Genomic DNA, 72089 nt, shown 5'->3' with positions numbered 1-72089 from the left:
GTAGCACAAGGTGAATCAATATTTTTGAAAGAAAGTATATCCTTCCTGGGTGTTAAAATGCCAAGATGAGTTGGGTTAATCTTATATTTAGCTTGTCCATATGGAGTCTTGAAAGATCTCCAATTATCATCAAGTGATGTTTTATAAGAAGTTAGAACATATTTAAAAGTAGCTTTCACAAATAAAACAATATACTCCTTCAAGACTTTTGATGTAGATTTTGGTACTTTATATTCTCTATCAAATTAGGGTGTAAAGTCTATTAAACCTCAAATATTAAATAAGAAGGTATCCTTAAGTAATTAAGAACTATCAATACAAAGTCATGTTTCTACTTCAATTGAAGATGAAATTCTAGAATTAAGAGGATATTCAAATACTAGATCTATTTGTAAAGAATAGACATGCTTGTACTAATTTTATTCTATGATGAAGAATAGACATGATTTCTTGCATAGCACAAATCTATTACCTACCCTAAAGAATATTGTATGGAAGAGTATTAGAAATGACATGGATGGGGAAAGATAAAGCCACATGTCACACTTGAATTGGTATTATGATTGTGCCAAATGCTAGTTTACCGAAAATATTAAACATTATTTAGTTTATGATTCCAGGGTATGATCTCATTTACCCACATACCAGACTATCAAACATATATATTCCTTGATTAAAAAACTACATATCTTACTCTAGTGTATTAGATCAATATCTTTCTATTTTCTTTCATAGGTCACTTTTGTAAATTTGTATTTTTCTCAATAAACTATAGAATCAATATCTATATTGAAGATTTAAACGCTTTATATGAATTTAATCTATGATAGTTTATAACAATTGAAAATTTTCACCTATGTTTTTGAACCAGTATATAAAAGAAGGATATTTTGATATATGGTCGAGAATTTACTTGTTACAAAATGAGTGTCTTTATTGTTTTCAAATATATAAGAATATTGTGTCAATAACTTTGACAATATTTAAGAACATGTAATCATGTAGTATACCTTTGAATGATGATGCAATGGCAATATCATTGGATAATTACTTTTTGGAATTCGTAGTGTGTTAGAGTTGTTCACTTAATGTATTTCCTAGCTTTTTCAAATAAATTAGACATAGTCCTTAAATACAACACCCTAACATAAAATCCAAACAATTACTAGATGACACAATAATAATAAACAAAAAAATCATACTTGAGATATAAATATCTATAATAATTTTTAGAAATATAAATATAATATTGATAATAAACTAATACAATTAAATTTTTAATATAAATCTGCATGATAAATACTAATATTATTAAACTAAAATTAAATAAATTTAATACACAAATAATTATATCATAGATAAATAAAAATAAATCAATCTAGAACATAAAAAAATACAACTTATATAATCTTCACGATTACAATATTTACTCTCTAATTATTTCCAATAAAATTAGATATTAGAATTTTGAGTCTATGTCCAATTTACTATCATTCAAAACTTTTTTTGGACAAATCAAAAGATAAGAGTAGAAAATTTTCAATATGACTTATTTAAATAATTATCTTTTTTCATTTGTCAATAGCTAATTTTAAGATAATTTGAACATTAAGTTTAGTCTTTCAAATAGTAGGTTGCTCCATCAAGCATAACTGAAAATGTAGGTGAAATAACTTTAAATATTATCAATTTGACCATTTTCACAATTTTTAAAGATTTAAGGTGTATGATTCTAACTTTTCTATAACTAATTAGTATATTCTAGATAAACTCAAATAATTTAGGGGAGAGGGGCTAGTAGTCATGTGAGCTAACTTCATGAGCATGTGATAGTTGCATGGATTATCGTAGGACCTCTTTTTTGTTTTGAAATTTGGATTGTATTATTATCTATCTATAAGTAAGGTTTATAAGTATGAATCATCGTACAACTAAAACTTAATCATTGTATTCATAGTAGTTGAACATAAAATTCACTTGTTTGTATAATCTCATATTTTTGTTTAAAATGTAACTTATATTCATCTTAAATAGACAAAATATCTATTGGAAAGCATAAATATTTATTATATAAAATTTTATATCAAGCATAAATGATCCAATAGTTGAACATGAGAGACTATTTGTTGTAATAAAAATAGCAGATTGCTATTTTAAAATATAACTTATATCCAACAAAATAGACCAATAATTGAGCACTAAAACCTTTTGAAAATACTTTATATTTCATGAGAAAATAAAAGGTATTTATTGTGCTCATATTTTATGTTTGTGATAGGACAAACTATTAATATGAAATACTACAATGTAGGTAGATTGGTTTCCCGATAGTTGTACACATAAGAATAATATTTTATACTATGACAACAATACTAGTTTGAATGAAAATCTTATTTAATTAAAAGTGCGTCTTATTTTATAAATGACACAATTTTAATAGATAGCTATAATATTTTATTGGAAATTAAAATTAATTTGTTTCACTTATTTTGAATGCGCTTATGCTTTTCTTATATAATATTTGCAAGTTCTCATGTGTTTAAGTATTGATCCATCTTGACCACCATTTAATTATTTTTTATTTACCTATCAATATTTATTTATAATATACTATAAATATATAATAAGACTAAAAATTATAAACAAAAGCCTCCACAAGAACGTGGCTCCAATCCAAAAGTACATATTGGTTCAAGCACTTCAATATGTGGATAAAGATGATTCCTCATGACCCTGTCACTACTTTTTATTTGTCATCACAGAACTCAAAGCATGATAAGATATACTTTTTGCTCTTAGATAACATATTTGAGTAGCCATATGATGGATAGAGACAGGGAAAAAAAGAAACTAAAAATAGAACAAAAAAATAAGGAGACAAAACACACAAATGAACTGAGAATGATTTGATATTTATATATTTTCATGTGTACAAAATAGACACACTTTCTTTGTGCCCAAAAGGTGCAACAAATAGATATCCCCTATTAAAGATTTCATCCACTGTTGCTACAACAACATATCACTTGCCCCTAGTTTTTTCTTATTCATTCTATTTAGAAAACTTCCCTATCTCTTTTTCTATTTGCTTGTTGTTATAATAAGTTTCTAGATACTTATACATGTTTCTAGCACAGAGGGAAAAAAAATATTAAATTTCATTTAGTTTCTAACTTTCTTGTCGACTGTATGTAGATCCAAAATATATTACAATCAATATTTTTTAATTTAAAAATTTTGCCGCTTGGACTAAACAACAATGCACATAAACTACAAGAGAAAATGCACACACATATCAAACTAATGGAGAGGACGATGCACAATAGGAGAGAATGGAAACATATAAGAGGAAATTTAATATGGTAGTTGGGATTAGTTCCCAACAATCCCCCTTAATTACAACCACCATCTATGATTCCTAAGTTGTCTCTTTGATGAAGAAAAATTTCTTTTCCCAATGCCTTAGTGAAGATATTGGCTAATTGATTTTCAGATCTGCAATGTTCCATTGAGATTTCTCCATTTGTGATTATCTCCCTAATAAAATTATCTTATATCAATATTCTTGCTCCTGTTATGAAAAACTAGATTCTTTCACAATGGAATAGCTAAGTTGTTGTCACAATAGATATTTGTTGCCTCTTCTTGTCCATACCTCAATTATTTCAACATTATTCTCATCCATACTTCTTGAAACATTTCCCTTGTAGCTACTACATACTCTTCTTTAGCTAATGAAACAGTAACTATTAGTTGTTTCTTTGAAGCCCATGATACTAGACCTAATCCAAAATGGAAAACATAACCCAAAGTTATCGTCCTATCATCTATACTCCATACACAATTATTGTCAATATATCCTATCAACTTAAAATCATCTAGCTATGTATAGAATATTTCATAGTTCCTTGTTCCACTAAAATATTTCAAAATTATTTTTCCAAATTGCCAATGAGAAACTTTTGGACTCTCCATGAACCTTGAGATGAGACAGATTGCAAACATTATATTCAGCCTTGCAATTGGTAAATACATGAGACTACCAATTAGTTTTTTATACAAAGTTTGATTTACATTTTCTCCTTTATCGTCCTTACTCAACTTCAAACCTGTCACTATAGGTGTTGGGGTTGCTTTGTAATTCATCATATTAAACCTCTTCAAGATATCATTTGCATACTCAGATTATGAGATGAATATATCTTTATTATTGTAACTTACTTGAATACCAAGAAAGTGCCTCATTAAACCCAATTCAATCATCTCAAATTTCTTTCTTCATAGCTGATTTGAACATGTCAATTGACAAATCACTTGTGAATATCATGTCATAAACATATAAATAAACAATTATGATCTCACCTTGCTCATTCATGTTGGTATGCAATTTAGGCTCACTGCTGCACCTATTGAAGCTATTTTATAAAAAATAAGAATCAGTTCTACTATACCATGCTCTTGGAGCTTGTTTGAGTTCATAGAGTTCCTTCTTGAACTTGTAAACCTTGTTTTTGTGACCCAAAATCTCATACCCAGGTGGCTACTCCATATAGACCTCTTCTTTTAAGAAGCCACTTAAGAAATCTAATTTCACATTCATTTGATATAATTCCCATTTGTTTTGATCTTCTATGACTAATATTTTTCTCACAGTCTAAATAGGCCATAGGTGCAAATGTCTCATTGTAGTCTACCCCAAGTTGTTATGAATAACCTTTTGCTACAAACATTGCTTTATGATTTTACACATCACCATTTGCATTCAATTTTATTTTGTAAACCCACTTCACTCCTATCACTTCTTTTCCTTGTGGAAGATTCACTAATTCCCATGCTTCATTATTTTCAATAACATCTATTTCTTCATTCATTGATTCCACCCATTTTTCTTCTTTAATTGCTTCTTCAGAATAATTTGGATCTTCAATATGTTAATACAAAGAAAAAAGAGAAGTCAATTTAAACTTCTGATTTTTTGTCTCCTTAAGGTTGCTAATGTGAGGTTTCACTTGTCAGTTGAACTTTTTGAATGTGGACTTGATGGTTTGGCACCAAGAGTCCCAATTGAAGATGGTTTTTGTTTCAAATTTGATGGAGTATTTTCTTGAGCATGTGGGGTTGTCCTTATGCTTGATGATGGTGTCATTTGACCACTTTGTTGACCTTGAATGCATGTGGAAGAAGTCACATTTAGAGGAGTACTTGCTTGTATTAAATATTCATTTTCTTCTTGCGGTATGTTGGCTGCAATATTAATTATTTTATTCAAACTTCCATCCCATGCTTCATCTTCTACAAACTACACATCTATGCTCATTAAAACCTTTTTTCTTATTGGATTGTCCAACTTAAAAGCCTTGGATTCATCACTATATCCCACAAATATTCTTTTTTTTCCTTTGTTGTCTAATTTTCTCCTCAAATCATCCAAGACATGTGCATATGTCACACATCCAAATACTCTCATATGAGAAAAATTATGTTTTCTTCCACTCCATCCTTCTTTTGAAATCATATTGATGACATTTTTGGTGTGACATATATTCATTACATATGTTGCACATGATTCAATTTCAGCCCAGTACTCATTTGATGTAAATGTTTTTCTTTCAACATGTTTCTTGCCATTTCCATTATTGTCCTACTTTTCCTTTTAGCTAGACCATTTTGTCGTGGGGTATACCTTGTAGTGAATTGTTTATGGATTCCATGGTCTTTGCAAAATATTATCAAATCATTTAAAATGTATTCACCACCTCTATCCATTCTCAATAATTTGATGTGATGCCTACTTTGTTTCTCAATAAGAGCCTTGAATTGATTAAAATAATCAAACACTTCACTCTTGCATTTTAGAAATTAGACCCATATCTTTCTTACAAAATCATCAATGAATGTGAAGAAGCAGTAGCTTCCACCAATTGAGGTTTTTTTCATTGGTCCACACAATTTGAATGAATAATCTCCAATGGTTTGTTTTCCTTTGTTGAATTTCCTGCTATAAATATTCTCTTCAAATGTTGTTTACTAAAGATACAACCTTCACATATTCTATCAAGTTTTTTCTATTAGTGGTAACCCCTTCACCATTGTTTTCTTGTGCAACAAGTTTAAGCTTCCAAAGTTAAGGTGACGAATCTTAGATGCCATAACCAATTTTCATCTTTAATTTTAGCTTGAAAAATTACTTGGGGAGTTGTTGTATATTTCTCTTCGTACTCTTGTGAGTTTGTTGGTGGGTGTGCTTGACCAAATTATACGTTCAAATCTGGTTTTAACCTTACAGGAAAAATTCTATTGCTATTCATTTGGATATTGCCTATAAGGTGATTTCTTGGAATTTTTTTTAAAATTGTGCATTTGTTATTCTTGAAAAATATTTTATACCCCTTTTGAAATGAGCTTCCCTATATTCATTAATTTATGTTTTAATCTAGGGACAAAATACACATTTGAAATAAACTTTTTCTCCCCCTTTTTGTTAGAATATTGACAGTTCATTTACACATTAATTGAAACTTTGTTGTCATTTCCCAATGTTACATTTGATTTCACATTCTCATTCAAAATTGAAAACATTTCTAAATTCTCAGTCATATGATTTCTACAACCTAAGTCTAAAAATTATATATCTTTTTACTTTTGTATGGAACATTGCTAGCTATAAATTTGTTGTCTCAATTTTTGTTTTCTCTAGTAAAGTTTGCATTTTGTTGCTTAGAATCATATTGCTTCTTTTTATATTCATTTATGTAATGCCTAAATTTCTTGCAATAATGACATTGGATTTGAGACTTGTCATTCCTTTGGCTTTGTGGCTGATTTTGGCTTGGATTATGACTTGGGTTTTGGATACTACCTCATCCACTCAATCTTGACGGGCTGCTTCTTCCACCTTTGTTTGAATTTCTTCCTCCACCTCTGAAATTTGTTCTTCCCTTGCATTTACCATGACTGGTTGAAACTTGTGTCTTAAAATTATGCTCCAAACTTGAATTTGTTGACCTATTTAGCCTATGTTAATGAGTAATAAGTGATACATGTAGCTCATCAACTGAAAATTGTGAGAAATTTTTGGTCTTTTCTATGGCCACCATAATTGATTCAAGCCTCATAGGAAAACTTCTCAAAATAATTTCAATGGTTTACCAATCCAGTCATTTGACTAAAGAATTAGTCTATTGTATTTGATTCCTTCATTTATATTGTCTCAAAATGCCTTCTTAGCATTTGCAACTTAGCTATTTTCACCTTTTCTATTCCTTGATAGGCTATTTGAAGAATATCCAATGCTTGTTTTGACTATGTTGTTGCTTGAATCCTTGAAAAAATGTTCTCATGTACTTGTTGAAAGCTGAAAAAGAGATATTTTGATCCCTTCTTCTTGCTATCCTTTAATACTTCTTTATCGACTTAAGACCATGCATTGTATGTTGATACATCTACTGGTTCTAGGTAGCCATTCTCAGGAAGCTCCCATAAATCTTGTTTGAAAAAACAATGCCTTCATTGTAATTGCCCAATAGTCATAATTTTTCTGATTAAACTATGGGATCTATGGATTTGTAAAACTTGTTCTTGGAGCTGCCATGGTTGCCTGCAAATCTCTTTTGTAGGAAACCCTTTTTAACTCCTTGGAAGCCTTTTAAAATCTCCAACACACTAACCTTTAGCTTTGATACCACTGATGGATAAAGACAAATAAAAAAGAAACTAAAACTAGAACATAAAAAATAGAGAGACAAAACATAGAAATGAACTGAGAATGATTTGATGTTTATATATTTTCATGCATACAAAATAGACACACTTTCTTTGTGCTCAAAAGGTGAAACAAATAGATAACCCTTGTTCAAGATTTCATCTATTGTTTCCACAACAACATTTCACTTTCTCATGTTTTTTCTTATTCCTTCTATTCATAAAACTACCTTGCATCTTTTTATATTTGCTTGTGGTTATAATAACTTTATACATACTTCTACATGTTTCCAGCAAAGAAGGAAAAATAAAAAATATTAAATTTCATTTAATTTATAACTTTCTTGTCCACCGTATGTCGATTCAAAATATATAGCAATCAATGTATTTTTAATTGAAAAATTGTCTTGCTTGGAGTAAACAACAATGCATGTGAACTGCATGAGAAAACACACACATATGAAATTGATGTAGAGGCTAGTAGACATCAGGAGAGAATGGACACATATGGGAGGAAATTTCATATGGTAGTTGGGATTAGTTCCCAACACCATATATTCTTCAAACTAATATATTCAATGGAGGGAAATGAGATAGAGAATAACACATTTATCTCTGGTCTGACGCAACTACAAAGTACCATTCCTACTATGTTCTTTGTAGATGACGTTCCAATCAGAGTGTTCAAGAGCAACAATGACTTGGGAGTGAGCTATCCATTCAATCAGCACATAAAGATCTACTCAACTCCATGGAATGTATGTGACTGGGGATTGAGCAAGAAGACTAGAGAAAAGCACCATTTGTTGCAACATACAAAGGATTCCATTTTGATGGGTGTAAGACATCTATATCAAATTCACAATGTGCCCTCACACTAGGCAGGAGATTGTAGGACTAGAAGGAATTTGGTGGTATTATCTGGCCTTTTTTATTGCTATTAAGTTGTTAATGACAATGATTATATATGCATTTTGTATGCTATCATATTCTTTTCTTGAATGCTACAACTATTGCTCTTCAACAAATTTTTGTTTGTTGTAGCTTTGTTCAACATTTTATTGTTGTTGATCCTTGTAATTTGAGCGATTTATTGTGTTTTTTATCTTCTTATTTCAATAAAAAATATTATAAACACAAGCACTATAACAACAATTAAAAGTGTACAATTTGACCCCCCTCCCTTAAGATAATTGGAAAGAAAGAAAATACTATAGAACTTATTTCTTAGGAGCTTGGAAAGTAGACAATATTCGAGATCTTACCCAACATATAAATCTTAATAAGGGAGAGGGACCTATGGTGGTGGGGGCTATATTTGTGCATCCCAAAATGTGTCTTAAATATATATTTTTTTAATTTTGTATAGGTGCTTAATTGTTAAGTCCCTTAATTAAAATAATGGGATTTAAGGCTACATGGTAAAATATGATACCGCATCACAAGTATTTTTTGTCAAGATTCCCAAAATGGTCCCTAAAAGATGTAGGACCCATCGTTGTGCAATAAGTTATATTTTTGGAGATAAATATTGACAATTTTTTTGTGCTCCACTAATAGAAAAATTGTGCTCCATTGGAGGTTTTTCGTTGATGAGTTTTTTCGCTCTACTAGGGTTTGAGGTTGCATGTTTCATCCTGTGTGTTTAAAATTGCATTTAATGTGGGATTATTTGTGTTTATTATGGCTCTAGCCAACTTTAGCTCAGAAGTTTATGCCTGTGCTAGAGTTGGTGCAATGAAACCTGATGGCACCACCGATAAAATGCCCTCGTAAGTTTGTCCCGAAAGTGTTTCACGAGGTATGTCCTCGCTTGATGTTGTACTTCCTGTTAAGGACTTTGACAATGCCTGTGATAGGCTTGAAAAATGTACTTTGATATGATATTATTTTGGTAGGATCCCTCCTGAAAGCATGCTTCGTGACTGGGTTGTCAAAGCTGAGTCTCCTCATGGAGTTAGGCTTGATGGTCTCCAAAGTCTCATGAAAGGTTTTTTTTTGTTTCACTTTTCAATCCCTTCCCATGTCGAGGCTATTCTCTCTCATGGTCCGTGGACTGTTAGGTCATCCCTTTTGGTCTTCCAGCACTAGTCTCATGATTTTTTTGATTCAAATGACAAAAAAATTGTGAGTTACAGTCTGGGTTGAGTTCCCTGGTCTTCCTTTGCCTTGTTGGCCCTTCATGCAAACCATTGCTCAGTCTATTGGAAAAGTTGTTTGCCTGGAGCCAGACCATTTTTTTAATGCTCGCCCTCAAAAGAGGGTATGTTTTGAGGTCGACCTTTCTCATGACCTAGAAGAAACTATTGATATTCAAGTGGGTGCTACCACTTTCACCCAGAAGGTTCTTTATGTGAACCTACCAAACACTTGTTATCAATGCCAATCGATGGATCACAAGATCAGGGATTGTCCCTTGGCAAATCAGAAATTAAAACCCCTTGTTAAGGAATCTCGCTCTCGACCAACAAAGGGAGCTAAGAAGGATGAATGGACCATAGTGGTTCGTAAAGGAAAAACCCCTGCAGTTTCAGCCCAAAAGATTCCCATCGATTCTAGTTCTCAAATGACAACGAATCCTCCTATGCAATCTCCATCTTCCCAAACAGCTAGCAGTCTGGTTTCAAATCCTGCTCAATAGGGGAATGCCTCTTCTGAAGGTTCTGCTTTCCCTCCGTAGGTGCACACTCCTTAGGCTGTGTCTGCGATTTATTCTCCACACTCTCTACACCATTCTCATAGAACTTCAGGGCATGTAGAGACTATAGATGGTGGTTCAGAAAAATGGTGAATCATCTCTAGTGGGGAACATGATTTTTTATGCAATAGCTTCTCCTCTCTTGGGGATAAAAATGATATGCTAGTTTTGTCATGAATTACATCTCATGGAATGTTCAAGGTCTCATAGACCTCACCAGAAAGTATTATGTTTGAGATGTTCATCAATGTATTGTAGGTCTGAATGTTCTTTGCCTCTAAGAAGTTAAAATTGCAGGTTTCATGCTTAATGCTAGATGCCATGATATTTGGCCAGATAGCCTTATTTTTTCATCCCAGCATGAACTTGGTCAAGGGGGAGTTGTCACTCTCTTTTCACCTTAGTGGTGCTCTACAATTATTTCTCATGGGGTTGAGCCCATGCAGCATGTTGTTTGGGTTTTAATTTCTATTGATAATCATTCTGTTGGGATCGTTAATGTTCATGCTCCCAATGATTTGGTTGAAAGATCATAAGATCATACCTCTGGTAATGGATTACGGATAATCTTCCACTTGCCACTTGGGTCATGTGTGGGGACTTAAATATGGTTGAAATGGCTTCTGATAAGGATGTTTTTTTGCCTTTTCGCTGGATAGCTAGAGAGCGGAAAGCTTGGTATTATATGCCCAATTAATTTGGTCTTTTCGACCCCAACACCAACTATCGTCATCCTGGTGGGATCTGACACACTTGGTCTAATTTCAGATCTGGCTCTAACAAAATTCTTAAAAGGCTTTATCGTGCTACGATATCTGCACAAAATTTTTTCTCCTTTTCTGAAGATCTTGATGTGCCTGTCACTCGTCTTGTTGATGTGATGATGTCAGACCACTTCCCCATAAAGTTTAGCATTGAATGGTAGAGAACTAGGTAGCATCCTTCCAAAATACAATTCTACCTCAACATGTCTCTTGTGCACAATCAGTCCATGATGGCCCACATTCAAAGAGTGTGGAACCTTGAGCCAAGGCCTTGTCATCACACTGGTTGGATTCAGTGGTCTCATGATGTCCTTTCTTGCTCTACAAAGTTTTTGCTCATTTATGGTAGGGAACTTGCCATCTACTATAGGCAGTCGTATGATGCAACCACCAAAGCTCTATGTGCTGCAACAAAAGCTTTGTCTTTGAATCCCTTTGATTCCACCCTGCAACTTTGTTTAGCCCAACTCCGACATCAGAAGCAAGTTACTGATAGTCACTCTGCTAGAGGAGCTCTAATCAAAGCCAGATTACACTGGCTTAAGGTGGGCAATAAATCTTCTAAGGAATTCTTCCTGGCTCTACATGCCCATCACACCTCTATTGGGATGAAAAAAATAAAAGAGGGACACGGTCTTCTCATCGAGCCGCCTGATATATTGCAAGTCATTGTCCGTCATTATGAAAAGGTGTTCACAACGCAAGGAGATTCTCTAGCCAGAACCCAAGCCTTACAAGATTGCTTAGCTGTTGTTCGCAAATGGCTCTCCGAGTCACAACAGGCCTTTTGTGATCTCTTACTGACCATTGATGATCTCAAAGAAGCCAATTTTTCTATGGCAGATGACAAAGCCCCATGTTGTGATGGCTTCCCCTGTTAATTCTACAAAGCTCTTTGGCCTTGTGTTGGTCCTGATTGTAATAAGGTCTATCTAGAATTTTTTCATTCCCATTCTTTGGGAAAAATGATTAACTAGGGTAACATCAAATTTATCCCTAAGGCTGGGGAGCCAGAGGACATTTTTAATTGGCGGCCTATCACTTTTCTTAATGTCTCTTATAAGATCATTGCCAAAGCTTTGGCCCTTAAGATTCAACATCTCCTATAGCTTATTGTCTGCCTGGGATAGACTAGATTTATTAAATCCATGTTTATTATGGACAATATTATTATTGTTTGGGAAGGTATGGATTGGGCCAGACACTCTCAACAATGAGTAATATTTCCTAAGATTGACTTTGCTAAAGTGTATGGTCGCATTGAATGGCCTTTTATCTTGGCTATGCTCAAAGCCCTAGGCTATGGTCCCTGGTTCATCCAGTGTATGCAAACGCTATTCGGGGATGCCTCGACTTGCATTACCATTAATGTCTGATAGTTTGAGGCTTTTGGCATTTTTTGATCCATTTGCGATGGGTGCCCTCTAGCTCCTTCTTTATATGATCTTGCAGTAGAAGGGTTTGGTTACTTACTTGGTAATGTTATCACTATTGGGTGTGTGCGTGGTATCTCCCTACATGAGTCACCTTCTTAGCTTGTCAATGGCCACTTTTTCGATGATTCCTTTCTCACTCTCATTGAGGATGAAGATAATGTGCAATTCGCTCTTCAGCGTCTTAACACTTTTTGCTTGGCTTCTAGTTAGGCCATTCAGTGGCACAAGACGCAATATTATAGACAGTCCTTTCTTCCTGCTCCACCTTGGATCCTTCAATATGACTAGAAATGGCTTTAGCATGGCGAAATATTTTTCTTTCTGGTTATTCATTTTTCCTTCGAAGCTTCGCCTTTACATCTCTGGCAAGTGATATTAGATAGAATTGAGAAAATGCTTGCCTACTTGATCGCCAAGCCTCTCTCTTTGACTGGTAAATTCCAAGTTTGTTCCAAAGTATTGGCCGCCACCCATGTTTACTATTCTTCATGTTGGGCTTCTTCAAAGGCCTCTTAAATGAAGTTGGAAAGACTTCTGCGAGCCTTTCTTAGCTAATAATTTTTTTGGGGTTGCTTTGTAATTCATCATATTAAACCTCTTCAAGATATCATTTCCATACTCAGATTATGAGATGAATATATGTTTACTATTTTGACTTCCTTGAATACCAAGAAAGTACCTCATTAAACCCAAATCAATCATCTCAAATTGCTTTTTTCATAGCTGATTTGAACATATCAATTCACAAATCACTTGTGAGTATCATGTCATAAACATATAAATAAACAATTATGATCTCACCTTGCTCATTCATGTTGGTATGCAATTTAGGCTCACTCCTGCACCTATTGAAGCTATTTTGTAAAAGATAAGAATAAATTCTACTATACCAAGTTCTTGGAGTTTGTTTGAGTTCATAGAGTTCCTTATTGAACTTGTAAAACTTATTTTTATGACCCAAAATCTCATACCCAGGTGGCTACTCCATATAGACCTCTTCTTTTAAGAAGCCACTTAAGAAATCTGATTTCACATTCATTTGATATAATTCCCATTTGTTTTGATCTTCTATGACTAATATTTTTCTCACGCTCTAAACAGGCCATAGGTGCAAATGTCTCATTGTAGTCTAACCCCAAGTTGTTATGAATAACCTTTTGCTACAAGCTTTGCTTTATGCTTTTACACATCACCATTTGCATTCAATTTTGTTTTGTAAACCCACTTCACTCCTATCACTTCTTTTCCTTGTGGAAGATTTGCTAATTCCCATGCTTCATTATTTTCAATAACATCTTTTTCTTCATTCATTGCATCCACCCATTTTTATTCTTTAATTGCTTCTTCAAAATAACTTGGATCTTCAATATGTTAATACAAAGAAAAAAGAGAAGTCAATTTAAACTTCTGATTTTTTGTCTCCTTACGCTTGTTCATGTGGGGTTTGACTTGTCAGTTGAACTTTTTGAATGTGGACTTGATGGTCTAGCACCATGGGTCCCAATTGAAGATGGTTTTTGCTGCAAATTTAATGGAGTATTTTCTTGAGCATGTGGGGTTGTCCTTATGCTTGATGATGGTGTCATTTGACCACTTTGTTGACCTAGAATGTGTGTGGAAGAAGTCACATTTGGAGGAGTACTTTCTTGTATAAAATATTCATTTTCTTCTTGTGGTATGTTGGCTGCAATATTAAATATTTTATTCAAACTTCCATCCCATGCTTCATCTTCTACAAACTACGCATTTATGCTGATTATAACTTTTTTGTCTGATTGGATTGTACAACCTGTAAGCCTTGGATTCATCACTATATCCCATAAATATATATTTTTTTTCCTTTGTTGTCTAATTTTCTCCTCAAATCATCCAAGACATGTGCATATGTCACACATCCAAATACTCTCATATTTGAAAAATTATGTTTTCTTCCATTCCATCCTTCTTTTGAAATCATATTGATGACATTTTTGGTGTGACATATATTCATTACATATGTTGCACATGATTCAATTTCAGCCCAATACTCATTTGATTTAAATGTTTTTGTTTCAACATTTTTTTTGTCATTTCCATTATTGTTCTGCGTTTCCTTTTAGCTACACCATTTTTTTGTGGGGTATACCTTGTAGTGAATTGTTTATGGATTCCATAGTCTTTGTAAAATATTATGAAATCATTAAAAATGTATTCACCACCTCTATCCATTCTCAATGATTTGATGTGATTCCTACTTTGTTTCTCAGTAAGAGCCTTGAATTGATTAAAATAATCAAACACTTCACTCTTGTGCTTTAGAAACTAGACCCATATCTTTCTTAGGAAATTATCAATGAATGTCAAGAAGCAGTAGCTTCCACCAATTGAGATTGTTTTCATGGGTCCACACAAATTTGAATGAATAATCTCCAATGGGTTGTTTTCCTTTGTTGAATTTCCTGCTATAATTTATTCTCTTCAAATGTTGTTTACCCAAGATACAACTTTCACATATTCTATCAAGTTTTTTCTATTAGCGGCAATCCCTTCACCATTGGTTTCTTGTGCAACAAGTTTAAGCTTCAAAATTTAAGATGGCAAATCTTCGATTCCATAACCAATTTTCATGTTTAATTTTAGCTTGAAAAATTAATTGGGGAACTATTGTAGATTTCTCTTCATACTCTTGTGAGTTTGTTGGTGGGTGTGCTTGACCAAATTATACATTCAAATATGGTTTTAATCTTATGGGAAACATTCTATTGCTACTCATTTGGACATTGGCTATAAGGCGATTTCTTGGAAATTTATCTAAAATTATGCATTTGTTATTTTTGAAAAATATTTTATATCCCTTTTGAAACGAGCTGCCCTATACTCATTAAGTTATATTTTAATCTAGGGACAAAATACACATTTGAAATAACTTTTTCTCCCCCTTTTTGTTAGAATATTGATAGTTCTTTTACCCATTAATTAAAAGTTTGTTGTCATTTCCCAATGTTACATATGATTTCACATTCTCATTCAAACTTGAAAACATTTCTAAATTCTCAGTCATATGATTGCTACAAACTAAGTCTAAAAGTTATATATCCTTTTACTTTCATATGCAACATTGAAAGCTATAAATTTGTTGTCTCAATTTTTGTTTTCTCTAGTAAAGTTTGCAGTTTGTTGCTTAGAATCATATTGCTTCTTTTTATATTCATTTATGTAATGCCCAAATTTCTTGCAATAATATCATTGGATTTGACACTTGTCATTCCTTTGTCTTTGTGGCTGATTTTGGCTTGGATTATGACTTGGGTTCTGGCTACTACCTCTTCCACTCGATCTTGATGGGCTGCTTCTTCCACCTCTATTTGAATTTCTTCCTCTACCTCTAAAATTTGTTCTTCACTTGCCTCTACGATGGCTAGTTGAAACTCTTGTCTTGAAATCATGCTCCAAACTTGAATTTGTTGAACTATTTACCCTATGTTAATGAGTAATAAGTGATACATGTAGCTCATCAACTGAAATTTATGAGAGATTTTTGTTCTTTTCTATGGCCACCATGATTGATCCAAACCTCATAGGAAAACTTCTGAAAAAAAATTCAATGGTTTACCAATCCAATGATTTGACTAAAGAATGAGTCTATTGTATTTGATTCCTTCATTTATATTGTCTCAAAATGCCTTCTTAGCATTTGCAACTTAACTATTTTCACCTATTATATTCCTTGATAGGCTATTTGAAGAATATCCCATGCTTGTTTTGACTTTGTTGTTTCTTGAATCCTTAAAAAAATGTTATCATGTACTTGTTGAAAGCTGAAAAAGAGATATTTTGATCCCTTCTTCTTGTTATCCTTTAATACATTTTTATCTACTTAAGACAATGCATTGTATGTTGATACATCTACTGGTTCTAGGTAGCCATTCTCAAGAAGCTCCCATAAATCTTGTTCACAAAAACAATGCCTTCATTGTAATTGCCCAATTGTCATAATTTTTCCCTTTAAACTATGGGATCTATGGATTTGTAAAACTTGTTCTTGGAGCTGCCATGGTTGCCTACAAATATCTTTTGTAAGAAACCCTTTTAAACTCCTTGGAAGCCTTTTAAAATCTCCAACACACTGACCTTTATCTTTGATACCACTGATAGATAAAGACAAAGAAAAAAAGAAACTTAAAATAGAACATAAAAATAGAGAGACAAAACACAGAAATAAACTGAGAATGATTTGATATTTATAAATTTTCATGCATACAAAATAGACAAACTTTCTTTGTGCTCAAATGGTGTAACAAATAGATAACCCTTGTTCAAGATTTCATCTATTGTTTCTACAACAACATTTCACTTGCTCATATTTTTTCCTATTCATTCTATTCAGAAAACTACCTTGCATCTTTTTATATTTGCTTGTTGTTATAATAACTTTCTACGTACTTCTACATGTTTCGAGCAAAGAGGGAAAAATAAAAAATATTAAATTTCATTTAATTTATAACTTTCTTCTCCACCATATGTCAATTCAAAATAGATAGAAATCAATGTATTTTTAATTGAAAAACTATCTTGCTTGGAGTAAACAACAATGCATGTGAACTGCATGAGAAAATACACACATATGAAATTGATGTAGAGGCTAGCAGACATCAGAAGAGAATGGAAACATATGGAAGGAAATTTAATATGGTAGTTGGGATTAGTTCCCAACACCATATATTCTTCAAACTAATATATTCAATGGAGGGAAAGGAGATGGAGAATAACACATTTACCTTTGGTTTGATCCCACTACAAAGTACCATTCCTACTATGTTCTTTGTAGATGACGCTCCAACCAAAGTATTGAAGAGAAACCATGACTTGGGAGTGAGCTTCCCATTCAATCACCCCATAAAGATCTAGTCAACCCTGTGGAATGTACGTGACTGGGGCTTGAGCAGGAAGACTAGAGAAAAGCACCATTTGTTGCAACATACAAGGGATTCCATTTTGATGGGTGTAAGACATCTATATCAAATTCACAATATGCTCTCACACTAGGCAGGAGATGGTGGGACCAGGGGGAAATTGGTGGTATTATCTGGCCTTTTTTATTACTATTAAGTTGTTAATGACAATGATTATATATGCACTATCATATTCTTTTCTTGACTACTACAACTATTTCTCTTCAACAAATTTGTGCTTGTTGTAGCTTTGTTCAACATTTTGTTGTTGATGATCCTTGTAATTTTAGTGATTTTTTAAATTTTTTATCTTCTTTATTCAATAAAAAATATTATAAACACTCACACTATAACAACATTGAATAGTGTACAATTTGACCCCCCTCCTTTAAGATAATTGAAAAAACGAAAAAACTATAGAACTTATTTCTTAGGAGTTTGGAAAGTAGACAATATTTGAGATATTTTCGAGCATATAAATCTTAATAGGGGAGAGGGACCTATGGTGGTGGGGGCTATATTTGTGCCTCCCAAAATGTGTCTTAAATATTTTTTGTTTTTTTAAAATTTTGTATAGGTGTTTAACTATTAAGTCCCTTACTTAAAATAATGGGTTTTAAGGCTACATGATAAAATATGATACCGCATCACAAGTATTGTTTGTCAAGATGCCCAAAATGGTCCCAAAAAGATGTAGGACTCATATTTGTGCAGTAAGTTATCTTTTTGGAGATAAATATTGACAACTTTTTTGTGCTCCACTAATAGAAAAATTGTGCTCCACTGGGGTTTTTTGTTGATGAGTTTTTTCACTCGACTAGGGTTTGAGGTTGCGTGTTTCATCCTGTGTGTTTCAAACCACATTTAATGCGGGATTTTTTGTGTTTATTATGCCCAAAAGTTTATGTTGGTACTAGAGTTGCTGCAACGGAACCTCATGGCACCACCTAGAAAATGCCCTCGTAAGTTTGTCCCAAAAGTGTTTCATGAGGTATGTCCTCGCCTGATGTTGTACTTCCTATTCAGGACTTTGACAATGCCTATGACTGGCTTGAAAAATGTACTTTGATACTAGGTCGCCAAAGCTGAGTCTCCTCATGGAGTCAGGCTTGATGGTCACCAAAGTCTCACAATTTTGTTTTTTTTGTTTCACTTTTCAAACCCTTCCCATGTCGAGGCTATTGTCTCTCATGGTCCGTGGACTGTTAGATCATCCCTCCTGGTCTTCTAGCGCTGGTCTCATGATTTTTCTATTTCAGATGACAAAAAATTACAAGTTCCATTCTCGGTTGAGTTCCCTGTTCATCCTTTTCCTTGTTGTCCCATCATGCAAACCATTGCTCAGTTTGTTGGAAAAGTTGTTTGCCTCTAGCCAAACCATTTTTTTATTGCTCGCCCTCAAAAGAGGGTATGTGTTGAGATCTACCTTTCTTGCGACCTGAAAGAAACTATTGATATTCAAGTGGGTGGTACCACTTTCACCCAGAAGATGCTTTATCTGAACCTACCCAACACTTGTTATTGATGCCAATCATTGGATCAGAAGATCAGGGATTGTCCCTTAGTAAATCAGAAATTAAAACCCCTTGTTAAGCAATCTTTCTCTCGATCAGTGGAGGGAGCCAAGAAGGATGAATGGACCACAGTGGTTCATAAAGGAAAAACCCCTGCAGTTTCATTTTGAAGAACTCCCATCGGTTTTAGTTCTCAACTAACAACGGATCCTCCTATACAATCTCCGTCTTCCCAGGTGGCTCCTGCTCCGGTTTCAAACCCTGCTCAATAGGGGAATGCTTCTTCTGAGGGTGTTGCTCACCCTCATTGGGTGCGCACTCCTCAGGCTATGTTTGTGCTTTCTTCTCCACACTCTCTATGCCATTCTCACAGCTCTTCAGGGTGTGCTGAGATTGTACATGGTGGTTCAAAAAAAATGACGAGGCATCTCCAGTGGGGAACATGATTTTTTATGCAATAGCTTCTCCTCTCTTGGGGATGAAAATGATATGCTAGTTTTGTCATGAATTATATCTCATGGAATGTTTGAGGTCTCACAGACCTTTCCAAAAAGTATTATGTTTGAGATGTTCATCAATGTATTGTAGGTCTGGATGTTCTTTGCCTCGAGGAAGTTAAAATTGTTGGTTTCATGCTTAATGTTGCATGCCATTTTATTTTGCCAGATAGCCTTGTTTTTTCATCCCAGCATGAAGCTGGTCGAGGGGGAGTTGTCACTCTCTTTTCACCTTGGTGGTGCTCTGCAATTATTTCTCATGGGGTTGATCTCATGCAGGGTGTCATCTTGGTTTTTCTTTCTATTGATAATCATTACGTTGGGATCGTTAATGTTCATGCTCCTAATGATTCGGTTGAAAGATCATACCTCTAGCAATGGATTGCGGATAATCTTCCACTTGCCACTTGGGTCATGTGTGGGGACTTCAATATGGTTTTAGGTGGGTTCTAATAAGGACGTTTTTTTGCCTTTCCGCTGGACAACTAGAGAGCGGGAAGCCTAGTATTATATGCGCAATTAATTGGGTCTTTTCAACCCCAACACCAACCGCCGCCATTCTAGTGGGGTCTGACACACTTGGTCTAATTTCAGAGCTAGCTCTAACAAAATTATTAAAAGGCTTTATCATGCTATGATATCTGTGCAATCTTTTTTCTCTTTTTCTGAAGATCTTGATGTACCTAGCACTCCTCTTATTGATATGACGATGTTAGACCACTTCCCCATAAAGTTTAGCATTGAATGGTAGACAACTAGACAACGTCCTTCCAAAATGTAATTCAACCTCAACACATCTCTTGTGCACCATCAGTCCATGATGCCCCACATTCAAAGAGTATGGAATCTTGACCATGGCCTCGTCATCACACTGGTTGGATTGAGTGGTGGCATGATGTCATTTCCCTCTCTGTGAGGTTTCTACGCATTTATGGTAGGGAACTTGCCATCTACCATAGGCGGTCGTATGATGTGACCACCAAAGCTCTATGTGCCACCAAAGAAGCTTTGGCTTTGAATCCCTTTGATTGTACCCTGCAACTCTGTTTAGCCCAACTCTGACATCAGAAGCAAGTTGCTGATAGTCACTTTGCCAGAGGAGCTCAAATCAAAGCCAGATTACACTGGCTTAAGGTAGGCAATAAAGCTTCTAAGGAATTCTTCCTGGCTCTACGTGCCCATCATACCTTTGTTGGGATTAAGAAAATAAAAGAGGGACATGCTCTTCTCACCGAGCCACCTAACATATTGCAAGCATTTGCCCATCATTATGAGAAGGTGTTCACAATGCAGGGAGATTCTCCGGCCAGAACCCAATCCTTACAGGATTGCTTAGCTGTTGTTGCCAAATGGCTCTCTGACTTGCAATAGGCCTTTTATGATCTCTTACTGACCATTGATGATCTCAAAGAAGCCATTTTTTCTATGGCAGTTGACAAAGCCTCGAGCTGTGATGGCTTCTCCTATGAATTCTACAAAGCTCTTTGGCCTTGTGTTGGTCCTAACCATCATAAGGTCTATTTGGAAGTTTTTCATTACCATTCCTTGGGAAAGTTGATTAATCAGGGTAACATCAATTTTATCCCTAAGGCTAGGGACCTAGAGGACATTTGGAATTTGCGGCCTATCACCTTGCTTAATGTCTCTTATAAGATCATTGCCAAAGCTTTGGCCCTTAAGATTCAACATCTCCTACAGTTTATTGTCCGCCCAGAACAGACCGGATTTATTAAATCTAGGTTTATTCTGGACAATATAATTGTTGTTTGGGAAGGTATGGATTGGGCTAGACGCTCTCAACAATGGGCAATATTTCTTATGATTGACTTTGCTAAAGTGTATGATTGCATTGAATGGCCTTTTATCTTGGCTATGCGCAAAGCCCTAGGATTTGGTCCCCATTCATCCAGTCTATGGAGATGCTATTTGGGGATGCCTCGGCCTGCATTACCATTAATGGCCGACAATCTAAGGCTTTTGGCCTTTTCAGATCTATTCATGAGGGGTGCCCTCTGGCTCCTGCTTTATATGTTCTTGCTACAGAAGGGTCTGGTTACTTACTTGCTAATGCTATTGCTATTGTGTGTGTCTGTGGTATCTCCCTGCCCGAGTCACCTTCCCATCTTTTCAATGGCCACTTTGTCGATGATTCCTTTCTCACTCTCATTGAGGATGAAGATAATGTGTAGTCCACTCTTCAATGTCTTAACACTTGTTTCTTGGCTTCTGGTTTGGCCATTCAGTGGCACAAGATGCAATGTTCCAAACGGTCCTTTCTTCCTGCTCTGCCTTGGATCCTTCAATATGACTAGAAATGGCTTCAGCATGGCAAAATATTTCTCTTTCTGGGCATTCCTTTTTCCTTCCAAGCTTCGCCTTTAGATCTCTGGTAGGCGATCTTAGACAGAATCAAGAAAAAGATTGCCTACTCGATCACCAAGCCTCTCTCTTTGGTTGGTAAATTTGAAGTTTATTCCAAAGTGTTGGTTGCCACCCATCTTTATTGTTCTTCATGTTGGGCTCCTTCAAAGGCTTCTTACATAAAGTTGGAAAGACTTTTGTGGGCCTTTCTTTTGGACTCTATGTCTAACCATCATTGTTTTCACAGGGTTGCTTGGGAGTACTGCTGTCTCCCCAAGGATTCTGGAGGACTCGGCCTTATTTCCACCTAGAACCAAGGGTTGGCCTTATGTGCCAAATGGGTTATCAGAGCCTTATCTAGAGACGAGGCCTGGAAAATTCTTCTTTGACATTGCATTTCTTCTTGCTTTCCTTCTAAAAGGCTAGCGTGGAAGGGGATAGGCTTGCAAACCTTGCTCACCATGACAGACCCTGTTTAGATACATTGCTCTTTTGTGATCAAAAGTATCTGGCGTGCTTAGGAAGCTATCAAGCCTTGGCTACGGTGGGTTGATGATGGCTTTCGGGATGGCTTATCCATGAATCAGCACAACCTTTGGTTGTCCCCTCTTTTTCGGATGCAAGGGTTACCTTTGGCCATAATTCAAGGTGTCAGTGCTCTGCGCATTCACAAGCACTATATTCGTACCCCTAAGGATCTTTTTTCCAGATCCACTACGAGCCTCCAGTCTTGGGAGGACCACTAGGTCTAGTTTCGCCTATCTTGGCCAAATTGGTAGACTTATGACCTTCTGGTTTCAGCCCTTCCCTCAAATTTTCTACATAAGCTCAGTATTTGGTCTGTTAGACCTTGGTGAAAAGACTGGAAGTGGTATCCTTGGACTCTTTTTAGCAACTACAAATGCAAAATGGGTTATCTCTGGTTAGTTCCTCACTTGCCTATGGCTCATAGTCTCAACCAGTGGTGGCACTTGCAGTCTTCCCAGACTGCCTAGAGATTCAGGTTTTTTGCTATTTGGTCCGCCATCACCAAGCCTAAGATTGCCCACTTTTCTTGGTGTGTTCTCTTTCAAGGTGTGCCTTTGGTTCCAGACTCAAGCATTTGGGAGTGCCTGACCCTTGATGCTCTTTTTATGGTCACCCAGAAACTTTTAAGCACGTCTTTTGGTTTTGTAGAAGAGCTCAGCAGTATTGGAGCTGGATTCATGAATTTTTTCAGCCTTTTTGGCTTGAGCCATTTTCCTGGCACATGGCTCTTCTAGGTGATTCACCTAGAATCCCCTATAAGTTCTCCCATATATGGTATGCTTTTAGATTCGAAATCCTTTTCACTCTTTGCAAGGATAGAAATGTTGTTATTTTTTGTGATAGTTGCTTGGATATTAATGTTTTGCTTTATGTTAAAGCTTGCCTTTGTAACAATGTATTAATGCAGATTCAGGTTCAAGCTGACAAGGTGGCCTTTGAGGTGGCCCACCTTTAGAAGCTTCTTCAAAACTGGGGTAATGCCCTTTGTGTGATTGCCCGAGTACTGCTGGACTTTGTCTCTGTCGACCGTACTTCACCTCGTGGCCACCGGCGTGGTCGCAGCTCCTCTCCCCGCTGCTCTCCGACCCCGTGGTCCTAGCCTTCGTGCCGCCCCTCAGGCGGGAGAGATGTTGCCTTGCACCGCTGCTCGGCTTCTTCACCACGGCATGGCTCTGGCTCAAGGTAGCCCTCTGATGCTCTTGTGGCCTTTTCTCCTCCCGTTGTTGATTGTTGGTGGCCCTCTGCCACCACCTCCAAGTTTCTGCGCCTGGATTTGGCGATCTCGCCTCCTAGGCAGGAGGAAGGAGAAATTCAAAGAGATCCTAAAGATGGGTGGTCTGTGCCGCTAGACCCGACTCCTAACCCCGCTGATGTATGGGGCAAAAAAGATGACCCTGATCCTCCTCCCTTAGCTGCCACTGCTTTGGCTTCTTGAGGAATTTTTTTGATGAATAGCTTGTTGTTTTTTGTTTCCGGCCGCTGGCCGAGTGACTCTGGCGGGGTAATCTTGTATCCCCCGACCTTTTTTTGTGAATATGTAATTTAATATTTCTTATTGATAGAGAAGACATATTAATCAAAAAAAAAATTGTTGTCCACTAATAGATTAGTTGTGTCCAACTTACCAAATATTAGACCCCTCACCATCATAAGACCCTCCCCCTTAATGGACTAATAATAATTACACACCTTAAACACGACACTGTTTTGAATATATAGGATCTTTATTGCGTGGACCCCTCTACCAATACTTTCCATGCTGACCATCGGTTTTTCTAGCATCAAATTTCCATTAAGCAGTCCATGGGTCAGGTATCTTTTATTTATTGACCGGGACCATTGCCGTTTTAGCGTGTTCACATATGGGACAAGATATTTTGAGATATTTATCTCAAAGGATTTCACATGAGCGATGGGATTGTATAAGATGTGCTATGGATGTCTGTGTATGGGGGCAAAGTGATGCGCATCTCCTTATTTCTAATTCATCCCCTCCCAGAAGTTGCCCATTCTAACTATCTCTGATTACAAATTGGCATCAGAGTTTAGAGCAAGAAAATGATGAAGTACAACTATTTTCCTTTTATTCCTCACAGAGGATCAACTTTTCTCCCAATCCTCCACCTTTTGCTGTTTGTAATTAATTTTTCTTCTGTTATATGTGGCTACATATGGCACACCTGCGATAATTCCTTAACACCCTCTGATGGCAGCACCTATTCCACAAACTTGAATTTAGTTACCAACGATCTATTTCGGAATGCATCTCAAAGTTCAGGGTTTAACACTTCTTCCCATGGCCAATCTCCCAATAAGGTCTATGGTCTAATCCAGTGTACGGGAAATATATCGACTGTGAAATGCTCAAACTGTGTGCTGGAAGCGAATAGGAGTATCCAGGAACTTTGCGCCAACAACATAGGTGGGCGAATATGGTTGGGTGACTGCTTCATGCGCTATCACAACTCTAATTTTATTTCAACAATAGATACTACCGGACGTATCTTGGTGAATGTGAATAGTATACCCGAGGACGCTTTCAAGTCCACAATCAGTAGCCTTTTGTCGAATCTGTCGAACAGAGCTTACATCCCTGAAAATAAGGGATTCGCTACTGGATCAGCCAATTATTCTGCCTCAGGAGTGTTATACGGTTTAGTTCAGTGTTGGAGAGATATATCAGTGCAAGATTGCAGAACTTGTTTGTTTCAAGCAAGAACAAGTATAAACAATATTTCAAACCAAGGAGCCCAGGTTCAGTGGGGAAGTTGCAAGGTAATATATGAGACAAGACCCTTTTTTGACTCTGCTCAGTCGCCCTCTCCCTCCCCTGAGGGATCCAATCCAAATTCTCCCACACCTCCAACTGCTTCCACACCTGTCCTGCCTCCTGTAGTAGCCCCCTCACCTGATACGGTTAATGGAACTTCTACAACGATATCAAAAGGTATGTTCAGAATTATATTAGTTCCTTTCCATTTGTATGAAATTGGAAAGTATATTCAGTTCTTTTATCATTTTTGGTTTTCCATTAGATTCGTAATTGAAAGATTTCCTAGATCTCATAGTTATTGAAGAGTCACCAGCTTGATTTAAAGCCATAGCCACACACACACACATGTATTCATACTCTTTTGTTTTTTCGTTTTAATCCGTTGCAGTCATTTCATTGGTACTGCAACTAAGTTTTAAGGAAGATAGCATTCGTTAAATTGCAGTCAAGTTATTCTCTTTCCACTTTTAGTACTTTTATAAAGCATTGTAGGGATACAATTCTAAGAAATAACTATTGAATTGTATTTTACAGAAAAGTCTTCAAAAACATTACCCGTAGCTTCTGGTCTTATCGGAAGCATAATTCTGGCATTAGTTCTTTGTCTGATTGCATTCAGAAAATGGGTTAAATCTTTCATTTTTGGAAGGTGAATAACTATTACTACTGATAATTGTTGAGAAACATGTGTCTCAACCTTGCAGTCTTTTTCTGGAAAATTTCAGAATTTGTTTGAGGTAGTTTTCACATGTTTATGCATTGGAAAATGGTTAGTGAGTTGTTAAAAATGAGTCTTGTCCATAGTAGAATATAGGTGGGTCATTTTTAGAGCCTTAATGACTCATTTTGTGACTTTTAAGAGAGTCTAAGCTAGGGGACAAAATTATGGACGGGATTACTATTTTAACTTGGTTGTTTTTCCATTTTGGAAATGTAAATGTCAAAAATGGGCACCATGTGGCATGGTGGTTAAGCCCATGGTTTTGTAAAACCACAAGTGGTTTCTAGGTTGTAAAATCACTATAAAAGAAGGGCTTGGGGAGGAGTTTGATAATTGAGTTTTTTGCAAGACTGGATGCTAGAAGGAGTCTCTCTGAGTTCGAGCTCCTATAAGAACTTGCATTGCAAGTGTATTGTAATCAGCTTGATTTGATAATACATTGTGCGAGTTTTGGAGGGTGGGGTTTTTCTCCCAGAAGGGTTTCCCCATGGTAATCACTGTGTTATGTGTTCATTGCTATTTTGTTTATGCTTTATTGTGCATTTCTTGATATCTTAGTAATATTTAAGTTGAAAGTTGCATAACTGTCCCCTCAAGATTAGCGTAGGAAGCGTTTCCGCACACCTTTGCTTCCTTACAATAATCAAGGTGGTCCCTTAGGAATCCATTTCTAGTTTTTTTGTTTTCTTCATTGTGGTCTAAGTGTAAAAAAATATCTAAGCTTAATCAATTTGTCTCATTATTTTCTGATACCACAGAGAGGCATGGACTTTCCTCTAAATCTGGCGTACTTGTGCAAGAGCAACAATTTGTGTTCAGCTTAGAATTGTTAGCAGAAGCCACAGAAAATTTTCATGACAAAAATAAACTTGGAAATGAAGGCTACGGTGCGGTCTACAAGGTGGGTCTATAGTTTAATCTGGTCTAAACTAATGTCAATTTATATGGAGAGCTCTAAATCTGTTTTCAATGTTTTAGCGGATAACTAGAGACGGAAAAGAGATAGCTGTGAAAAAACTTTCTGCCAAATCTACACAAGGAAACAAAGAATTTATGAATGAAGTGAAACTAGTGGCTAATGTTCAACACCGAAACCTTGCCAAGCTGCTAGGATGTTGTGCCGAGGGAAATGAAAGACTGCTTGTTTATGAGTATTTTCCCAACAAGAGCTTGGACACATTTCTATTTGGTATGTTGCTATACAACTTTAATTTACTTTTGAAAAGATGAAAGGGTAACAAATTTCTAAAAATTTGGGATAACAGATTTAGAAAGGGGTAGAGAGCTAGATTGGTTAAAGCGTTCCAACATCATCATTGGAATTGCGCATGGTCTTCTCTACCTTCATGAGGATTCACAATTGCGAATTATTGATAGAGATATTAAAGCAAATAATATTTTGCTTGATCATAAATTCAATTCAAAGCTAGCTGATTTCGGTTTAACCAAACTTTTCCCTGAAGACAAGACCCACATTCAAACAAGAGTTGCAGGCACATTGTAAGCATCATAATGATAATAAAGTTTCTGTTCTTTTAGTTCCTTTTGGTTTAGAGATACAATAGACTCTCTCAATTAATTTCTGAAACTTGACCTCCAATGCTTTTGTTTAGGGTTATTCATAAGCATTTTTAATTTGAATGCAGCGGTTATATGGCTCCAGAGCTATGTTATTAAGAAACGAGAAATGAGAAGGGCAATGGCATGGCAACGTGACGAGAAACAGAAGTTTAAAAGGTTGCGTATAAGAAATAAAATATATATATATAATAAAATTAATTTTAAAAATAAAAATTATAAAACATATATCTCTATAAAAATTTTAAACATTCTTTGATTTCATTTTTTCATTTTAAAATAATTTGTATAAAACATTTCACACAATAAGTATAATAAAATAAGGAGGACAAAAATAAATTTGTGTGAAACTTGACTCAGCTTACAAAAATTGCAAATTAATGTAAACTCCATCTTGGGCTTTATTGACATTTATAAACTAATGTGGGATAGACACGAACCTTTACATAGCTCATGAATTTCAGCTGCAACAACATTGTTCTGATTAATAAAAAGTGGGATAGACGTGAACCTTTACATAATTGCTAAATAGCAATACATCGGGTGCATGAGAAATGCGCATATAGCCAAAAAACTAAAGAAACAAAAAATTGCTAGGAACCATTAGACAACCAATTGAGAACTAGAGACATAACGAAAAAACATAAACCAAATAGCCACCCACCAAAGAAACAAAGGGATAGTCTATTTGGTGGAGGTGTTACCCTCTTGCAGTTCTTTACATAGATTAATGAGAGGAATTTTTTTTTGTCATAATTCTTAATAGAGGCGAGAGTACTAGAATCCAAGGTAGCCTTGACCATTGAGGCAAGGGCCTCCATCATAACAGAGGGAGTCACCAAATTTCTTTTTCCTCCTCTTTCCTACAGTCAATTTCCTCCTAAATAGCTTGCAAGGAGGTTGACTTCTTCAAGGCCATCTCTTGGCTTAGCATAGACATTTCCTCAATTTTTGATTCAGGATTTGTTAGCTTTCCTTCATCTCAATCACTACATTGCTATAACTCTTTGAGACAACTTTTCACTAAGGTAATTTAGTATCCCTTTGACCTTGTCCGATTTCTCTAATTTACCAGCCATATCACTAGTATCCTCCCAAACTTCTTCATTGTTTTCCTCCATTGCCTATTTGTTAGCCCTAGCTTCTACCTCCACCACTACCTCAAACCTTTTAATATTTCTTATACCTACATTAAATTGTGAGACACTCCATTTAATAACCATGATGTCCTAGTGCCCACTGACCTCTTCTAGCATCAACACCTTAACATCCGAAGTGAGCGAGCCAAGATTCAAATTAGAGACATCATGTCTAGGAGGAAAGGGGGCATCCTTTTTAGAGACAGTAGGAGACTATGTTGGCAAATGCACACTCCAATGAGAAATTGTAGGTGATTGAAGGTATTATCATTGATGGCAACCTTACAATCCTATGGCACTAGCAGGCACCAACACCGGTAGACTCTACACTGGCATATAGTTCACCGGCAACGAAAAGATGATTACCAACACCCTGGCCGACAAGATTTTGTTTATTTTGTATTTAATTGTAAAATCCTTTTGAAAGCCGACAAAGCCAAATTGTAATAGGACCCATATAAGTTTGAGATCTTGTAGATCATTTAAAAGATGCAGATATGGTTAGATTATTGCAAAACTAATATGCGAATATTAAGGTGGAGTTTGGAATAAGGTTTATGGAAGTTGCATGAGCTTAAACCTGTACTGAACCTGACATAGCAGATGCTGAACCGAAGTAGTAGACTATATTGGATTTACTTAATCCATTTTTGTAAGTCAATGAGATTTCTCTTTTGTATTTAAGCAATGAGCTTTAGGCAGTTGGCCTTCTTGCATGTGCAAACCCCTATTGTATCAGTAATATTCACTTATTGGCCAGTGAGCGAATATTGTGGGTCACAAATCCCACCGAGGATTTTCCCACACTAGGTTTCCTCGTTAAATTTTTTTATTATGGTGTGCTTTCTATGTTGTGGTTATTGCTCTTATTTACTACATTAATTCTTGTTTACCAGTACACTGTTTTGAGATGCAAATTATTTAATAAGTTAAGAAAATCCATTAACCGGAAAGATATTGATTCACCCCCCCTCTTAGTATCCTTGGGAATACTAACAATTGGTATTAGAGCGTGGTCCTCTATTTTCAAAAGCCTAATAGCTTGAGGAAGATTCTGACACTGGTATAGATGGATAATCTGAGAAAGCAATTGGAAACATCCCTTGCAGATTATGATGCAGAAAAGTTGAAGAATATGAAACTTGAAGATGATCTGAAGGCTACATAGGAAATCATTCAAGGACTTTAGGAGAATCTTAATATTGCTAGGAACAAAAGAAGAGAACTTCATGAGAAGATACAGAGTGGTGATGATGAAAGAGAGACTCTTAATGATCGGGTAAGCAAACTGAAACAAGAGAATATATCTTTGAGAAATGAGATGCAAGATATGACCATGAGATTTTGTAAAGACACTAAAAACAGAAAGACGAGTGAAGATGATTTGGCTAGAAGAATCAATGATCCTGCAAATAAAAATCTAAGACTCAGTCATGAAAATGATATGTTAAAAACATATATGATTCACTTGGATCATGATAAAACTGAACTCATGAGACAAAAAGATTTCTTGGAAAATAAGTTGGCTACTGCAAATCAACACAAGGAGAAATTCAAGAAACGTTTAGAATAACTTGATGACATGTTGAAAAATTAGAAACCTAATGGAGATACTAATGGACTTGGCTTTGAAGTTGGTGAAAGCTCTGGCACTGCAAACATTCATGACCACAACAAACCGGTAAGACAACCTATTGCTTATAAATTTAATGGGAAATGCTTTAACTGTAACAAGTACAACCATAGAGTAAATTAGTGTAGATCTAGAAACTAGCAGAATACCAATGTACCAACTGGTCAATGTTCTAAATGCAACAAACTTGGACATAATTCAAAAAATTATAGAATGAATGTAAGATGTTATGTTTGTGGAAGATTTGGACACTTATCTAATCAATGCAAAACGCATACCGGCATAGGATATGGAAAAGCAATTCAAAAAAACAATGTGACTTGTTATGCTTGTAACAAAATCAAACATATTGCAAAATTTTGTAGAAGCAAGGCATCACTGGCAAATAACAAAGGACCCAGCCTAAAAGGTAAAGAGAAAGTTGAAGAAGTAAAGAAATAATTTTCAAAACAATGGATTAGAAAGTCAGATCAGAATATTGATGTGAATACTCCTCCACCGACAGAATAGAGTACCACTCCACCGACAGGATATTCTTCTTCTAACTGAAGAAATAATCCCTTCGAGGGGTGGCAACAAAATGTAAAATATGCTAGTTTACCCTTGGTTGATGGTAAGAAGATGAAATGTTTCTTTACCAGCAGATGAGTTAAGTTTTCACTTAATCGACAGGTATTAAATGTGGCAGTTGAAGGAAATGACACTATAAAGCAAGTGTTTTGGCTCCTTTTTCATTCACTGAGCATTAAAATTTCTTGAGAGCGTGAAAATCCTGACCGAAGGCATCCACAATGAGAAGTGAAGCAAATCATTCTAGCACTCATACCTAAAGGCAGTTTAAGGTGTTTATAACAATGGCTTCCTCATCTGCACTTGAATTCATTGCAAACCCTACTGTAGTTGAAGTTGTTGAGTGCCGTAGGCCCATATTTAAAATCATTCCCAAAATTGCGAAGAAAGATGATACCCTAGGAGCATTCTCACAAATACCTAAAGTAGTTGTAAGATCCTAGAATCTACATACATTGTCATATAGATGAGCTAGGAGATGATGAAATTAAGAACATGTAGAAGACTGTTATATGTGATGAAAATGGAAATGTTAAACCAGAACACAAGATAATTGAAACCATAGGTTTTGTGGAAATTCTTAGTATCCTTGATTTTCTGAAGGATGTTATAAGGATTGTGTTAAGAAGAGTACATGGAGAAGTCTTTTGGTTATATTCAATTCACAAGATAACCAAAGAGGCAATTAGGGCAGTGGCAAGATTACTCTCCACCGGTAGTAGGCCTGACAAGACTAAAAAGGTTCCAAATGACACTATAATAACCCTAATCAGTGCAACATTTGATAAGAGATCCCTAAGAGTAAATGATGTTAAGGATATCAACATAAGGTTCATAAGCATGATTCTTGGATACAAGGCTACACATGCCAACAGATTAAACTTTGTTTACAACTTATGTATCAAAAGTGCCTATGACATGGTAAAAAACAAAGCAAAAATTGATATTTGTGAATGGTTGAAGGATGAACTGATAGACAATTTGGGGAAGATAAAAGGTGATAAGAAAGGGACTTTCAAATTTGGAAACCTACTTGTATGTTTGATGTTATATATTACGAAAAAAGTTCCCGGTATTGGTAGAAAGGATTTTGGTTTTGACATACCGATAGGAAACCAAGTTCTGGACATACTCAACAACATGGGAGATGACAGAGAAAATAACATAAATGAACACTTTCAGACACTAAAATCTAGAATGAAAAATAGGATAAGGCTATCTCAAGCTATTTTTGACAAATATCAAAAGGAGATATGCTTTGTAATTAAGAAAGATGAAATATGGATGGAGGCAGTGGTCCCAAGGACTATTTGGGTAACAGAAATGGGATATGAGGCAGATGAAAACATAATTGAAACCTATGCAAAGGCCCTCTTAGAAGAACCCAAAGAACCAACTGAAGAAATATTTGGAAGTGCTGAAATAATAGAAAGAAAAATTCAATCTCAGAAAAGAATTAAGAAAACTGAACCGATAGTCAGAAAATGATCAAGGCAGGAAAAAGCAATCAAGGAAGATGTATTAAATAAAACTTGTATTAAGGAGAGTGACTTGGATGTTTTACAATCAGAAACACATCTTTCATCGGTTGCTACCTCCTCTGACAGTGAGATACTAGTAGAATTCAAAAGGGTAGAGAGAAAAAGAAAAACCTCACTGGCAACTGCTCCTATACCAAAAAGATCTAGATAGAAACAATAGGCAATTAGGCCTCCAGCAAGGAAGTTGACACCAAAGAAGATGAAACAAAAACAAGTTGTTCCTCCACTTGACAAACTTTTGAGTGAGATAAATGAAGATGAAAAATTGACAAACATCAACAAGTTGTATAACACACTATCAAATGATGAAAAAGAAAGTATAGAAATAGTGTTATTTTACACCTTGATATCTATAAGAAATTTTTGATGGAAATTGTAGATGATAGACCCAATGACTTGTATAGAAGGCTAGAAGCAAGAAGGGTAGCCATTGTTGAATTGGATAAAAAGATCAAAATAGAAAAACTACTTGCAGTTCACCTAGTGAACTCAACACAAGAGAGATGAATTAATAAGTGAGGTAAACCAGACAGTATTTTCAACCGATCACAGACATGTAGTGCTAATGGCAGGTAGAGTCAACAAAATATCAGAAGAAACTACAGACAAGTGGGATATATTCTTTGATACATTCTTTGATACAAGCTAGGTGGACCTCTGAGTATAAAGGTGACATATAACTTACCCTCACCTTCCTCTGATACTCCACTGTGACAAACTATTGATACTCCATTGGCAACAGAGAGTATGGAGACAACACATGAGGATACAAATCTTGATTCATAGGTGTTGTACACAATGAATATCGACACACAGGAAGTAAATATTGTGGTGGATAAGGAAACAATTGAGAAGAAAGATGTGGAAATTGAGCCACTAGCAAAAGACATTACAGTTGAGATAAATGTTGAGGAAACAGTTGGGACAAAGCAACAAACTGAAAAATCAGTTGACCCCTTGGCTTCTAGAATAGTGACAAATAAGATACCGGCTACAGAAAATCCTACTGAGTTACTAGTAGTGGACAATACAGAGATGCAAATAGAACAACCGATAATAGATACCACTGAGAAATAATTAGAGAAACCATCAGTAGAAAGCACAGAGAAACTGACTGATACACATACAAAGAAACAGGTAGAGGAACAAGATTCATAGGTACATATAGAAACAAAGCAACCAGCCAAAATTGACAAACCTAAAACTTTGATAGCTGAAATACAGACACAAACTGACCCTTCTGAGATAGAGGAAAGTAAATCTATTACTACCACCAACGAATTACAAATTATGAAGGTAGTTGGATAGGCATCTGGAACCTCTATGACTGAATTCAGACCAACTAACGTAACAGAGGTATTAATAGATTCAATCAAAAAAATAACATATTGTAATGCACTAGCATATAAGGCTATTGATGATACCTTACCAATTTTGAATATGATTGCACACATGTGTAAAATAGAGAATAAAGATTCTTTGAGCCAATTAGACACATTGTCTAAGTACATAATTGACAACCTACGAACAATTGATCAAATCAATGAGGAGACATTCAAAGAGTAAATGAACAAAGAGAAGGAAAAATTATTTGAGGAGATAGTCAAGAATAATAAGGAACATATAGACACCTTATTACCAGTACTAGGCAAGAAAATTTTGGAATTCAAGAAACTGTACAAAGATACATGTAAAACAAACATTTTGACAGAGGATATAGACAAAGAGATCAACAAAGCACAGAAGGAAATCAATGATATTGCTGACAACTTAATAGGTTCATTAGATTCAATATTGGTAGTAGAACAGGAAATTACCAGATTTGAAGAGAAAATAGAAAAACTTGAAAAAGATAAGGAAAGACTAAAGTTTAAGGCAAAGGAACTTAAGTGCAAACTAGGTCCCAAACTAGATATCCTCATCTCCTTGAGAAAAGAGATTTCTGAAGCTCTCATTCTAGGACTTAAGACACTGGAAGAGCCAATGCACTTTCTCATTGGTATAATCCAGAGGAATGAAGCAACACTAAAGGACAGTGAAAAGTTCTACAACAGTCTGAATGTTGCTTTAGCAAATCTTTATCAGATTTTAACCAACTGGTTACAAGGATAAAAATAGAAACTACACTCAATTGACATTGAATGACAGCCTTTGTCATTGATGCCAAAAGGGGAGTAGTAGAGAATGAGAAAAAAGAATAAGGATGAGAAAAATATATGATAGAAGAAATCATCCGCTCAGGGGGAGCACACATTTTTGGAGAACACAACTTTGACAATTTTTGGCAAGACAGTTTTAGACAACACTTTTTGGATACACTTTTTGGCTTTTTCTCATGAGTGTTGCCATCAATGCCAAAGGGGGAGATTGTTGGAAAATGCACACTCCAATGAGAAATTGTAGGTGATTGAAGGTATTGTCATTGATGGCAACTTTACAATCCTATGGCACCGGTAGGCACCAGCGCCGACAGACTCTACACTGGCATATAGTTCACCAGTAGTGAAAAGATGATTAGCGACACCCTGGCCCACAAGATTTTGTTTATTTTGTATTAATTGTAAAATCCTTTTGAAAGCCGACAAAGGCAAATTGTAATAGGACTCATATAAGTATGAGATCTTGTAGATCATTTAGAAGATGTGGATATGGTTAGATTATTGTAGAACTAATAAGCAGTACATGACATTGGATTTACTTAATCCATTTTTGTAAGTCAATGAGACTTCTCTTTTGTATTTAAGTAGTGGGCTTTAGGCAGTTGGCCTTCCTGCTTGTGCATGCCACTATTGTATTAGTAATATTCACTTATTGTCCAGTGAGCAAATATTGTGGGTCACAAATCTCACTGAGGTTTTTCCCACACTGGGTTTCTTCATTAAAAATATTGTGTTATGGTGTTCTTTCTATGTTGTGGTTATTGTTCTTATTTACTGCATTAATTCCTGTTTACTAGTACACTATTTTGAGATGCAATTCATTTAATAAGTTAAGAAAATCCATTAACTGGCAAGATACTAATTCACCCCCCCTCTCAATATCCTTGGGAATCCTAATAGACTAGTGAGATTCCATGACCAAGGAAGAATCAAATTCCTCAAAAACTTCTTCCTCATTCGATTTTAATGACTTGACTTCCTTAGATGAAGGGGTATGAGAGATTTTATTGTTTTCTCCTCTAATAGGATTGAAATGAGTAGGAACTTGCTTAGGTTTAGATTAAGAAGAAGCATTAGTGTTAGGTTTTAAAATAGGGGCACCTGAAATCTCTACCACTAAATTAGAATCTGATAATGGACTAAGGAGAATCAACAGGGACTCACTAGATTGGGATAAAGCTAGGTGGGAGTTGTGTAGCCTAAGAATTAATCCTTGGTTAGGGGGAAGACATTTTTTAGATTTGGCTCTAGCAACTGATTGAGTCAAAGAAGAAAAAATCCAAAAGGAAAAATTCCTTTTTATGTCATACGTTAGATGGTTTAGCATAGGGAAGAGATGGTTACAAAATCCTTTAAACTTGTCATCCTAAGTGAAGTATTTCATGAGCAGCAAGGTTTCATCCTTCCAAATACCAGGGAGGTCCTCTCTATTATACTCACTCTGGAACTTGAAAACCAATTTTCCTATCTTGAAAAATCTTTGGAATTCATCTTTGTAGGATCCTTTCGGCTTCTTTGGAAAGTTTATTCCCTAGTATGGTGAACTAGCGATAATAGTGATCATATTTGGTGATATTTTGAATGCAACTCCCCCAATATTCACCAGACTGTTCTCGCATGACTGATAAAATTTTATGGAGAGCTTAAGATCAAAGCCCTACATGCCTTCCACATAGCTTGCAAGGTTACCTTTCACCACTTTCTATCATAACTTGGCATTATTTTTAAAATCATCACAACTATCTGGTTTAGTTTTTATGAGGTCACCCCCATAGCTATCATTGATAACTTAGAGGTAAAAACCAAAGGGGAAAATTAAAAAACTAGTAGCATGAGAAAGACGATGCTTATGGGGGTTGGGGAAAGTGACATTGCTATTTGAAATAGACGTCGAACACCTAAATATTAAAGGATTGGCTGAAAGGGTGACAATAGTAATAAAAAAGGTAATCCATTGATTATACTCCATCATAAGTCTTTATGTCCTCAAAGATAGTAACACAAAGCATATTTGGCATATCATAAATGCCCATCCAAATTTTCAAATAATTGGAAAATGGGCCTAAAGAAGCCAATCTTCTTGCAAATGTATATCCTTCCTTCTCGTATGACTCAAAAATATGTGGTTCACCGTGTGAATGAGGTCCCAACACTTAGAAACAAGGTGTTCACATTTCTACTCGGGTTTGGCTTCATTTATGAGCGTTATGGACTTGAAAAGCACTGAGAGTGGGGGGGGTGAATCAGTGACACCAAAACAAACACTACTTCAAACACTAACCAGTAGATGAACTTAACCAAGCATTTAAACAAAATATATGCTATCCAAAATGATATAACAATATCCACAAAAAGTAAAGCATCCACCATAGCACAAGTGTTTATAAGTAGAAAACCCAAATAGGTAAAAACCACTATGAGATGGAACTCACAAGTTAATTATCTGCAGTAATAGATACCTGATTGGTTAAAATCTTACAAAGTGCTCTGCTAGGAGCGAATCTTGTTAGAGATCCCAAGCTTGATTAGAAGCTTATACCCTGTTAAGAGTACTACCCTGTTAGGAGTAACCTCATTGGAGGATTTGAGAATCCAAACTAATGGATCACCTTGTTAGAGGATTTGTATAATGAATCTTGTTAGAGCTTACCCGGTTAGGGGATTCAATTTTGTTGTAATGGTTAGAAAACAACAAGAATGGTTTGAGCTATTCTGAGTAGCACAATACTTGCTTGATAAGATCCTTCTAAGTACATTCAACACTGTTCTTCATCTTAACACTTATCTCTCTTAAACAAAATCTTTTTCTCAATATTCACATAACATCTCTCTCTGTTATTAGTTCGAAATGATTCAATAAGATGTCTTTAAATAGACATTCAAATATTATACATCAGCCTTAGGAAATCACAATACAATTTCCAAGGTACAGTGTATCTAGACAAGTAAACATAACTCATCACAAAATCAGATACTAGTTAGAATAGTCAAAATTGGTTGGAACAAAAACTAGTGAACCATTGTCCTAGAATCGTCCGCTTGATCTCCATCTTCAACTTTATTTTCATTTTGATGCCGACTTAGTGTAGCCACAAGTTATCTCTTATGCAGATACTGGTTGACACAAAGTACCAGTTAGAGATGAACCTAAAACATACCGGTCGATAGTGTAAACCAATTGAAGTTACATTGATAGTCCATATGTGAGTGTGAGAGTGTTTCATCAATGACAGCAAGTGATGAACACATTACAATCATCATCAACCCAACAGTCTCCCCCTTTGTCATTGATGGCAACACTTAGAAATTTTTTTAGAGTAATACAATACTGCTAAGTGTGCATACACAACATATTTACATATATACTCATACTCCCCTTGAATGCAATGCTCCCCCTTAATGCATGCATAAATACAATTTAAAAAAAAAAAAACACACATACATATTATTACTCCCCCTTTGACAACAATGCCAAAATGAAAAAGTAAAATATATACATATATATAGAAAATCTGTATCAAAGTGGTCAACATATATTATAACTTAAAAAACATTCATGCATTGGCTAATCTCATGAAAATATCATCGAAGTTATGCTTCATCTAGGATAAAGCATTTTACCATGATTCTAGTATGTTAGCAGTGTACTCAAATGTAGACACCAACTGGGAATGGAATTCTTCCATTGAATCTAGCGTGCAGGTTTCAAGAGTAGCAAGAATAGCTTCTACATTGGAGTAGGCTCTCTGAAGAATGTCGACCTGTGATGTGAGGAGACTCTTAAGCTCTTTTAGATATGGGAATCTCTTAGCCTTATCATTATCATTCCTAATTAATCTGTCATGAAAATCATCTACAAACTGGTTAAAGGCATGAATGGAGTCCAGGAGTGGGACATATGCCTTGCATAACCTTTCTATTTCTTGCTCGATTTCAAATTGACTTTTAGAAATATCAGAATAAAAGAAAGTAACATTGGAGGTAGAGGCAAGATACTTTCCTCCAAATTCAATAGCTTTCTTCAACAAACTTCCATTATTAGATAAACCCATTTTGCCACTTTCAATGTTCTTTGCTAGTTTATCTCCATATTGCTTCTTGTGGCTCTTCTTAGCAAACATTTGAGAAACATCTTCAAGTGAATTGATTTGATCTGATGCATTTGCAACTAACTAACCAAGTTTGCTGATGGGAGTAGGAAGATGTGCAACATCTGTTTCTTGTAGTAAACTAGACAAAATTTTTACTACATTTTGGATTGTCTCTGCTTCAATCATTTGCTCTTTCAGTCTCTTCTTATGTGCTCAAGATTGCATAACATTAGCAATCTTCATCCTTTCAGATGTGCTCAAAGTGTTCATATCAATGAGTTATGAAATACTTAAAGAATCATCATCATCCTCTTCAAGTAGTTTCTGCTTCACTGGTTTAGGAGGTAAACTCTTAATGATATCTCTTTCTATGTTCTTCTTTGTTATCTTGTCAGCTGCCTGAGTGACAACTTCCTCAGTAGACTCCTTTTCACTATTTTCAATGACTGGTGGAGGTTGGGGTTTCTCCAGTTGTTCTGTTGCCGGTTCATTGTCCACTTTTAGTTGAATAACTGGTTGTTCAACTAATGAATCTTGTACTTTAGTTATTGTAGGAGGAACCATATCTAGTGCAGTGATGTCTCCAGATAGGTCTACTATGTCCTGAACATCTTCATCAACAAGAATAATAGAAACATCCTTCTTCTTGATTGGATAGACTGTATCAGCTTGAACAATCTCCTTTGCATCCATTTCCGGTAGAGGAACATCATCTGTAGTATTATCCCTATTGCTAGAGTGGATGACTTCTTCCCTATGTTTGATTACACAAGCTATTTGATGTGTCTCAGACTCAACAACTGACCTTTTTGCATTAAGAAGCTTCAATCTGCTCACTTTAAAATCAAAATATACTTTGTATTTCTCTAGTAAAGCACTAATTGCATCCGATGATAAGTTGGGAAAATCTTGCACAAATATTTCATCAATATTATTCTTTTCCAATTGAATTGCTTCCTCCCATTTATCTAACAAAGTATTATACAAAGAGATAGAAATATCTTTTTCCAATTCATGCAGATATCTATTGTAGTGACCCAAATAAGTTATTACCTGTTGGATTACTTGCTTTTCTCATCTTCAATAAAAGAATCAAAGTATCTTTGACATTATCAAACCTGTTTCTCCCTTATGTCTTCATTGTTCTCTCAAAAATAGTGTTAGGTTTGTAAGTAGCAATATCAATAGGTGTAGTTATATTTGGCACTATCTTTATCTTTTTGGGTATCTTGCCAATTTCTTTTTCCTTCTTTGGTTCTTCTTCAGAATTTTTACCCTTAGACTATGGTTGCAAAATCAGTTTCCAATTTCTCTTCTTTGGTGCACTCTCCTTATTTACATATACTTTAGGTGCTAGTTCCTTCTTGGTTAGGAAACTCCGAGTCACCCTTGTGGTCTTTTTCAGAGGAGATTTTTCATCAAAATTCTTTTGCTTTCCTTTCACTTTAGCTATAAGTGGAGTACCAGTTTCAGTTGGTGCAACTTAGACTGTCACAATGTCCAACCTTTCCTTCTGTTTATCTTTAGGTGATGCTAGCAGAGTATTGTAATAGCCAACCAGTTAATTACGATTAACCTCGTAGCTCATATCTTGCATCTCTTCCTCTCTAGGTTCAATTGCTTGCATCAAGCAAAAGTCAGTGGTAATCATGAAGACTATGTCTTTTGCAAAGTGTTTTACCATATCTTCCGGTAACCTCATTCTAATGCTCATCTTTTTTTGGAATTCATTAAAATACTTGTTCGCAGCAGCTGAAAAAGTATTCTTCACAACCTTAATGTTATTCTTGATCTGTGCATTGACCGGTTGTTATTTGGACCATTCAATGTCTCCTATACCTGGTAGAAAGTTCTGAAAATAGAAAAACAACCCGGCTAATAGATGACCATATTTGAACTTTTGAGTGTTGTCCTTCTTAATGGATTTCAAATTTTGGAATAATTGATCTCTGATGGCTTCACAAATATCATAATCTGCATTATCAACAATTATTCTATGTGGTGTATGAATTGTTGTAGATGGAACATTGTTAAGTCTACTAGAGTAGAATGCTCGCTAGCCTATCACCATTGCTGCAAGTTTCACCACAAGGTCTCTAATATTGTTGATAGAAAAAGAACACTTATCCGATATAGAACTGGTTAACTTGAAGATAGTATCCGATTAACTTGAATTTCACGGGTTGAGAAATAACCCATTACAGCCCTAATAGCTTCCTTGGTTATTGTGTGAGTCCTCTCAAGATACATATTCTCTCCATGGACTCGACTCAAAATGATCCTAATGTGATCATCTTGAAAATCTTCAAGAAAATAGGAGGCATTGTGAAACCCTTTTTCAAAAACCCTACCATATTTGGTTTCAATCTTTCCATTTCCTATCACACAGTGATTTCAGCTAAGTATAGATGTTTAGAGTTCCTAAATATTATATTTTATAATCTATATAGCTAGACAAGTCATCTTTGACCACAACACCACTCGAGAATTGCGACAATGCATTATAAGACATAATTTCATCTTCCTTTAGAGATTCCTCAAGATCAACAATGATCATCAACCTCTCTAAAGACTTAGAAGTAGATGCCATTCTAGATAAACAAGTTTCAAAGCAGTATACAAAGAAATACCTTGTATCTTGCATGTCGCTCCATTTCTCGATTCAAATGTTCAAAAGAACACCCGTTCGCCTCTCTACAACTTTTGATTCAACTTGATTTCTCTAATCACAAAGCAATTCGCCAATTTATACCATGAGAATCTTGTTCTACTTGTCATTCATTTCAAATTTCTTTTTTGAAAGAGCTAGCGTAAAAATGATAAGGTAAAACTTGTTTTTATCCTTTTTACCAACCGCAATAAATGCTCGAACTTTAGGTTACAAACCCTAATTTCACCACTCAAGTGAAATACTGGTTGATAACACGTCAACAAAACTCAAAATTCAAAAATTCTTTCCCGCTCATTTTACAAAGGGGTCCGGAGATGTGTTACCGTTAAGCTCCCCTTAGCCATGTTAAACATTCTTAAGTCACCGGTGTTGGATTCTCTTCACTGGGTGAAGGAACAGTTTCTTCTCCAGGTGATTCATCACTTTTCTCCTTCCAAATCTTATTCATATCCTCTTTTCTTTCCTTGACATCAACTTTCTGTTTGCCTTTCTGATCCTTGAAAGAGTTGACCGGTTTTCTATTTCTTGATCTGCAAAATTTTACTAAGTGCCCTAGTTTGTTGCAGTGATAGCAAGCCATATTAGATGATCTCCAAGGTCCTGAATGTCTTCTTCCTGTTCTTCTTCTACAGTTCATTTCCACATGACCAAAGTTATTGCAAAAGGTACACACAAAATTTTTTACCTTTTCCATTTTGAATTGAATAAACCGGTTGCCATAGGATCTTTTCCAGTTCCAATTTACCCGATTATAAAAGTCCCTTGTCTGGTCACCATTTGGTCTAGGATGTATGTGTGGTATAGGATTTTTTTCTCCATATCTGCACTCAATATGTCTATTCCCATACATTCCACAAGTGTAGCAATAACCTTCAAACTTTCTAGACACATACCTAACATTAGTACTGTAATTTGCATTTTTGTTAGATTTATCTCTACAGACATTTGCAATATGACCGGGCTTATGGAAAACAAAGAAGACAGGTTTAAAACCCTTCTCACCGGTAGTCTTATTGACTTTAGGAGCATTTTTGTTCTTTGGATAGTTGCTCTTTGTACCGAAGGATTCACCTTATTTAGTTGTATGAAAACCAAGTCCAGAGATATCACCCTTCATTCTCTATGATTGAATTTGTTCTTCCAGCATGATAGAACTTTTAACAAACTTCTCCAATTTCTCATTTGCTTCAGTAAGCTTTTTGACAAGATCTTCATTATACTTAGATAGATTCTCTCTCAAAGATGATGCCAACTCAAGATCTAGCTTTAGGTTTTCCTTTTCTTCTATTTCAACAATTAAGTCCTCATGCATAGTGTCTCTTTCCCATTTGATCTTTAAAATCTTTTGATCACTTTCCTTGATAAGATCTTCAGCAGCCCTTCTGGCTTCTAGTTCTTGACTCATGCGGATAGTGAGACCTTCTAGCTCCCTCCTCAAATTTAGTTTCTCACTTTGCTACTTTTCAACTTCTTCTGCTAAAGCATCAATATTGGCTTCATCTGAAGAACTATTGTTAGATATTTCTAACTTTTTTTCAGATGGCTCTCTCCTCTTGACTTGAGAAGTTTTTAGTTTTCCCCTAAGGGATTCAACTTCATTTATGCAAGCTTCTAGCTCTGTAGCCATCTTGAAGTAGCTCCTATCCCCCATGGTAGTTTCAAGACTCTGTTCTAAGTGGTTAGGCTTGAACGAAGTTAGGATCTGATACCAATTGATGGACTTGAAAAGTATTGAGAGAGGGGGTGAATCAGTGACACCAAAACACACACTACTTCAAACACTAATCGGTAGATGAACTTAACGAAGCATTTAAACAAAATACATGCTATCCAAAATGATATAACAGTATCCACAAAAAGTAAAGCATCCACCATAACACAAGTGTTTCTACATGGAAAACCTAAATAGGTAAAAACCACGGTGAGATGGAACTCACAAGTTAACTATTTGCAGTAATAGATAACTGACCGATTAAGGTCTTACAAAGTGCTCTGCTAGTAGGGAATCTTGTTAGAGATCCGAAGCTTCATTAGAAGCTTATACCCTATTAAGAGTACTACCCTGTTAGGAGTAACCTTGCTGGAGGATTTGAGAATCAAAACTAATAAATCACCTTGTTAGAGGATTTGTACAATGAATCTTGTTAGAGCTTACCTGGTTAGGGGATTTGATTTTGTTGTAATGATTAGAAAAAAACAAGAATGGTTTGATCTATTTTGAGTAGCACAATACTTGCTTGATCAGATCCTTCTAAGTACATTCAATACTATTCTTTATCTTAACACTTATCGCTCTTAAACAAAAGATTTTTCTCATTATTCACATAACATCTCTCTTTGTTATTAGTTCGAAATGATTCACTAAGATGTCTTTAAATAAGCATTGAAATCTTATGTTAGCCTTAGGAAATCACAACACGATTTCCTAGGTGCAGTGTATCTAGACAAGAAAACATAACTCATCACAAAAATGGCTGCCAATAAAATGGTGTTGGAAACTCATCACAAAATTAGATACCAATTAGAACAATCAAAACCGGTTGGAACAAAAACTAGTGAACCGTTGTCCTGGAATCTTCCGCTTGATCTCCATCTTCATCTTTATTTTCATTTTGATGCCGACTTAGGGTAGCCACAAGTTATCTCTTATGCACATACCAGTTGACACAAAGTACCGGCTAGAGATGAACCTAAACCATACCGGTTGACAGTGTAAACCAATTGAAGTTTCACCGGTAGTCGATATGTGTGTGTGAGAGTGTTTCATCAATGACAAAAAGTGATGAACACATTACACTCATCATCAAGCCAACATTAAGATAGTTTTTTTTTAATCACCTTCTATAATGATTTGATTCTACTTTCTATCATTCATAATAAATATGCCATAATAGACTGTTGTCACATCTGCAACACTTGAAATTCAATATCCTAAGTTGGTCACATAGGAAAGGGTAAGATTACCCCTATGGTCACAAATGATCCCACCTTGAGTTTTTGTAGAAGAGATGTCAATATTCAATTTTGATCAACCAAAGGTGGGGGGCAATGGCAATTGCAACAATATTGTTATTTCCTCATATTATAATTTTTATAAAATATTATCAAATTTATAATTTATAATTCATAAATTAAATTTAGTGAAATTTTTTTCATATAGAATGCTATTAGATAAAGTTCATTGCAATTCTATTGTTTAAAATGGTTAAAATGGAATAACAAGTAAATATAGTGATATGTTATATAAGTAATTTTTAACTATAACTAGGGGATATTAGTGGCTTCAAAGGCTAGGTTCTTTTATTTGTTTTCCCTTGATATGTATGACATGATGATAAATTTAGAAAATAAAAGTAATTAAAAACTCATTTTATCTTGATATTATTAATTATATTACAAACCTTTTTTGAATTTAATTTCACATACACAAATCTTGTGAATAGAATCCCTCATTGTGATACTATACTAGGTTAAAAAATAATTAATATTTTTTAATATCCTCCATGTATGCATCTAAACATTTAAAAAATCAAGTTATGATTAAATTATTTATTCTTTAATAATATTTGATATGGGGCTACTTAGCTAAACCAATTCTAATTTCCACCATAATGCTAAATCATACAATGAAACATTCAATATAGCATTTTCACATTATATTTTTGCCAAGTCCATCTAAATTTGTAGTTGCATTTAAGCTTTCAAGTAACACCAAATCTAATAGATTCTAGTTAAAAATAAAATTCACTACAGTAAAAATAAATTTAAGATTAAAGAAAAGAAGGAAATTGAGTGTCATCTTTCAGTAAGATGAAAAAACCATATTGTATGTGTTCCCATGATCTAAAAATGCAACATCAAAAAGAGTTTAAAATAAATCAATACTTTGAAAGGTATTGACTCATGTACAATAATTTTATGCTATACAAGGTACTAAGTTGGAAATTTGATAATCTCTAATAAAGGAACAACCTTGGTCCATATCTTATCTTTTTGACAAAAATATTGACTTAAGGTAGAACAACAATTAAATTTGGGTTATCAAAATGTATACATGAGATTCATGTACATATTAAAATATAAAAGAAGTTTTTATTGACGGTAATGTAGTTTCTTTTAGGAAATAAAGATTTTATTTCTAGTTAGGAATATAACTATGAACTCAACTACTAGTTGGTTAGCTCTTGAACCATTATTCCAGTGCAGTGCATCATGCTTTTTCTCTTAGATGCTAAAGTAAAATTAATTTATGAACAAGTTCTTGACAATAAATTGTAACAGAATCATATAAATGCACACTTATGTATTAGAGTAGTAATAACACAATTTATCAATTCTTGTAGCATGACTCATAAATCAAGTGAAAGATTTAACTCTTCTATATGATTGCATTGCTACAACAACCATGCATGAGGATACAACTACATATAAGAATTACTATAGGGAATTAAATATGTAACCTCATTTACCTTAAATAGATAAGGATGCAATGATGATAAACTTTCATTTTCCACTCCAAGGAAACTTGAGCATCATTTCATCCCTCTAAACCAACTAGGATGCAAGCAACCACACATCAAAAATGATGTATATATGATGTAGAAACCATTTGAAATATTTGATTAACTGGTTAAATATCTGGTAGACTTATAATATCAACCTCCAATCAAACATATACAACAATGTGAAAATGTTGTACTTCCAGTGAGAATTGTTTGATTAGGTGGTCACATGGTAGGTAAACTCATAATCTATACCTAATCTATCAAGAGACTATTTTTTAATCACATGGAACATCTTATTAAACATATATATATATATATATATCAAACATCATTAAAATAGTTTGATAGGTGGATTAGAAAATCTCCAATGGTCAAGCATTCTTTAGGATTTCTTTTCTAAAAATCTCAACAATCATCTAGTATGTTATGATTGCCCCTCTATGGGCTGGTGGTTTAGCTCAATTGGCGAGAACTTCTAGTGGTGAAGCACGAGGTCCCGAGGTCTAGTCTCTCCCCAGCCCATGTGGTATCAGAGGATGTGTTGTGCCAGCATCACCGGTCATGTTAAAAAGTTTACTTGGCACACTGCAGTATATAGGGGAATGCTATACCTGATTCCTGCACTCTAAAAATAAAATAAAATAATAATTTCCCCTCTATAAGACTTTCCTAAATTTATAAAGTCTAATTACCCTTATTGATCTAGGGATCGTCTCTAGCTATCTTGGAACAAAATGAACAAAATGTTTTCTAAAGACTCCCAAATTGATATTAAAGGTGTGAGGCAACTCTTCAACAATTATATCACCCTATATAGCCATTAATAGTAATATTAAAAACTTAACACAATGATTTCGTTAATATGTTTAAAGTATAGTTCAGGGTTATACCAATGAAAAATAAATATGGTTTCCCATTGCACATGTCATATCTTTCATGTTCAACTAGTTTTATTTTAATAGAGATTGAACAATCAAACATTAGAATTACTCTAAGGCTCAATAAAATTTATGTAAAATCATCATATATTCCACATGAATTCTAAGTTAATAAAATTGAGTTCTTATAATTCATAAGTGAATATTCTCTTTCTCATTGTGTAGCAAAAAATATACATAAACAATCATAACTCAAATTAAAAAAGGTTAAATGTCAAGAAAATTCTACTAATAATTCTATCATAACATAAGATTAAATACCAAAAAAATTATCCATAAATTTTATTTTATTTTAATATAGGCTAGATCAATAGATCCTAAAACTAGAACTTAGCACATAATAGAGTTTCATTGCTAATAAAAATTTCTATTGCAACTCTTAAGAGGATTCATGTGTAATGAATATGTTACTCTTATTTCATATGTGTATCGTTTAAATAAAAATAGTTCTTTTCTTTTACACAAATTGAACCATTGAATGAGGATAGAAGGGTTGTAGATCCTTATTATAAAAATATACAACATTTGATCATCCCATGAATAGAAAACACTAGTCACACCCAAATTATGCCTCTATATATAAAATAAAAAGGGTGGTGATTGAAAGGAATAAAATTTGGTTGAGGCATCAATTTCCTATGAATGATCCTCATACCAAGTAATAGAATCCCATCAAATTGCCAACTACAGAGCATGAGGAATCTTCATATGTCAGAGGAAAAAGAAAGGCTAGGGAGAATAAACTTAGGGTTATTATGGTTCAATTTGATCAAAATGAAGAGAAGGAATAGTTTGAGGAAAACCATATAGGAAGAACAATGCTGACTATATCCTCTACAATTTATGTAGGGCAAGTTTTGCATGCTCCTCCAAGTTAATATCATCTATCCTCACCACCTTCTTCTCTTCCATAAGTTATAATTTCTCCTCTCTCGTGTATTAATATCCTACAATAGTGGGTTTGAGAGGAGAAATTTAATATTGACACAATGAAAGGATAATGATAAATGCCTACAAATATTATATTGTTACCCTTTAACAAAGATACATACACTATAAATCAATTTGTAAAGCCTTCACATTCTTCATTATCTAGGTTCGGGTTAAGGAAAGTTCCTACACATGCAAGTTCTCCTTACTCTACACCTCAAAGTCAACCAAGACAACATAGAGAGAAAGAAGTTCTACAAACATTAGCTATAACATTTTCTTATCTTTTTTTAACCAATACCATCTAAATTTGTACTTTGATTTGAGCTTTCAAGTAACATTGAATCTAATGAATTCTTATAAAGGAAAAAAATACTATGATAAAAATGAAATATTAAGAAAAAAACTAATATTGTTACTATTATCTTAATGTAAAATAAAAATCCCACAGCATATGTGTTATCTTATGGTCTTAAGAACATAAATTCAATTCTTTTTTAAATCAAAAAAATTTATCAAAGCTATTGAATCATCCATGTTAATATTTATGATAAAAATGCATGTATGTATAGGCTTTATAAGATTTTATGGAGGAAAATTTGTGACCCAATTCTTATTTTTTTGTAAAATATATCAACTTGTAGTAGAAATTCATTTAACATTAGGCAATTAGCATAAATACATTTAATTCATTTACCTATACAAATAAAATAGAAGAAATTTTTGAGGCTAGTGGAGATTATCTAGGAAAGAAATAGTTATTGTTACAAATACAATAAATAAAATCACCTAAAAGTTGGCAAGATTTAAAAATAATATAATTTGTAATACATCATGATTTTTTTCTAAGATATTAATACACAATAAATGGATGAAAAAAAAATCATAATATAATTGTAACACAAACATATCAATGTATACTCATGTACTAATAATAGTCAAAACACAATAGTGTAAAGACACTCATTGTTAGCATGGTTTTATGTATTTGAACCAACAAGGATGCAACCAACCAAATCTTTAGAATGATGTGGAAATTATTTACAAACAAGGAATATTGTTTTCTTAGGTGGTTTCATGTAAGGAACACATAATTTGAACCTAATCTAAAGGGTTATTAAACATTTTCACGTGAGGTGCATATTGGGAAAAAAGGAGAGTAAATAATGAATGAATTTGAAGATGATTAAAGAAGGCTGATAGTTGGATAAGAAAATATCTAATGGTTAATATTCCTTTAATAATGTTTTTCAAATACCAAAAATTATCTAGGATCTTAATATTTCCACTCTCAATAAGAATCAACAAAAGTACTAATTTCTAATTACCTTATAGTAATGTGTAAATCACCTCTAGCTATCTTAGAATTATCACTTGAAATAAAACTAATTATTAAATGTATACAAGGCTTCAAATAAATAATAGGGTTCCTATAGACTCCAAAGTCTAATTTCTAATATATTAAAAAAGGGGAAAACTAGTCTAAATATGCAAAATCGAAATCAAACCTAATCCCATTAATTACATAGGAGAATACCCAATGAGTCCCATATTCACACCCTTGTGAGAGTTCCTAACTTGTGGATTTGATTATTATATAATTGATCATATTGATTGGATAATATAGATACAATGAACTAGAGTAAATAGTGTGAAATTAAAAATAAACAAAATAAACAAACAAAGGAAGGTTTTGAAATAAACTCAGATGTACAAAACTAATAAGGAGATACTAAGAGGAAGTTGTGCCTAAATTTAAAACTAAATCTAGGTGGCCATTGTGGATAGGTACCTTATCCCTATGAGATTATAAACTAAGAATGAAAATCACATTGGACCATTAAGACTTTGCACTATCTTCCTTATAAATTTTAGCCTAAACATGGACGGCTATGGTGCTCAACACCCTAGTCCTAGAGAACTAAGGTGCTAGTTTCTAGTGTCCAAGTGATTTTTTATTAAATTTGTAAGAGATCCTATGACTGAATTAAAAAGGCAATGTAGAGAGTAATTTGTGCCTAAATCTTGAGCTAAAACATGGTGGACAATGTGGCTTTATGTTCAAGTACTATCAAAGGATCAACTAATCATAGAAATAAAAAATGGAACACACATCCCAATGTTCTCTTCCTATCAACTACACTTCCTATTCAATCACCATGTGTGTATCCATCTAGCCCAAATTCATTTGTTGTATTAAACAAATACTATATCCATTGGTGTCATTCACAACTTTAGGGTTCTATTACCCATTTACCAATATATGTCCTTAGGTGTATCAAAAAATATAGAAATGAAACTCTTACTACATGCATTATATTAGGCCTATAAATCACTATTTAATTAGATTATACACCAAGATCATTGAGAGAAAAGGTAAGAGACTTAGACTCAACAATATGACTAGAGTGAGAAAGAAAATAATTGGTGAATATTTGAATATTGTGATTAGGTGGAGCTATAGTTTTTTCTCTTTGTCATTCACGCCAGCTATGAATATAGTATTATTATCAATACAATCTTGAATCTTACTTTTTAAAGTATAACACTTCTTAGTATCATGACCAGGTTGATAATGATAAATTGACAAAATTCTTTGGGATTATGATAAGATGGAAAAGGTTTAGATGTATCAATTGGCCTTATGGAAGGGAGTTTCAACACATTATAATTTACCAACCTCGACATTATACTATGAAAAGAATTAGAAAAAGGAGTAAATTCTTTTCTAAGGTATTTGGATAAAGGGTCCACACCTAATGTCATATATGTCACTTGAATGTTGAAGTTGTCATTTATCTTGATGTGTAATTTGTTTACTTTAAACTTTGCAAAATATTGTTGAGCGCCCTCATTCTTATCAACCAGAGCCATTGAAGGAGATGATTCAAATTGACTCCCTTGAAGTTGAAAACTATGAAGCACTAAACACAAATATGTAAAGGAAGTAAACATAGAAAATAGAAGCTTATCTCAGATGTCATTTTGTAAATTGGCAATAAAAATTATTTGAACATCATGATCAAGTGTAGGATAAATAATTTGAGAATACAAATGTTTATATCTAGCGATAAAATCAGTCACTTTTTCTTTAACTTGTTTCTTATAATTAATCAAATCAATCAAAGTAATCTTAGGACCAATATTATTTTAAAATTTTTGAACGAAAGAATTAGCCTTATTTTTTAAATAATTAATGGAATTAGGAGACAAAGAATAATAACATTGCCAAGTTTTATCCCTAAAGGTTCAAGTAAACAATTTAGCCATAAGTCTTTAGTCATTTGAAAAATCACTACACGAAGTTTGAAATGTTTTCACATGAGCCTCAAGGTCACCTTTTATATTGTACAACTCTAATTGAGGGACTTCCATATGTTTAGGGGGAATAAAACGAATAATGTCATTAGATAATGGGCTCGATACATCAAATGTGGGCATATTAAACTTTGATTGAGTCATGGAAGCCAATTGATGTTGTAGGGATGTAACAGTTTGGGCTAACTTTTTTATGTTACTTTAGCAGAAGGATTGAAATTGGACACGTTGGATTGTGATGGAGGACTAACATTGTTGCATGTAGGTGGAGGTTGAGAATAAGATGGTGGAACATTATGATATGTGGGTATGGGAGATAATTGGGATACAAATGGATGACTCATGGAAGGAGGTATCTAAGAATATTGATTAAGGGGATGGTCCCCATGACTAACATGTGTGGGATTTACATTTTGTGTGGAAGAAGTCATGATTGTAGATGTAAATTTAGGTAGAGTAGGAAAGGTTGTAGGCATAGGAATGAAATGATTGACTTGACCAATGGGTTGAGAGTAATCAAGGACTTCAAAATAACTTTTGACAGGCATGGTATTAGTGTCAATAATATAAGAAAGGTCATGCAACAAATCAACACCAATTTTATTACCTGGTCCTAATTTAAGACCATGGCATGGTATGCCTTGGCATTATTGGGGACTAGGGTGTGGTATGTTTTGGTCCTAGAAATTAGGACTCCAAACTAGGGGCTAAGATAGAAAATTGAAAACAAATGAAAAATTCGTAAGGGTTGTGATAAAAATCAGCATTGCAATCAGGCCTTGAAAGATGAAATGCCAAAATGAGGCCTAAGTAAGGACAAAATTATAGGAAAGTACAATCTAGGATATTGTAGAGAGATTGGAAGATGCTCGAACTCAACAAAATTGATAGAATGCAAAGGTAATAGATTAGTAAAAATTTGGAGGCTTTGATTAGGAGGATATATGAATTCATTCCCTTTATCATTGACACCATCTGAAAATATAGTATTATTATCAATAAAATATTGGATCATATTTCTCAACTAGTGATATTTTTAAGTATAATACCCAAGTTGATGATGATATTGACAAAAAGTTTTAGGATCGTCATAAGATAGAAATGGTTTCGAATAGTCAATTGTTTTGATTGGAGAAAGTTGCAACACATTAGCATTCATCAACATCCAAATTATACTATACAAATATTTAAAAATAGTAGTTAATTATTTTCTAAAGTATTTAGATAAAGGTGTCACACCCGATGTTGTCATTTCCACTTGAGTGTTGAAGTTGTCATTTATCTTGATGAAACCTTGGTTGCGTTTGAACTTAATAAAAAATTATTGAACACTCTAATTCTTATCAACTAGAGCCTTTAAAGAGAATGATTCAAATTGACTCACTTGAAGCTAATAATTATGAAGCACTATGCCCAATTTCCTAAAAAAAGAAATAAAAAAATAGAAGGTTATCTCTAATATCCTTTTTTAAATTAACTTTAAAAATTATTTGAACATCATGATCAAGCACAAAATACACAATTTGTGAATGAAGATATTTATATCTACAAATAAAATTAGTCACCTTTTATTTAACTTCATGTTTAGAATGAATCCGTGAAAGTAAACTTAGGACCCATGTTATTTAAAATTGTTGAATGAAAGCATTAGCCAATTATTGAAAAGAAGCAATAGAATAATGAGACAAAGAATAATACCATTATGAGGATTTCTCTCTAAAATTTCTAGTAAGAAATTTATCCATAAGTCTTTGGTCATGAGCAAAATAACTACACAAGGTTTGAAATGTCTACACATGAGTCAAGAGATCACATTTTTCATTATACAACTCCAATTGAGGGACTTCCATGTGCTTACGAGGAACCACATAGAAAATATAATTAGATAGTGTTCTTGGTACATCAAATATGGAAACATTAAATTTGGATTGAGTTATGTAAACCAATTGATGTTGTAATGATGTAACAATTTGTACTAGGTGATTGATAGTTGCTTTAGTGGATGGATTGAAATTCGACATATTGGATATTGGTGGAGGAGTAGAACTGTTGTAATTAGTTGGAGGTTGAAAATAATGGGGGGAACATTATTGTTGGTGTAAATAATTATTCATCTTGGATATTATTACACTATACTTAAGTTTACTTAGGAAATGTATTTAATAGTAGTTTGGTTATGAGACACTTGGGTGTTTGTGCTAACATTGGGATAGTTTGTGTAGGAGAATTTCCACCTTTTATGGTGTTGATCTTGTTGTTACACTCCACATTTAGTGGGTGATCCACCTCATGTGGACTATTATATTGTTTCTCCTACCTACCCACACCTACTTCCTACCTACCCCTATTTCTTATTGAGCCACATGTCATGTTTGTGTGCTCACATATCCATATAGCCTTTCCTATATAAGCAGGCTCATCTACATTGTTTGCACTAGCAATCATTGAACATCTTGTAATGATCCAGTTGATCATATTTTGCATCTTGATAGAATACAGATTATTCCTATCATCTATTTTGTCTCTCTTATTTGTGCTTTCCATTTCCTCTTGATCTTGGAAAAATCTCACATGGTATCAGAGCCATTAGAGTGCCATAAGTTTGCCAATTGAGAGAATTTTGGGGTTCGCATTTTTGGAGATTTCTATTGTAGGTTATTATTGGAGCTAGTTGGGTCAGATTTGAGGTCATGATTGGATTAAGGAGGTTTGAGCAATTAATAGTCGCCTTTTATTTTGTCCAAATCCGACATCCGAGGCCAAATCTAGAGCCGTTTGAAGGTGGAGGGTGGTGACTTGTCCCAGCACCGATCTGCAATTTTGGAGCATTTTTGGTCAAATCCATCATTGCCATTGTGTTCAGAAGGCCAAAAAACCCTAAGATCCACTATCAATTCGTTAAATCGGCCTCCGTTACCTCGAGTTGAAAAAATCTCCTCTCCTAGTCTGTCGTACGGACTTGTAGGTACAGGTCTGAAAATATTTTTTTATTTTTTTCGTTTTTTAATTATTTTCAGAAATTTGAAATAATAAAAATTAAAAATAAATTATTAAAGGGTGGGGGGGCATTTTTTGGGTTTTTTCTTTTTAAAAGAAAGCAAAAAAAAAATGGGGGGGGGGTGGGGGGGTTTCTTATTGGCCCGCAAGCCACCTTCGGCGCACAGGTGTACCTATGGGTACCGTAAGCTACCTGTGGTGACCGCAGGCCACCTGCGGCCTCGCAGGCCCTATAGTATCGTAGGGTACCTGTGGGTCCCACAGACAACCTATGACCCGCAGGTGGTCCTTGCATGTACCGCAGGCTACCTACAGGTAGGCCAACCCCATAAGGGGTCTTTTTTAAAGAAAATTAATTTTTAAAAAAAAAATTAATAATAAAAAAAAATCAACTTTTTTCTTTTTTTTTTTAAATAAGTTTTTTTTTTATAATAAAAAAAATCAACCTTTTTTATGAAGATTTTTTTTTCTTTAATAAATTTTTAAAGTTTTTTTTCATTTCATAATTATCTTTTTTTTTTAATAAAGTTTTTTTGGGGGCATAATAAATTGTTTTTTCTAGATTTTAAAATCTTTTAAAAACACAAACATCATGGAATAAGTCAAATTGGTTACACTTTTTTTCTTGTCACTTCACACCTGTCTTGCAGTGCTTCCAACCAATAGTCAAGCGGGGGGGGTTGATTTGCTCCTTTATATCTCTTGGCCACATCCCAATCAGAGGCATCTTTTTCTGCAGTATTCTACAGGGCTTCTTGGTGGCCTCATCTTCATGTTTCCAGATTTGCACTATCATGTTGCATTCTCTTGCATGAGAAATGTTGTACTCACACTATTATAAAGTACCACACCTCTTTGTATCTTGTCATTCTTGACATATTTGATGTAATCCTCTTGTACACGTAGATTAGGAATCTCTCCTGAGACTTGATGCATGGCTCTAGTTGAGACTTAGATTGTACACATTTGTACATGGCTCCCATGAGACTTAGATTGTACTAGTATTTCTTCTATTTCTGAGTATCCAGATGATGCTCACAACAGGTTGTCTTCTTGCTTGATCTTCATTTTGTTGCAGCGAGTGATTCATCATCATCGACTTGGTACCTGGTTTTGTCACACTTTGACATTATTGGTGCATCATTGGCTCTCTTTCTTCCTTATGGGGAGGTATTTTGGTCATCATCATTGGACCATATTTGCAAGAGATTCGACATTGAGGGGGGGCTTCATGGTTCTTCTTCTCTCATATGGGGGGGACATAGTTTGGATCTTCTCATTCATCATTGAGAGCATTGTATGCTTTCATCATCTCTCTTTTGGGGGAGGGTTTTTTCGCATTGGGTTTTTCTCTCTTTCCCCGCTTTATGGGATATTGCATTTGCATTTGTACATGGGTACCTAACATGGCCTCACCGAGACCCATCTTGCATTGCTTAGCTGCATTGTAGACTTTAGTGCATTCCCCTAAGTTGCACTTAAGGGGGGGTGTTTGTGTAAATAATTATTCATCTTGGATATTATTATATTATACTTAAGTTTACTTAGGAAATGCATTTAATAGTAGTTTGGGTATGAGACACTTGGGTGTTTGTGCCAACATTGGGATAGTGTGTGTAGGAGAATTTCCACCTTGTATGGTGTTGATCTTGTTGTTACACTCCACATTCAATGGGTGATCCACCTCATGTGGACTATTATATTGTTTCTCCTACCTACCCACACATATTTCCTACCTACCCTTATTTCTTATTGAGCCACATGTCATGTGTGTGCGCTCACATATCCATATAGCCTTGCCTATATAAGCAGGCTCATCAACATTGTTTGCATGGGCAATCATTGAACATCTTGTAATGATCCAATTGATCATATTTTGCATCTTGATATAATACAATTTATTCCTATCATCTATTTTGTCTCTCTTATTTGTGATTTCCATTGCCTCTTGATCTTGGCAAAATCTCACAATTATGGTGTGTTGACATGGGAGATGGTTGTGATACAAATGGAAGAATCATGGAATGAGGTATGTAAGAATATTGATTAATAGGATTTCCCCCAAGACTAACCTATGTAAAATTAGCATTTTATGTACAAGTAGTCTCGTGATAGAAGATATAAATGTAGGCACACTAGGAAAGGATGTAGTAATAGGAATATAGTGGTTAACCTGGCTAGAAGATTGAGAGTAACCAACAGAACAAATTTTAATTTGATAGAATTAGTATTAACGATATGAACAAGGCCACACAAAAAATGACACCTATCTTATCATTTAGAAACATTCTTTTCAAACCTTCAATCAAGGGTATTGAATCACTATTCAAGTATTGTTAACCCATCCATTATTGAAGATTCTAAAATTCATTATAAATCTTCTCCATTTGGTCAATAGTAACCCTAGTTAATGATATATCTATATCTTGACAAGTAATAGGAGAATGGGGATAAGTGATGTAATTTGTTGGGTTAGAGGAAGCATTAACATTCACATGGAATAAGTTATTCATCTACGGTTCCATATACTTAGTGTTCAAACCTTGGAAAGACTTAAATCTACAAATTCTTCTCACTAGAATATTGTATGTAGGACTAGAGGTAACAAAAGTCATGCACTAAGGAAGGAAAATTGGATGCAAAAACTATGATTAAGTAATATAATTATTTTTAAATATGATTTATTAACCAACAAATTAAACAATGTGAATTATGATATTGGATATTAGATGCATCTAAATCTAAACATAACATGTCATAATAATCAAATCTAAGAACACAACTTAAAAATTTATGCAAACTACAAGTCAATTTTAGAATAATAAATCAAATTTTTCTATGAAATTAACCACTAAATTTATGTAATTCAATTGCAAATATGATTTATGAGTGAAAAAATGAATGTTAAGATGCCTACAAATCATACTTGGGACAATAAATCAGTAACAAGTATGAAAGAAGTCAGGTTCACCAAAATGTTTTGGTGAACTAGCTACCCAAATGAATGCATTAAATATGACTGCATAAGATATATGTTTGAAAAATGACTAAAAAATATGAGTCAATTAAGTGCATATGATTCAAATGTGAAAATAAAAAATTGTAGCAATGTAAGGATGAGATTCGCGATCACCAAAATGTAATGGTGATAAAAATTAGGGTTTCACAAGTTATGTTTGGCAAACTAGGAAACCACCCAATTTTTACATGAAAAAATAAAAAAGGAGGATAGATACAATTAGAATCGTATGCTTTGAATTTAGTGCAAAATTTTAGATAGTTGAGAGGAAATAGTAAAATGACTACTACAAATATCCAATCAAGCCACAATCAAGGATCTAGGAAAAAGAAGAAAATAAAAACCTATTCTAGAAGTTCGGGCTAGTTTTTTGGGGACCCGGTAGTACAAAGTCATGTTGGTCCTTCGACTTTACCTCCATAAAAAATTGAACATGTTTGTAATCATCAACTATATTGAAATCCTTGAATACAACTCTTGAGTTGATTCCATGTACACAAAATGAGAGAGAAAATTATTGTCGATAGTGGTCAAACCTTTGTTTGGGAATTAACCTTGAAATTTAAATAGTAATTAAAATGGAAACTACAAGAAGATTCTTTCCTTTGGAGGGAAAGGCTAAATCTGAAATGAAGTGCTTGTAATTGAAATGTATAACTTGATGAAGTTTTTTTGGATCCTCATGCAAGGATCTTAGGACATGTCTTTTAGAATTTATTCATAAAAAGTTGATCATTGCTGCAATCTTGAATTCTTGAACTTGTATTCACTTCATCTCAAATCCTTGATGAATGTTTGATTTCTTTCTCACTTGAATTTGAAATCTTAAATGAGGCTCATAAAAAATATTAGGTTAGGTCCTCAAATGAGAGGGGTATACCTCCTTTTATACTTGATTGCCTAGAAATTAATTGAATTTATAGAGTACGCTGACATGGGATAAAATTTCCCTCACATTGTTGCAAGGTCTGCACCCTTGTTCTCCTTGTGTTGTGCAGTGCAATGTTTAGGTTTTTGACATGGCTTAACCACCTCCTATGGATTCTATAAGTCTACTGGTTGTATCAAGCTTTAACAGGTTGAGCTTTTGGTGCAACTGCAACAACACTTGTAACAAGTGGTATCAGAGCTTGGCCATAGGTACAAACCCCTTGTTTGAACTAAAGGGGATTGTTGCAAGGTGTGCACCCTTGATGTCCTTGTGTTGTGAAGCACAATTCTTGGGTTTGTGACATGGCTTAACTGCTTCTTGTGGATACTATAAGTGTAGTGGTTGTATTGGACGGTTAATATTTTGGTGCAACGACAACACACTTGTAATACACATAAGATGACCATTATGAGGACCAAATTTGCATCTTTATTAAGATGTCTAGGGCACTGAGCACCCTCGTCTTGAGAATTAGGACTCAAGTTTAAGGAGAAGGCATGAAAGGAAATTAAATTGTGAGTTTGAAGTTGGTGTGAGTAGAATCAAAATAGGCACTTAGAATCGAAAGACAAAGTGCCAAGATGATGTTTAGGTGAGGAAAAAATTGTATGTGAATACAATTTATTATGCTACAAGTTCATAATGGCTACAATGGAAATGATCTCAATGTAGTTAATGCTAGGAACCTATGAGAAACCTTTGGCCACAAGCCATGGTTTGAAATTGTCAACTAATCCATCAGCTGCAAATTTGGTCTAATAGCTCCACCTACAACAAACCATCTTTCTTCCCTTAATAAGTGGAACAAGATCCCAAGTGTTGTTTTAAATCATAGACTTTTACTCTTCCTTAATTGTTGAGTCCCACTTACCAATAACTGATACTTCATGAAATAATTGTGGATCTAAAGTTATGGCAATGCAAGAATGAGAAATGTCTTGATACATTTTGATAGAGTGCTACGTGTATCTAAGGGATCTCCAACAAGAATTCCTACTAACTCAAGTGTCTGATGAGCCTAGAAAGGCTTATGTGGAGATGAAGTAGGATAATCCTTAGCCTCAAAATTTTAACTCTACAAAAAGAAAGATGAAGCCTCATGATAAACTCTAATATCTTGGGGAAAATCCTCCGAGTCACTATCTAAATATTTGATTGAGGAAATAAATTGTGAGGAGGATCTAAGAGATGTTTCCTTGAACTACAAAATTCCCTCAATTGAAAGGTCACCTGTCTTAGGATCCATAAGTCACTATTCTTTTATACCATAAGGATAGCCAACAAAGATACATGGCTAACACTGAGGCTCAAAGGCCTTGTTCTTCTCTAGAGGGATATGAGCTCAAGTTGGGGACCCAAAAAATCTAAGGTTCTACACAATAGGTTTGCTACCATAGAAAGCCTCAAAGGAAGCTATTCCCTTTAATTCTACATGTGAATCTTTATTTTTGATTTGAGTAGCATAGTTGATAGCTTCTACCCAATGCTCAGGTGCAAGGGAACATGAATGGATCATGTAGGTAGTCATTTCTTTTAAGGACCTATTTTTTCTTTTAGCGACACCATTTTTTTATGGTGTTTACGCAATAGTATATTGAAGATAAATTATTTTAAGAGTAAAAAATTGATCAAATCATGGTGGTTCATATATTCTCTACCATTATCTATGCATAAATTTTTAGCATACTTTCTAGATTGGTTCTCAACATGAGTTTTAAACTTTAAATCTATCAAATACATCTTCTTATGTCAAAGAAAGTAGAACCATGTATATCTAGAATAGTCATCAATGAAGGCGGGCAAATAGAAAGCCTTTCTAAAAAACAATGATGGAAAAGGACTGACCAAGTCACTATGAACCAACTCAAGGACTTTAAAATCAATCCAAGCCTCCCCTTTTTCATATTTATATTCAGGATGATTTCCTAGGGAACAACATAAACAAACACCATTAAAATAATTTATGAGGAAGGCTTGAGACAAATTTTCCTTTCTAAGCTATTGAAATTAGTGATAGTTGAGACAAGAAAACTGCTCATGGCATAGTTCTCTCAATGAACCTATGTGGGTGAGAAAAACATAAGATAGTGAATCAAGAACAAAATGAGAGAAAGCATATAGGAGAGAATTATGATAAACCTTATTAATTGAAAGGAGTGCATTATTTTCAAGACTCTTGATAGTTACAAAATTAGAAGTCAACTCAACTTTTCTATCATTTTGAGAAATATGATAGATGGAGAGAAGGTTGGCTAACAAACTAGGCACATAGAGGATATCACCAAGTGTACCAATACCAACATTAACAAAAAATTTCCCAATGACTTCAATAAGAGAGTCATCCCTCATGTGAATGTGTGGCACCGAACAAGGATCCAAGAAAGAAAATAGTTCTCAAATTGAACCCATGTGATGTTATCACCTGAACCAATAATGCATTGTTGTGAAGAATTTTTAATAGAAATAAGTGTATTTTATTTCCCTTTATTTAATTTGGAAGGAGTAGATTATTTTTGAGAAGATGGTATAATAATGTTGTTCTTTTTTAGAATATTTTTTCTCATTAATTTTATTCTTATGATAAGAATGTTCCCCATGGATAGGTTTCTTGTAATAGATTCAAAATGACCTATCCTTTTTTTGATACTTCTCCTTTGAAGAGAAGTTAGTGTCTATATTTGTTGTAGAAGATGACAATGCTTGATCTTTTGTTGAGTTATTTTCAAACTACATTTGTTTATGATCAAGTTTCCTATATTCTTTTTGACCCTTTGGTTGACTAGCCAATAAATATTAAGATTGAGAAGACTTAATGAGACCCATAGAAAGAAGCTTCCCTTGTTCTTGCGTTAACATTTCATAAAATGAAGCACAAGAAGATGTAGTGAATGTAGATCCCATTATCAACCTATAAGTGTGAATGCTAGAAACAAAATATGCATATTTAGGTCCATGTTTGTAGATCCCATTAGAGATAAAGGCCACTATGTTGAATCCTCTCCCCCTTTAATGTTAAGGAAAATGAATGAAAAATTGAGTAGCTCTTCCTTCCATTGAAACTCTTTGTCCCAATGAGTACACCTCTGCAAACAATATACTTACTCAGATTCTCTCTTACCCTTCAATATATATCATAAATGATTACAATGCTCCCCTTGATAGAGATATCATTCTTCTATAACTATTTTTAGAAAACCTCATCCTTATCTACTCCCTAAGAGCATAAGCTACATAAATCGAAAAGAAAGATAAGAGCCCTTAAAGGCCCCCTTGATAGATGTACCACTATTTATGCTCTTTTTGTCATCCATTTTATCAGTACTTGCTTAGACGTACTCTAGTACAACAACTTCCAAATGTCCCAAGATTCAAACCATTTATTCTCCAATTTTAACTACTTCTCCATCTATTTGCACGACCAATACTTTATAGTCTTTCAAATCCTCTCCTATGATGAGGTAGACTCTAGAATCTATATTAAGAGGATAAATGATCTTTATTATTTTTTAGCGATGTATATCTTTTACCAATAGCTAAAGCTTTGAGCCAAAATTGCTGCATTGCTTCATCAAACTAAATAACATTGTTCATCAATAAAACCATCTCAAAATAATTGGAAAGCCTCTGCCATGCTGAAAACAACTCAATATCCAAATTGCAAGGGGAATCATAAGATCTTCATTTTGCTCTCCTCCTCAAATAGTGCATATTGTCTACTTAGTGGAAGTGTAATTAGCACCACCAAAGGGTGCAGACCCATCCTCACACTTTTCTTCCACCTTTTCTTCTAATTTCTTCAAACATGTCATATTCATCGTATTCTTTTATTTATTAGTATTAGTCTTCTTTTACAAAACTAATAGACATCTCATTCCCTCTTGTACAAAATCTAGCAATGTATCCATTTTACTGTAGTTGTAACAAGTCAGACCTTGTTCCGGACTATTTCCATTCCTTTTGATATTTATATCTCTTTTGATAATTCCACTCCTTTTAATAATAGTTTTGCACTCAATTGCATTATGATGAAAATTGTTGCAAGCATAAAATATTCATTAAAAGATTGAACATTCCTCTAATTCATATTCCACATCTTCTTACTTTTGCACTCATCAGCCTTATGACCAACCTTGTTTAAGGCATTACAACATTATCCACTAAAACTTCTATATTCACTTTCATTGTGTCCAACTTTGTTGTGTAAAAAGAAAAATACCATTAGAAAATAGAAAATACGTGATTTGAGAAGGAGGAGCAAGAGACCTCTTAAAAAATTTAGTCTTTTAGACATAAGGGAAACCATTTTGATTGGATTCCTTTACTTCATACTTGAAATTTTCTCTACCATATTTATTCAGCTTGTTCATGAACATTCATTTGCCTTTTGTTCCATTCTTGTCTTCCAAGCTAGGTACTAGTAGCAATTTATGTCTTTCCTCTATCAAATTCAACTCTTCTTCTACCATCTTGGCCCAATTTTTACCTTCTAAAACATCCTTCTCTTCTAAAATAGGAGCAATAGCCTCAATGGTAGCTACACCCTCAATCTGATTACAAACTTGCACTAACAAATACTTTTGTCCACTATTATCCCCCACATAGTAAATATTATTATTAGTCCTTATACCTTCTACAAATAATTTTTCAAAAATTCCTTTTGTGATTACACATCCATACCCATGAAATATGACCTTATAAACTTTTCTACCCACACACAATAGACCTTGTTTCAAAACATTGCCAATAATAAACATCATGAGTTTTATGCTTACTATCAATACATATGATTCATTTCCCACAAATAGGTGCATCTTATTTTTCAAAATTAACTAATCCACCATTATATTTCTCAAGGTTAATAAACTAATGTCTATCATGAGTCATATGATTTGAACATTTAGAGTCAATGATCCATTATTTTGGTTCCACTTTTGCATGTGGTGTAGTCTTCACACCCACTACTTTTTCACTATTCTTTATATCTTTTAAACTTTTGGACCACTCATCGTTCTTTTATTCTATATCTAGGAACAAGTATTCTTCATTTGAGTTATCATCATCTTCTTCTTCAAATGAGTAGGTCTTTGTTGATCAAAAACTTTTTTTTTCTTATCTCTATCATCTCTTTTCAGATTTTTGTTATTCCCTATAAAGTTCTCCTTTCTTTTTTTAACATCATTGGGTATTCCATCAAAATCCTCTTTATACATACATCTAGAAGTATATTGACAAATTCTTCCACAATTAAAATATTTTAGGGGTAACTTACCGTTGTACTTTCTAGTTCCACTTTTAAATCTTCTCACAAAGTTTGCTTCAATTTCATCCATGTCTTTATTTTCTTTTATTTCTTCTTCAAGCTTCTTTGTAAATTTGAATGGTACTTCTTTGCCTTCCTTTTTGATGTCATCTAGTTCATAAATCTTAAAGGTAGAGAGTGAACCAAGGAGCTGATCCATATTGTACTTATTCATGTCATGACTTTCCTCAATACCATACTTCGGATTATAGATTTTTGGAAATGATGCCATTATCTTTCTTACAACTTGATTTTGTTCTAGCATTCCACCAACACCTCTAAAATAATTACAATTTCATTCAGTCAATGAATATAGCCTTCAAAATTTTCAAAATAAAACATCCTCACATTTTCAAACTTGTGCTTTAGATTTATAATTTTAACTTGCTTTATCTTTTCATCACCTCAAATACATTCTCCAATGGTTCCGAAATTCCTTTAGCTAACTTTGTGCCTACAAATTTCCTAAATATTACATTATTACAATAATTGACGATTGAAATTATAGCCTTTGCATTATTTTCATATGATTTGACTTCATTCATAGTTGAAGGACCATTCTGAGGAGCATTATAATTCTTCTCAATGCTTTTCCATATTTTAGCCAGCATAGTTGCTAAATGATATTCCATCATTTCTCTCCAATAAGCATATTTTGTGCCATCAAAATTTGGAGATTTGAAGGTGTAACCTTGTGCCATCTCAGATCTTCCTCAAATAATTAAGCTTCTTAAGAAGATCCTCACTCTAATATGAATTGTTGAACACACCACAAGACTAAGAGGGGGCTGAACCAATATAGATCATTAAACACTTAGTTTATGATCTTTAATTTTTAATCGATAAATATATAATTATAGTAGTAGTAAATTATGAAAGAATAATGCACAACAAACACATGAACACAAAATTTATGTGAAAAACTACAAGCAGAGAAAAACCACAGTGAGAATCACACTCACCATATGAATATAATTTGTTATAATGTTGCCTTTGAAACACATTACTTTGGAGAGGAATTGTAGAACTAAGGCACATAATCTTATGACAAGATACAAATGGCTTGTAGTACTAAAATACACTATCTAAAGGCAAGATACAAAAAGAAACCAAGAGTTTCACTATCTTCTAGAAATAAAATGAATAGCTAAATTGAAAAGAAGAATATTTCCTAATCATGAAATTATTCATGAGCCACTATGTCAAGTGATCAATATCATGGCAAAGACGTCTAACTTTAAATACTATAAGAAAACTCCATCACGCTACAGATATCATCATCAAATCTCTTCATAACTGACTTTTACACATCTCCAACATGAAATCTACTTGCAAATCATTCACATCCACTACTTGTCAATTCACACACATCTCTCATCTTTATTCACACATCGACACTCCTTTATATACAAAATTAATCATTAAAACCCTTAACTAGGTTGGCCCCATATATAATGAATAATTTTACATGAATTCAACCATTTGGGCCTAAAATATTCATTATAGGTCACTCCGAGAGATAGAGAGGACCCAACAATATCACAACACATCATTTCAATTTTTTTCCAATTAGTCATGCACATGCTAACACATCATCCAAGATTGATATCAAATGAGACATGTAGATAAACATTAAAGCATGTTAACTAGTTAACCTAGAACCATCTTCCAATACAAATTATATAACGTGGATCTCCACATGCCATAGTGAGACCTAAAACACTAACCAAACTAAATATCCGAAGAAAACTTGAACCAAAATAATATGATCCAAGTAGGATATACCACTATAGTCAATAAAAAACTAGGCTGGTTGACAACACTAAACTCATAACGTTATAACTCTGCTTTCCAATTTGACCATCACTTGAAAACTAAATTGGAACACTGCACGAACCACATAAACATGGCCTATAATCTATAGCACTTGAATCCACATATCCAGAAGCCACCAAACAATTTAGGGACCAGTTCTTATAGGAAATATCACTATCAAAAACAACAACAATCAACTCTACCATCTAAGCAACAAAGGACTTGAAAACTTGATAGTGTAATATACATAGAACATGAACATTATATCCAAAACCAAAACACATAAAACTCATGTAGAAAAGCAGTACAAAGCATTCTTCCAACTTCCACTACACCATCTTTCCATAAACACCTTAACATCTTCACCAGACTACTCAACAATACTAGTACACTCACTTTCCGAAACATCAAAACTTGTTTTTTCCTTAATAAAAAAAACAACACAAGTCAAGTTTCTAACTAAAGGAACTAAAGGTAGAAAGATCAATGGCTTTTCTCCTTATGAAGTTGAGATGAATTAGATGTCGAAGAACTAGGGTTATATTGCTTGATGCGCCTATGTTTTTATTTATATATTTTTTTTGCTTTTAGTTGGTCATTGTTGGTTGTTTCTAAACTTTGGTTCTTTTAACTTTTATATGTACTTGTTCTGAAACTCTTCCTTTAATGTTGTTCTGTGGGATTTCTCTTCAGGCCTTGTGGTGGTCTTTTTAAATTATCTTGATGGTTTTTTATATAGACTTGTAATGGGTAGGGGTCGTTCGCTACTTAATTTAATCAAAAATAACTACTCATATAGTATTCCCTCAAATAATGATGTTAGTGGATAATTAAAATATTCTTTGTGCATGCAAAAGATCTTCATTCTAAAAGTTTGCTAGATATTCTAAACAAATTAGACTTTGTCTTAAATCAACAACCTAACAAGCAATCTGAACATTCATGGTTCAAGATAACTCATAATGAATGAGCAACATAATAAGAATAAAGATTAATATTAAATTAAAAATTTACAATGTTAAGAATCATTTTCACAAAAAAACATCAAGTCAAAATCATTTGTGTATTTATAAATCTAATTTTAATAATAAATTAATAAATAAAATACTCCTTATGGGTGGTGTGTCTTTGATTTGGATTCTCATTCAGTAGATAAATCTGCTCAACTTTTCAATTTTCTTCAAAATGACGCATGGTGATGGTGCTTCTCCTATGTTATCTCTTGCTATCATGTGAACCTTTGGGTTATGCAAGTTTGTTAGGAGGCCTGTTTGGCTCCTACATGTTCTTTGGATGGTTGTGTCCAATATTATTTGGAAATCTCTCAACATTGTATCTCTCACTTTGTAATTCTTATTTTAAATATATTTTTATCTTTTTCCCAAAAATAAAAAAATAAAAAATTATTTCACAAAAATGAAAATAGAATCCAATCAACTCATCATTATTCGAATAACGCAGCGGACAAATGAGAAGCTAATACAATTCTGCCAGAATAATGACTAATGTGGCTGCATTTTATTTTTCTAAGTCACATTGCTTTCACAATGAATCACTTCGAATGATTTCTAGAGAGGATTGATTTTCTACATGGGTTATTATTGTCAACTATAAAATGTTATTTTTTAAATAAAAAATGTGATGGGCACCACTTTACGTAAAGAATCACAACTATTATGGAACCTCCCTCTACCTATACAATCGCCGTACACTGAAATTTTGAAACTCTAGAAATAAGATCAATCAAATTCCAGGGCTACCCATTTCCGACTATTTGAACATTAAACACGTTCATATATACAAATTAGTTTCCTCTCCAGCAATAATTAATTATTAATCAGTGTTAATATTGTTAATTTAATTTTTTTATATAATATTATAATTTTTTGCATAGATAAAAATGGCGTGACTCACCTCACAATCCTAGGTTAAGTCACACATTTTATCTGTTTAAAATTTTTGATAATTTTCAAATATTAATTTATAGCTGCAAGTCAAATATTAGTTTATGTCTGACTGAATAACCAGGAAAAATAATTCATAATTTTTTATAATTTTTTATAAATGTGAAATATTAGTTTATGTCTGACTGATTAGCCAGGAAAAATAGTTTTTAATTTTAAATTAGTATAAACTCCAAGTCCAGTAAGGGTTAGTCTAAAACAGTAAGCATGCCAGCTGTTTGAAATACCTCATATGGAGCTTTTCTATGAATAATTGGTATGTTGTAATTAAACTCAAACAATTTTAGTGTTTTTTACTAACGAACAATTATAATAGGCCCTCCCTCTTAGTCGCAATACGGTGAAGACATGATTAAGAAAATTACAGGTCACTTTCTTAACCTATTGCAACACATTTAATTTTATCTGTTTTGAGCAACCACATTTCATTTTCTCTTTTTTGACCAACCACCCGTGACTTTTATTATTAAATTTCATTGTCATATTTTGTGATTCTAACAATATATCTGAAAGATTCAAATCTTTCAAGAATATAAATTCGTCATCCCTAATTGTTCTCCATTTCTATTTATCCCCTCCAAAAACTCGCCCCTACTATCTCTGATACCCAGTTGGCTTCAAAGGAAGAACAAGATGAAATACAATCCTTTCATTTCTATTCCTTGCATAGGATTGGCTCTTTTTCCAACCCTCCTCTTGTTGTTTGTAATTAATGTTCATTCAATCATATGTACTTATGTATGGCACACCTACGAGAATTCCTTAATTTTTACGGATGAAAGCACTTGAAAATAATTGATATTGTGAACATGCATGCGACTCTTGTTTTAATTTTAGAACTCTATTTATTGGAAGAGGCTACAACCTCTATAAAAATTGCTGAATTGCAATGTTTAGTGTGGCCTGCAACAATGTAATTGGGTTTTTCAAATTTGAATAAAAGATTTGTGTTTGTGTCGAAAGATTTCTTGTTTCTTTATCCTTTATTTTAGATTCTATAAATGGTATCAGAGCAGGACAATTGGGCATACAATGTTGAAGAAAATCGTGGGTGTGCAATTAAAAAAGATTACAATTTATGAAGGAGTATTTCAGCCAGTCTTTACGGTCAAAGATATTTCTTTTGGTATAAATTAAGAAACCCAGATTCTGAAAGGTGTAGAAGATTGCAGCCATAAAAAATAGAGAAAAAATAAGATCGTTGGTGAAATTATTGATTTCCATTATCTAAGAAGTAAAAGAAGTGTTCAGAACTCTTGAAAAGATCTATAAGCAGTGTCAAGTAAAATTAATTTATTTTTAATAGGGAAAACAGGTGGAAGAGATAAAAAAGAAAATATAAGTTTAAGTTGTGAGAAAGATTGTTTGAAAGATGAATTGATGAGATTGAAAAAGTGTAATTCAGAATTGATAGAAATTATAAAGCAATTGAGAAAGGATATCTATGATTGTTCTTGTGAAAATGATACTCTTGAAAAAGAATTGTTGAAAGTCAAGAGTGCAAATGAAGATTTGGAGAAACGGCTAGAAGTGTTGAAAAAGGAAAATGAGATTTTGAAAGAAAAACCAATAGTGTGTGATGTCGCATGTGGTACAAGTGATTTGTGTCCTTCAGTTGATATGAATGATGTAACTAATATTTATTCAAGTGAAGATGGTCAATTTGAAAGTAAAGATGTGTTTGCATGCACAGGTGCAAGTTGTGATATTAAAAACAAAGGTTAATCTAAAACTAATATTGGTATGAAGATGATGCAGAAAATGGGTTATAAAGGAAAAGGTTTAGGAAAGCATGAGCAAGGAATTCAAGAGCCCATTTAGCCTATTATGAGACCAAAGTATGAAGGTCTTGAATATTGTATGAAAGAGAGGTTTGATGTTGCTAGTGTTACAAGCTTGTGCAAATTATTTGAAAGAATTCAGTGTTCACAATACCATAGAGAAGGACATAAAGAAGACAAGTGTTGGGATCTTCACCCTTGTTCAATTTGTGGGTTGAAGAATCATTGCGAAAAGTCATGTTGGAACAAAGTGATGAATGAGCAATCTAAGAAAGGTTGTATGCAGATTGATTATGGCTGGATTGATGGATCTTGTTGGCAAAAGTTAACAAATATGTTCAGAAGGTTGTACAAGCCTAAATGTCCACATGTGAATGGAAGAAGTGATCGGATATAGTTTGGATGTTTGAGTCAAGTAACAGATGACTTCTTGCTATGATGGAATATTGAAGTGCCATGAGTCTTCTTTAGAGAAATGAAGGGAAGGCTTTGTCATCTCTCATGAAGTGAGTTGCAAAGGTTTGGATTTTGTGACATTGAGTTCCCTTGTACAACAAGTTCACATCAAGTTAGAAAGATCTAGTTTTTCAAAGATTCAAGATCAATTTGTGAGTCTAAGCATCAATGGGGAGTATGAAGATAATTGATGTTGTGAACATGCATGCAACTCTTGCTTTAATTTTAGAACTCCGGTTTCTTTCCATGCTGAACAAGAAAACTATTTTTAATTTTCTTTTGGACAATTAGTTCAATTTCATTTTTAGTGGAATAAAGCATGTGCACTCACATGTATTGTTTTATTTTTACGAGACTATTTATAGTTTTATTTAGTTTATTATTTGTAGAGACTTGATTAATTATTTTTTATTTGAATAATGCATAATGAATGCATGGAATGTAATCGGGAGTGAACTATTTGTTGGAAGATGTTGCAACCTCTATAAAAACTGCTAAATTTCAATGTTTAATGTGACCTGCAACAATGTAATTGGGTTTTCCAAATTTGAATAAAAGATTTGTGTTTGTGTCAAAATATTTCTTGCAGCACTTATTCCACAAACTTGAATCTGGTTATGAAGGATCTTGAAGTCTGTTGCGGTGTATTGGAGATATATTGGCAGTGAAATGCTCAAACTGTGTGGTGGAGGCAAATAGCAGTATTCAACAACGTTTCGCCAACGACATAGGTGGGGAAATATGGTTGGATGACTGCTTCCTGCGCTATCATCACTCTAATTTCATTTCAACACTAGATAATAGAGGACATATCTTATCGAACGGGATATTGTAAACGAAGAGGCTTTCAATTCCACAACCACTAGCCTTCTGTCGAATCTCTCTAACAAATCTTACAGCCCTACGAATAAGCGATTCGCTACTGGATCGGCTAATTATTCTGCTTCAGAAATGTTGTATGGTTTAGTTCAGCGTTGGAGAGATATATCAATGCAAGATTGCAGAATATGCTTGGATACAGCAAGAAATAACGTGACCACTTGCTATTCTTCGAAAAAAGGAGCCCAGGTTCTACTGGGAAGTTGCAAGTTAAGGTATGAGACATACCCTTTTTTCGACTCTACTCAGTCGCCCTCTCCCTCCCTTGAGGAATCTACTCCAAATGCTGCCACACCTCCATCTGCTTCAACACCTGCCCCTCCTCCCACCAATGGAACTTTTCCGAAGACATAAAAAAGTACGAGTTGATTATCTCTCTTTTTGGATCTGTTAAATGGACACCAAATTATATAGGAACCACCGGTGTGACTCAATCTGCCATCTAAAGTATTATGTTCATAAGTTGGATTATCTTTACATTCTTATCAAATCAAAAACCGTGTTCCGTTGTTCTTATAGTTTTATAGTTTTATTTCCCTAATTTGTTTCAAAATTGAATCGTTAAACCCATCTATTAGATCTCATATTACACTCTTATCTAGGAGAAGCACAAATCTAAGTTGCCTACAATAATTGAAGCCATGGCCAAACTATATTTATAGGGATGCCCTTCCTGAAGTAACAAGTTGGGAGCTAGATTCAAAGAGACTCTCTATATTTATCTATTAATATTATTTTATATAATTTTTTTTGTTTTGTTTGTCTATTTTGTAAAATTATTGCTTTAATAAAACATTAATTAATTCAAACTCATAAATCACTTTATTTAGTAAATCATGAATACATTATTCTACTTAGTATTTTTTTTCCTAAAGTTAATTTGCTACTTACTTTTTTTTATAAGATGTCATAATATAGCTTAAGATCCATCACTTCACCTGATTAGAGAGAGTCAAATCTCACCCATTCGATTAGATTTTTCCAAACTTTTTAGATCTAGGTAATTCACAAGGTTGCCCTAATGCTTAGAGATTTTTCTCAAAAGGATTTTATTGTCTCTGATTGTGAATCTTCATTATTTCTCTAAGTGTACAAAGGATGATGGTGGAGGAACATCTGTTTATTTATTTTTTAATAAAACTTCATATATATTTTTTTTTTTATAAAATTTAAATCCAAACGATATCAACACACAAAAGTAACAGGTGAGGTTCCAAATTCATGCATACAACTCATCCCATTTTATTTTTACCCTTGTCTTATTTTGCTTTTGTTTTTTTGGGCCAATTGGGGTTTTACACAATTCGCATTTGATAAAGCCACCAGACCTTGAAACAAGTTACACCTCCTACAATTATATTATTTCTTAGAAATCTAGGAAGCAAGGGATTGAATCCCTTATTGTGCCCAACACAGTGTCATTGCGTTTACTTTATTTTTCATTATAGCCAAAATGAAAAGTAAATATAATAGAGAATGAGTATTTGGGTGCATTTTACAAGAATCAAATCATAAGCATATTTTTACGAAGAAAAGAATGGAATCATTTGGTATTATTTGGAAAAAGCTTTAGATTTCAGCAGCTCCTTATTTGCTCATTTGTCCCTCATTTATTCACCAATGTGTGTAGGGAACAAAATAGCCATCATTGAACTTTCTTATAAGAATTAAATTTGGTCTAGACTTGAATAAATATAGTCATTCTTGTTCGCATTATAGCTTCCGATTTATACAATATACAATCTAAAATTCTTCAAGGAAGAGTTTACAATAAAATATTTCACTATTTTATTTTATTTTGTTGTATTATTATTTGATTAGAAAATATTAATGAAGGATTTAAATTGAGAGAAGGATTTAGAATGTTACAATATAGACAATAGTGACATTCTTATGAGTCTTTTCTTGTTGATTTCTTTTTATCCAATTATAAGTTTAATGGAATGAATAT

At 34.0% G+C, this 72089-nt stretch overlaps 1 protein-coding gene across 1 annotated transcript; it reads left to right on the top strand.

Annotated features, from left to right (window-relative positions):
* The first annotated feature begins 24488 nt into the window (after window positions 1-24488).
* On the top strand, window positions 24489-70492 carry LOC131874927 (cysteine-rich receptor-like protein kinase 25). The gene is made up of 5 exons (XM_059218886.1): window positions 24489-25377; window positions 26683-26825; window positions 26903-27113; window positions 27571-27661; window positions 70159-70492. Exons 1-5 carry the CDS (start codon window positions 24489-24491, stop codon window positions 70490-70492), a joined length of 1668 nt encoding a protein of 555 aa, XP_059074869.1.
* The last annotated feature ends 1597 nt before the right edge of the window (window positions 70493-72089 follow it).

This window comes from Cryptomeria japonica, chromosome 4 (assembly GCF_030272615.1).
Source record: "Cryptomeria japonica chromosome 4, Sugi_1.0, whole genome shotgun sequence".
NCBI classification, from domain to species: Eukaryota; Viridiplantae; Streptophyta; class Pinopsida; order Cupressales; family Cupressaceae; genus Cryptomeria; species Cryptomeria japonica.
This window is presented reverse-complemented; position numbering and strand designations above follow the sequence as displayed.

Excerpts from the sequence above, each read along its gene's own strand:
- LOC131874927 (XM_059218886.1), top strand. The coding sequence starts at position 24,489 with ATGATGAAGTACAACTATTTTCCTTTTATTCCTCACAGAGGATCAACT. Across the intron at positions 25,378-26,682 it reads TTCTACAACGATATCAAAAG|AGAGGCATGGACTTTCCTCT; the intron begins GTATGTTCAGAA and ends CTGATACCACAG. Across the intron at positions 27,114-27,570 it reads CTTGGACACATTTCTATTTG|CGGTTATATGGCTCCAGAGC; the intron begins GTATGTTGCTAT and ends ATTTGAATGCAG.